Here is a 72,089-nt window from a genome sequence, read left to right as displayed (position 1 = left end):
TCAGAGAGACAGAGATGATAAGAACTGTAAGATTTTTTGGAAAAAAAGATGGATTTAACTTTGTATTTTTATAAAATATATTGCCTTTGGTTGCCTCTTAGTCTTTGCAGGTAAGATATCGTATTTCTGAAATCATCACACATGTTGGGCACAAGACTTAGAGGAAATTAGATAGAACTACTCTGGAAGCCTTCTCCCCGAGCATTAACTATCATAGTGTGGGAAGGTGCAAGACAAGTTGTCAATGAAGAATAAATAGACCTATCCAGTCGTAAAGACTATTGAAAACAACAAGAGTTACACTGGAAGGATTTCTCCAATTGTTCTATAGTAGCACTTTTATATTGGGGGTAACCAACAACTGTGTAATTTAATTAAGTCCCATTTAACGGAAAGAAATTGTGCTTGGTACTATAAACCTAAACAACTACCCAAGGCTGGAATAGTCATAAATTCTAGAAGAGAAACTACTCCTGCTAGTTTTGTCTATTTCACTATATCGTGAATATTTATCATTATATTAGTAATTAATATACTGATGTAGAAATCTATTTCTTACCACTTCCATAAAAATTACTTCTTTTGTAGTAAATAGAGACCATTATATAAAAAACCACAACTGGTACAACTGGCGAAAATTCTGAGAATAAGTGACAATGATGTACTGTATAGCCAATATTGATATATTTATAATGTAACCCTTACATGAAAGTCTCAGGAAAAATCAGGAAAACATGGGCAGAAATATTTTAAGAGCCAGAAAACCAGGATTTCTTCTGCTGGTTAGTATCTTCCAGGCATGACAGAGAAGGTACACCCATGAAATTTCAACAATATGTTTTCCTTAACAAGACATGCATAAATACATAGGAACATAGATGGGGACAATTTTATAAGATCCCATCCTAAGATGAAAGTCTATCAATGGTGGGTAATAGAATAGAAATAATTTTTGACCATAGAAGAACTCCTTAATAGTTTTTATATTCTTGACTTGTCAGCCCTAAATATTTGTACATAGAAGAAATATAAAATACACTCTGTATGTGTGTACTGTGTGTATATGTATGCATGTATGTGTAGCAAAATTTATTAAAGTGATCATGAATTTGAGACAGATTTGGAAGAGCATTTGAGAAATTGAGATAAATACAGAAGTCATATAGCATAGCAAATTAAGTGAAACAACACTAAAGGTGATTGACAAAATCCAACTCCCTCCATGTCTTGGCGTCTCTCACATGCCGAGATTCATACCGTGGTTTTTCCCTCTCCCCAGAAGTCCTACCTATTCTCTTCTGCTTAGCTACTGGCCTTTCAACTTTTTATTAAACCAATCACAATGGCATATCTTCACATAGTGTAAGCAAATATTACACACATTTTGCCTTTTTTTCTGAAAAAAAGATGTTTTAAATTTAACACTGTAAAACAATATATGATAACAAGAATTATCAAGTAAGGATTATATTGTAACATCCAATTCATTTGTATTTAGAAGCTACTTTATTATATTGGTGAGTCCAAAGTTTTATATCTAATATTTTCTATCAAAATTTGTATTACCAATCTAAAAATAGCTCTTCAGATCGTAAAACAGGTAAACAACTTAAGCGATGTGTCTCTCAAACTTATATTTACATTTTACGTCTCTTTTGAATTTCTTTTCTGAATTTGGTGACAAATAATACTCTAACTATCTAGTCTTCAGGCCCATCAGAGACCAAAGAAGGATATTGTGGTACCTGAGTAAACAGAAAGTACAGAGCCAACCACTTCTAAAACTATAAAAAATGACAGAGACATCTGGCTGCCTGAACAGTCACCAATTTGGGCTGCATAACAAAACTACAATATTAATCTTCATCCATACCATATAAAAGGATGGCATGTGATAAATGACTGTAGCCAAGAAGATTTATTATGTCTCATCCAGGATCAGAACTGGTCCAATAGCAGAGGATATGTCACCTCTATATGTCACCTCTATATGTCACCTATATATGTCACCTGTCTTGTTATTGTTGTTTTTTGTTCCTTCCTTCTTATTTTCTGTCAAGATTTTCAGGAGGTCTCTCCTTATCAAATCTTGTTTTTACTAATTTTGAAGAAATCCATTGTTTTTTGTTTCCTGTGGAAACAAAGATATAATCTCTCCTCCAATGCAACACATTTCCTGACTTCTAATATGAAGTGATGAAATCCCTAAAACCTATAAGTTGTTTTACTTTAGCAGGTTTGTCTATAACTCTATAATGCAATATCTCTCAGCTGCTTTTGTCTTTCACTCATAACATTATCATTTAAAAAATTCAAGGCAACCAAGCATCATACAGGATCCAGATGCCCTCTCTATTTCCCATAATCATGACTTATTTTCTTTTTATACTATTACTCCTTTAAAAGTTTTTACTTTATTATTTTTAAACTAGTTTTCTATGACTGTCTACACCCAGTTTTCTTTTTTTTTCTTCAGCATCTAAGCATATTTTCAAGCATTGTACATCTGGACTTGACTTCTTCCTTGCCTGTGGTTGCATGTGGCTTCCCTTAGCAGATGGCACTGGTGGCTGGCTCTTTCCCAAGTCAGTAGCTCTAGCAGATTATCCCACTGTTTCTGAGCGGCTGCTCTGGTTTACCTTTCTGTGAGAACTTAGCCTCATGTTCACCAAGCATACTGGGTCTGCAATGTTGCTACGCCTGTGTGCACAGTGAGTGACAGCTCACTGCTGGGAGTGCCTGCAGATGTCCAGGATGTGACTGCAGTGGCACGGGCTTGCATGAGTTCTCCATCTGTGTGTTTGCCTCAGGTCGGGCAACAAATTTTGTAGGACTTTCTTGTCAAACTTTCTTTTGGGTCTACCAGCTCCCTAATAATTACATGGAGACTTATGAAAAATATATCTTTCTTTAGCTTAGGTGTGTCAGGCTTTCTTGGACTCCCAGCCACCAAATTATGATATAAAGGAGACTTATTTTTAATTATGAATGCTCAGCCTTAGTTTAAGTTTGTTTCTAGGTAGTTTTTTTTATTGACTTAGATTAACCCACTTCTATTAATCCATATGCTGCCCTGAGGCTCATCTACCTTATCTATGTCCTGCCATTGTACATTCTGGCTTCCTCCATGTCTGCCTTGTTGACTGCCATCTGGTTGGTAAACAGCTGAACTGGCCCCTGGCTGGCTGATGGATTGTCTATGTTTTTCTCTCTGCCTGTCAGCCCTGTCTATTTCTCTATTTCCTAGCTATTGGCTGTTCAGCTTTTATTAGACCAATCAGAGGGAGCTGATGAAGGCACAGTAAAATAGCAACACATAAAATATTCTATTCACAACACTTAGACTCGTTCCCAACTAGCTCTTAAATTAATTAACCTACTTCTATTAATCTACATTCTACATATTTTTACCACTTCTCCATTTTGTATGTCTGACTCCCTCCTTATCTTGTTGGCATCTCTCACAAACCTAGATTCATCTCCTTTTCTTGTCTTTCCTGCCTATTCTCTCTCCCCTAGCTCTTGCCCATTCAGGTTTTTTTTTTATTAAACTAATAACAGTGATACATTTTCACACAGTGTAAACAAATATACCACAAAACACTTATATGAGAATGATCCATGAAGCCAGAATAGGGTATCCGATCCCCAGGAACTGGAGTAACAAATAGTTGTAAGATGACTTGTGTAGGTCCTGGGGATCAAACTCAAGTATTCTACAAGGGCAGAAGCATCTTGAGCTGCTGAGTCTTCTGTCCAACCAGTATCTCTATTTCGTTTTAGTTTGGAAGGGCATGAACTTAAATCACCAACTAACATGTACTTTATGTTTTCTTTTTCTTTAGCATAATTTTCTAACAAACTAAGATCTATAAACACATGTTTTTCATGATGCTGGTATATTGGTTTCAAATCAACTGGATTTGATTTTTATGTAAAATGTGTATTAACTTCCTTTACAAAATTTTTGTTTGGTTGGATTGGTTGCTTTTTTCTTTTCTTGACAACTACAAGGATGCCAGCCCAGCTCCCAGTATCAATGTTCTGCTTCTACACTGTAGAGAAACCTACGGAAAATTCAGTATCCAACTCTCATACTATTTATAATTTATCTGCTTCAATGGAGAAGCCTCACCCTATGCTGAAATAACTGGGGTAAATAATAGAGACTTAAGACAGCCAGAAGACATTGCAACTTCTGCTGAAGGGAATTGATTTAGAAGTCAGGTTTTGTGACTGAAATTGGGTTAATAAATTATAAAACAGGCTTTTATATATTTTTGAGATATAATTTCTCCCTTTTTTGGGTGAACTCTACAAAACCATTCCTTCCATCAATGCAAAGTGAGAAACAACTGCATGATTTAGAAGTGGCAAAGAAAGCCAAGCAAAGAGATAGAAGAACGTTATCTGCTTATAGATTCCCATGAGACACTGAATCAAGCATACCCAAGACTCTTCTCTTTCTAGATTCCCACTGTGTAGGGCCATAATTCCCCTTGGTAATCTAAGTCTGTTTGAGAAGATAATTGCTAAAAACCACATTCAACAACACATCCAGTTTCAGACTTGGGTAAGCTATGCTCCACTGACTTCCATTTCTCAGATCACACGAGACCCATATTACTTCTTCATTATTCTCATTCTAATGCTTACTTCCTCAGATCAATATCTCCTCTCAGCTCCTGGCTCGTCTTCCTGGAGATAATTATCATTTGCTTTATTCCTCTGCATCATCCACAGTTTATTACCCCTTTTCACGTCCTAACACTCAGTAGGGACAGCCTTTAGACAAAGTTGGTGTTAGTTTCACATAGCCTTTGATTTGAGGTTCAGAGTTGCCACTGTCCACCTTAGGGTAAAACTCTCTAAACTAGCTATTAATTATTTTATTTTTCTTATTCATATATTGTTTTAAATGCTGTTTGAAGAATTTAGTGGCTGAATGGGCCTTTTGTAAAATCTGTGAGCTAACCTCTTCAACTCATAATTAGGGAAAAACTGAGATCTGGAAATGTTAAGTGGCTTACTCCAGGTCTCACAGCTGGTCATCCCTGGAAAATATTGTGATCAGATATACTGCCCACAGGCTGGTGCCCTCTTTCTGACCTTTTGCCCATTTTTCTTGGTGACACATGCATTTTAATAGGAAATGTAGTTACAGGCATCTTATGTAGTCTCTGAGAAATGGCCACTTCCAGACAGAACATTAGATGGGCAGATGAATGCAGGTACTGTCATTCACACAGTGGATCAATGACTGGTCAAGCATCCTGACAGGTTCAAGATTCTCCTATAATTCCTAAGATCAAGAACTGAGTAGGCTGTCAGTTTGCATGTGACAGCTAGGGAGGCCAGCATAATCCGGAATTTCAACTGAGTCAGATCTATTTTCAGAGTGATAATATGAAGTGAATTTTGCAAGAAACTAGTAAAATAGCCAAGGGGAATTTAAAACTCATCAGACCCGAGTCTCCCCTAAATTCTAAGTCAGTACAAGAGATTCTTTTATACCTTGATTAATGACTTCAATTCTGGAGTCAGATCCCTTGATTTGTAGCCAAATCTTACTATTACTTTTTCCATAATCGATAAAAGTTAGGTTTTTTTTGGTTTGTTTGTTTTGTATTTATTTATTTACTTTTTAAATGGTCTGTTATAGTAGAGCCTACTTTACAGGTTTCAAGGCTGTTAAGTAAGGTAATTGGGGGAAATGTTTAGAACAATGTTTGGGGCACCACATACCTGAGCAAGTGATTTGTTACTAAAAATTTAATCATGTCCTTCATCAAGTATATGCATATTTTTTTTAATTTGCAGGAAAGAAAAAATGAAATATAAAAGATAGAAAAAAATGAGACAAAGAAATAGCAGGCGAATAAACTTGGGGATATAAAGTAAAGGAATGCATTCCACCAGAAATGTAATGATTAAATGGACAGAAGAGAATTACTGAAGAGAGGGTGGGTTCTCATTTGTTTGACTTAAGTATTTTGAGGACCAGCTAATGATCCAGCAACCATGCTTATAACAGAAGGAAGCCATCCTTAATAGGTAATTGCAAGAGAAATGAGCCGTCATCTTATGTAGTTTACAGGAGATATAGTAAATATGTGAATAACCATAAAATCATGGTGATTTATGTAATGATGTGACCTTGCTAGGTCTTTTCTAGAAAGGATTAATTTTGAGTACAAAACCCAAGAACTTTCTGCCATCTAAGTATCAGGTATATGTGTAGCTTGTTTATTTGTCAGTTCATTCATTTGTCAAGTTCTTTTTGCAAAAACAGCTAATCCTGCATCATGCTAAGGATACATAGATAGAAGACAGGTGAGAGAGGTCTATAAGGGAAAAAAATCATGAGATCTGATGAAGCCATGAAGCAGTATACATGAAAGCGAGGAATTATATAATTGTTCGAAGAGAGTGTCTGGCCTAGAACTGGTTTCTGGTTTCTTTCGTAGCCTGTATTTCTTGTGGAGAGCATTACTAGCCTAAGTGAGTGTGTGTGTGTGTGTGTTTGTGTGTATGTGTGTGTATGGGAATATATATATATTTCCATATATATATTTATTTATTTATGTGGCATAATTTTCCCTTTTCTGAGGAAGCTGCACAAAACCAACCCTCAATGTAACATGACAAATAGCTTCATACTTTTGACTAGAGGATGGGGGTGAAATTGGCATCCAAAGGTCATATTAGAGATATTCTATTTCCTTCCAGCCCCCTTTGCACATACACATCTGCAGTCACTTTATACTTTCCTGGTTTCTGTCTTTATTTGGGAGCTGGTTAGCTTCCCAAAGAAAATTTCAATTACAGGACATATAGGTTGTTTCCTTTTTTGAATATTATCAATGTGGTGAGATGTGAGTGTCATATAATATACTATTATGAATAGTAGTGAACTTGGTTGATAAAGTGTCTGTGCAATTTTACAAAGAAAAAAATGAAAGAAGATGAGCATTGACGTTCTGCCTCCAGTTACCTGAACCACTGAAAATTTTCAGAAAGCTTTGCCTCTGAGAGTACAAACAAAGACCCTGAAATACAGCATGGACAGTGTCTCTCTGTCACTACAATACATGTTAGGCAGAAACGGAGGTAACATGAGGCTCAGTGGAGTTTTGAGTAGGAGGATAGGAATCTTCCACTTCATTATGAATGGCAAACTTTTGGGGCACTTTTGAGATCATGGAACTGTGTCATCAAGAGGACTGGTATCAAGAGATTTCCACACTGTTTCCAGATATCATGCTTATATCACTGAGCTCTGCACTCTCGTTTTTCTCTGAGATTCTCAATTAATTAAACACACGTTCTTTCAAACATTCAGAGAGAAAACACCAGCTCTTTATAAAGCTTATATTAACTAACAATTCAATTGTCACGGAGCAATTGCCATTTGCATTTCATATGGATGTCTGTAGTACACACACGGAGAGAGACTGCATCTTATAAATCCTACCTCTATTCTGCTGAGCTACAGTGGTTCATGCTTCTACTGAAAATCAGAACTGATTGATTATGTGAGCTGTACTTGTGTGCATTTTTTTAATATGGGAAAAACTACAGATATTGTCAACTTGTCTAGAAATCAATGTTAATGCCATACATAATAATAAAACTCTGATCAAACAATATTCTTCACCTTTTATTACAAAATACCAAATTTGAGTAATAAACTTGACTATTTTTATTAAAAATAATAATATAAGAGAAAGTCATCAAATACCAATGCATGGACTAAAGTTATATATATATATATTAATATATATTTATATATTTATATATATATATAATCTCAATTAGTAAGGAAATATATAGGGAGTTAATTCCCACCTTTTCCAGTGATTAGGAAACCCCCAAAGAGTGCTTGAACACTTTAGTCATGATCGTAAAGTGTATGAACAGGGCTAGATTTAGAATTCAGGCTTCTAGGATTATACTGTTTAACTCATATGTTTTTTCATTTTCATAGAATTGGATTTGCAAAAACAATCAATATTAAAGCTATACAACTAGTATATTCTATATCTTAATATTATGAATAAAATGTTTTTTCTTAACAAATGTTATTTTCTTAGTCAAATACATTATATTTTCCTTTTATTTGATTATATCCTGTGCTGATAAGAAGTTAACTTTAATGTAATATTGTCATAAATTTAAGCACAGAACAAGAGTACCATTGTACCACCCAGAAAAATGATGTATGTCTCAGTTCATAGGTTCTAAAATGTAAGTACAATATTGGGCTGAATGGGGTTTTATCTATATCCCAATCGAAGTTACTGTGATAAGGGAATGTATTTAATTCTTTATTCATGCCTTTTCCTTCTTACATTTCTTATTTATTGACTTGAAAGAATTTTTACTTTCAGAAGAATCTCTGTGAATTTAAGGCTAGCCTGATATACATAGCTAGCTTCAACACATAGAAAGGCAAAATATAAGAACCTGAAACCCTGTTTTAAAAGATAAAACAAAAAAGATTTTGTCATTGATAACCAGGAAAGAAACTCACATTTCAATGTCAGTTCTAGCAATTAATTGCAAAACTAAAAAGACTATGAATAAGAATGTTTATTTTGTCTCAGCAGTTCTCTCTTGCCTGATACTTGATTAAATATTTATATTCAGTATTACATTTAATCCTACTCAAGCATAAGTGTTGATATTCTAGTCTTTCTGCAAAAAACATTAGTATTGAATTCTTGTTAGGCATTCACATGTATATACATACATCCTCACACACTTGTTAAATATCATATAACAATTTTTTGGTAGAAGTCTAGATTCAAGTCAATTTCTAGACAATGCTAAACCTGGATATATATATATATATATATATATATATATATATATATGTATATATATATATACTGATACATAGTTTTATTAATTTTTCATTATCTTATTGAGCCATTCACTTGCCTTCTTTAAACCTCAGTTCTTTTACTCAAATATAATATATAAAGTGATCAAGTACAGCTCTCTGCTAGCCTTGCTCTGAGCATTAACCATACGTGTGTATTATGGCCCATGGAACTGAGGTGCCTGTCTTCCTGTGTCTGAGTCATCCACCTTCTCTCTCCATGAATTTTCCTCCATTGTCTCTGTGTCTCCATTCTTGTTCATCCTGTCCTCTTGTTTGGGCACAGATGTCAGTGAGACCCAATGACACGGACCATGGTTACCAATAGCTACATGTCTGGGGTCAAGTAATTTCTTCATTATCTTTTTTTTTTTATTGAAAACAGCTTCTGAAAGAGAAAGGGCCCATTAGTAAATACTGAATCTGACAGGCAGGGTGTGCCAGCTGTCAAACAGCTAAAATGAGGGATTGTCAGCTCAGCAGAGAGAACATGGGGAGTTAGAGCAAAAATAAATAAAATACTTTAATGTGACTAGATGAGAAAGTGGACATTCTTCAGTGATGATCAAAGCACAAAAAGTTTCAGGCAGTGCCATGGGGAGATGAATAGACAGCTTCACAACAGCTCACATTAGGAGAGAGTATTTGATATGTATCACTTTAGCAAAACTCAAAAAAAAGAAAGAAAAAGCATACAATTATCATTTTCAAAATATAAGTGACTGAGATACCTGATACTGTTAATGAGGACAAGCACCTAAGACTAGAGAGGTCACGGTTCTAGGGAAAAACTGCTTTTATTCTGCTACAGGAACATAACAAGAAAATGACCACTAATGACATTTTGTTTGCCAATAGATCAGTCCAGCCTTCAGCCATCATCTGAAATGATTCTGTTTGCAGTAGATGGGAATTAAAACAGAGACCCATGACTGGAACATGTTCAGTCAGAGACTGAGAATCTTTGTTAAACTTAGCCCTAAAAGTGCATCTTACCACACCTTTCTCCTCAAACCTCAGGGATCTAAGCAAAAGCAAAGGTGGAAAAATTGCAAGTGCCAGAGCTGATGATCGACTCCAAAAAAACAATGTCCTCCAGACACAACTAACATACATATAGACTAACAAAGATGTGCAGCAAGAAAAAGATCTGCAGTTTCAAACTAGCCAAAACACCCAGCAATGAGAAAAGGAAGTGAAAATGAAGTCCCATCCATTATCAAGAGGCCATTTGCAACTGATAGGTGCTGGAAGAAAGAAAATGAGTTGTTTGTTTTTTTCCCCCAAAGGAGTGACACATCAGCCACACTCCATGACAGGCCCCATGTTCAGTAGGCTCTGGCAACGTTAAACAAACTCCATGGTTTTATTGTGTGTGTGAGGAGGATCAGTGTTGATTTTGCTTTTTTTGATTGATTGTTTGATTTAAGAGGTAAAAAAGAAAAATTTGGATGTACAGGGAGGTGAAGATTTGGGAGGAGTTGGGAGAAGGGAAAGAGTATAACCAAAATATATCAAACATTAAAAAGTAATTAAAATTTAAAAACATTTTTCTTTAATCTTATCAAATATTTGCTCTGTAACCAATATAAATAGGAATACATGGCTATTTTATTATTTTCTTGTCTAAAATTAAGATTACACCTAAGAAAATATAGGCAGGGTGCTACCAAAATATCTAAGAAGTTTATAGATAAGAGAAGTGTGTCGTCATAACGTGACCAGGGACAATTTTCACATTTACAAACACTTAGATTTAAACTCAAGTATCTTAAAACCAGTGGATCTCAACCTTTATAATGCCGTAGCCCTCTTTAATAAGGTTCCTCTTATTCTGGTGACTCCCAGCCATAAAGGTATTTTTGATGCTACTTCATAACTGTAACTTGCTACTGTTATGAATTGTAATATAAATATCTAATATGCAGGATTTCTGATACATGACCCCTGTGAAAGGGTCATTCAACACAAAGGGGTTGAGACCCACAGGTTGAGAACTGCTTTTCTAAATGACTATTCCTTCTCAACAAAATATTAGTCTTATTTCTAATACCATAGAAATAATGTGAGAATGTTTTTCTTTAAGCACATGGAACATATCTCACAAACCACTTTTATTTAACACTGCCAAGACCTTATTACACATTTTAAATTCAAAGTTCAAAGATTTTAATAAAATGTAATAGATCAAAGGTAGCATTTGATAGTCTATGTCAGAGACACTGACATCATTTGTATGAAAACAGCATTTGACCATAATAAAGAGGGTTATCGGGTAGAACAAGAAGTTCAAATACATAGGTGAGGAAGCTTGAAACATGACAGAAAATAAAAGCTATTTGTTTTTTCTTTGGATATGTGGAAATTATGTTAATGGTAAGTAAGACATAAGGCTGTGGGAAATTTGGGAGTCGGGATTTTTGGAAGACTTTAAACGCTGATTACATAAAACTTCAATTTCCAATAAAAAATTCCAGAATAATTATTTATTTAAGCAAGATGAAAGTGCTAGCATTGGTTTTCCCATCATGCTTCAGTTCTTTGTGTTTCCATACCCAACCTTGAGGCTTAGTTGCATGAGTAGAATGGACTATAATACACTGTCAGGATATAATTAGATGAAGCCATTCTGCAATCTAGAAGAGGATTGTCACCAAAACATCACATACTAAAGCTATGATCTCCACATCAAGAATTCAGAATTAAGATAAATAGACTCGGGTTGTTTATATACCACATAGTCTATGATAAATTATCAAATTGCTTGCTAGACAGTAATAATGTTGGCTCAAAATATTAATTTACATATCCATAATTTACTTTTGGGGGTTATTGCCTGTAGAATCTCACATAAATTATTTCACTTCTTCCTACAACAGTTTATCAGCAACATGAACACAACATGACACTTAACTCATAGTATTACATGGTGAGTAAAAGAGAGCATGGTACCATTAGGAATAGAGATTGGCCTCATAGGTTCCTAGGTTGATCAGTTTATTCAACAGTATTCATTAAATGTTGGTTATTGTTCAATAATAACTGACTTGAATAGTTGATATTATATTGTTAAATCAAACTGTCTCCTAAAAATGGTACCTTCTACTTGGTTTCTTCATTGAGAAAGGTTATCGCTTTGCTGGGACTCCACAGCTAAACAAACATGGTATAGTGTTATGACTTTGACTGCACTGTAGTGGAAACATCACAACAGGATTGCAGCAGAAATTTGTGCATCATGAGGAATACCGTGCTGTGAAATTAGACCTAGAATGGACAGAAGCAGAAAGTGAGGAAAAGAATTTGCCTTTAAAGAAAATCATGCATTTGTTTGCTACAGTAAAAAATTTCATTTGAAATTTGGCTTAACTAGTCATGCCATTTCGAGCTGTATTGTCTTTGTTGTGTTTAATACACTGGACATATTTGGGTAATCTTACAATGCATATCACCGAGTTACTGACACTCTGCTATTTCTCTATAGCATCGCATTAAGCCTGCCTTCTGGGGGTCACACACCAAATTCCAGATAAAGACTGAAATTAACCTTTTCCCAATTCCCTTAGGTAGCAATAATTAGAATTTTATAATCAAGAATTTAGGCAGAATGCATATCACTTGTTATGAAGTAATGAACATGAGATTAAAGAGTTTGTTCCAAGTTGCATGAGCCATCAGTAGAAACAAGGCTGTGGAACTCTGGCACTCTGTTAATTCTATCACGTCTTTTTTACTCTCTGCACAGAAAAATTAAAACATAGAGAGCACAGTTTAGGAAAAATAATATTCTAGAAAATTTTCCCAAACATCATCGATCTTAAAATTTTCAAAGGATTGCACCTGAGTCCATGTAGCACACACACAACAGCACACTTTCAGTCCTATTTCAAAAACTAGACAACTGAAAGAAAGAGGGCTTGGGTAGTGAGGCTTACAGGACATCGTAGGAGAAAATGGAACAATTTAGCTAGGAGAAGGGAAGGTGGATGGATGAGTAACTGAATAATAATCTTCAAGGGTTATTAAAAGACCAGCTGTTTCCCATTTCCACCCAGAGTGTGAGGAGGAAATTGCAGTCGTGAGAATTTACTTGTAACTTTGTGAAGAAAGCCTCTTCTACTTTAACTACAAGGTCTATTAGACACCGAACATGTTACTAAGCAAAACTGTGGCTATTTCCCCTGGAAATATTACAGATTATGTTATATTTTATAGCCCCAGAACTAGTTCCCAAGCATCACTTCTTGGAACATTAAGATCCATTCACTTGGTGCATCTGTTAAGAATACAGATTCCTGGGACACATCCAGAGTGAACAAAACAGAATCGCTGCAGAGAAAAAAAAGAGAGAGATTCATGTGTATTCTAACTAGGCCTCATGGGAGTTTTACACATAGGCACATCTGGAAAACCCTCATGAACGTAAGCAGTCAAGTTTAATTCCTCCTGCATGGATTGAGAAGTCGCTAGTGATTGTATCACTGCCGTTGGCATCAGGGAATAAAAATGCTGAGAGAATATGGTATAATTTTATTCCTCCTGGAATTTTCAATAATGTAATTAGAAACTAATGAGAAGAGAGGACACTGTTTTTATCTTCCACTAATTTGAGAAAACGTTGTTCTAAAATTTGAGCATTTTTTATGTAGCTTAATTACAAAATATAAGAAAAACGTTGGAATGTAGTATTTTTTAAGAAACTTGTAGGTACTTTAACCCAAAGTTGGAAGAAAATTTCAAGAGGACAGAATATGAAGATGGCATGATGGTTACTCTTATACTGGCTAATCTTCTTTGTCCACGCAAGATGTTTAACCCACCTAGGTATGTCTTATATTGTTCTAACACTGTCAGGCTCAAGTGTCTGTGTCCTGAAGATTTCAGGATGCATTTCCTTTCTAGATCATCTTTTCATACTCATTCTGTATCATTTATTTATATGTGGTGTGGTGAGCAACTGCATCCCTCCACAAATCCCTCACTGTCAGACAGCTCAAGCAATGCTCTTCAGTGCAGGACCATGGCTGCTTTAAGCAAAATGCTGATTTTTTTTTATTTTAATAATATGGAAAATGGTGGTTATTTCCCAAGCTGTAATTCACTAGGCTGAATACACAGATCATTTTATGCAGATCTTGAACATTTGTATTTCTCATATATGACCAGATGTTAAAAAGTAAATGGAAAATTTAATTAGCTTTTGAAATGACTGTTTAAATCCCACATCTTTGTGTAAAGTCAGCAGTAAAACTCTCCCCTATAAACTCTTAGAGGTCTGTAAAATTCAAATGCACTGAACTTCCTCTAAGATTCTGCTCTGTGCTTCTACTGAAGAGAGTTTATATCTTTTTAAAAAGATTTATTTATTTATTTATTTATTCGTGTGTGTGTGTGTGTGTGTGTGTGTGTGAGTGTGTATGTGTATATGTATATGTGGAGCTGCACAATGGGGCACATGCGTAGAGGCTAGAAGGTGGTGTCTCATCCTTTGATCTAGATTTCTTAGACAAATGTTTGTCTTGATATGTAGGTGTCAGGATCTGAACTCCAGGCCACATGTGTTGCGGCAAGTGTATTTACTTACTGAGCCACAGCTGAATCCTGGCTTTATTATGAATGGAAGTTAATGGTTAAAGAATTGCCTTATATCTTCTTATACAGTGTTTTGAAATATGTTTCTTTATTTAAAATCAGAGTTTTTAATATGCTTCAGTCAAAATTTATATTCCAATTTTCTGGTATATGTACAAAATTGACGAAAATTACCATACAGTAATAAGATTAAGAGCTCATAGTAAAGTTGAAATTGTACTATGTTCTTAATTTAAAGAGATATATACATATGTGGAATTTGCGTTTACTATTTAAAAAGTAATATATATATATAATATGATGTTTTATTTTATTATAAGAATTTAAAAATTTTAATTTTGTGTATATGGGGGTGCTTACAAATGTGAACAGAGGTATCTCTGGAGTCTAGAAGAAGCTATCATATCCCCAGGAGGTATTAGCACTTGTGATGCCAAACCTGGGTTATTAGTGTGCACAAGATGAAAAGAGATCATATTTAACACATCCCCCTCTTTCTAGACCACAAGATCAGAAATCAACATAAGGGCTGTTGACAGATGGATGTAACAATGATATCATATATTTAAACTTCATCTTCAAATGGAGTAAGGTAGCACAAGCCTGTAACTCCAGGTATTGGGAGACACAGGTAAGAGGATTGGGGCCAACACAGACTGCAGAAAAATAATCTGTCCCAATAAAAATCTTAAAGGAAACAATAAACAAAACACATTTTTCTTATGTGAATATTGAGCAATTTAACATAACTTTTATTTTGTTTAAAATGCTTCAAATTTCTTCCTGTTCAAAAAAAATAGATAAAATATATTTGAATGAGAGACTCTCCTTCATTCCCTCCATCTTTCCTTCCTTCCTTCCTTCCTTCCTTTCTTCCTTCCTTCCTTCCTTCCTTCCTTCCTTCCTTCCTTCCTTCCTTCCTTCCTTCCTTCCTTCTTTCTCTTCCTCCTACTCTCTGTCCCTCCTTTCTTCCTTTGTTTCCCCCTGTCTTCTTTTCTTCTTTTGTTTACTTAAACATTAAGTTCTTTCTTTAGCCTATTTTCTCTCTTTTCATATCACCGATCAGCTTCAGAATCTTCTTGCACAAAAGACAGCTCATGAGTGTATCAAATCTTTCATTCCTGTGGAAAGGATACTAACACCTGAGAGTTATGCTGGAACTGGAATTGGTAAGGATTATGTTTGGAAAGAACAGCTGTTATTAGTTCTATGTGTGGGTAGGTATTTCATATATGCATATTCATTACACATTTATGGAAAAGATCTAGGAACAGAGTTACTTACATATTCCCTGGCAAGGAATACATCTGGCTTAGATCTATGTCTTCAGTGACATTTTTCATTGAAAAGGAAGTAGAAATCTTTAAGGAGCTGGCTGATTTCAGTACTCCAGGAAACAAATGTACAAGTTGTTTCTAGCGTATTTCGCTATGCCAGAAAATATGCAGTTGAACATGATGTGAGCATATATAGAAGTCGAGAATACTTCACCGAGGACTTTCTACTGAAATGAACCTATCATTAAGTTACGATTGATGGATTATCATACATTAATAAAACAGGCACTCAAGTGTTAACTTTGATATAGTAAATGGGAGGAAGTAAAAAAGAACAATGGTTGTGATTTGGTAAGAACAACAAAAATAGTAATCGTAACTTATATTGGTGATAATTCAGGTATACAACTAATATCAGTGTGTGTTACTGAATAAGAAAAGATAGTAAAAATTGCTGAAGGTTAAAAATTCTTTTCATATTATAGGTATTTTCTGATGGGAAAAAAATGAGTAACGTATTCCAAACGACTCAAAGTTGGCCTCACTGATAATGGGACAAGTTGAAGTTTTATTTCATTTCAGAGCAAACAGAACACAGAATCATTAAATGTATATATTACATATTTTTGTAATAAAAATAGTGTTAATTGTATTATATAAAGTACATTTAAGAGGTGTTATGATAAATGATGCATTGCATATTGTTACACATACATATATAGACAAGAATTCATGTTAATCTGAAAACAAAAAATATTTATTTTAATCTACATTATCCCCTATGTAGATTATCAAGACAAATTAAATCCAAGAAAATATTTCTCTTTGAAGCATACTACAAAAGATGATAAAATCTAACATGTGATCTAAGACTAGACTGTATTTTATAAAGGAAAATGTTAGGCAATAAATTATTTTAAAGGAATGGCAAAATTACATTTCTAGTTTCCCTGTGTTAGTTTTCTAATTTATAGATGTTTTTGTAATTATATTGGAAAATGCCTGTGATTTTTGAACTGTTGTACAGCATTTTCCTCTGTAGCTCTTTAAGACTAAGGGAATAAAATAGAAGCCTCAGGAAGTTTCTGAAAATTACCATTTGTGCATCGACCTCTCTATTCAAAATTATGGAAGTATTACAGACAACGGGGGAGACTGAGATAAGCCAGCAGTCTCTAAGTGTTACTCTGGCATGCTGATCTGCCTATGATATCTCAAGAACACCAAAATAAATGAGTCTTCACTTATGGTGAGTGACTTTTATTGGCATAGCTGCCTCTGATAAGCAAACCTTCAAATTTACTACTCTAATTAACCCTAATAAAAGCATTGACCCACCAAGGTAGATCTTGGTGTCATCCTTACTTCATTGTTTCACCAGTTCCTTTTCTATTGTGAGTAGACATTCACAAATATTTCCCTACAATAAGAACTAGGCACTGAATTCAAGAGTGATGGAATAACATATCCCATAACTCACTCTCAAGTTCTTCATACCAAAAATGATACTACACAGCTGTTGAATTTTTCTGAGTGTTAAGAACTATTTTTAGAAAACAGATGTGGGAACTTAGAGTCAAATTTTAGTCAGAGCTCAGGGAATCCTGTGGGAGAGGGGTAAGGAGGACTATGGGAGACAGAGGGGTCAAGGACACTACAATAAAACCTACAGAGATGATTAACCTGGACTCAAAGAGGCTCATGGAGACTAAATAGCCAGAGAACTTACAGGGGACTGACCTAGGTAGGGCCTCTGCACACATTTACAGTTTTGTAGGTTGGTCTTCTTGTGTAACTAATGACAGTGGACTCAGGGACTGTCTTTGAATCTGTTATTTAATTCTGGTATGCTTCCCTTTTAATGAGTTACCTCTGCCAGCTTTAATAGAATAAGAGGTGCCTAGTCTTACTGCAACTTGACTCATCATTACTCACTAGTATACATGAGAGGCCTGCCAATTTCTAAAGAGAAATGGGTGGTGTGGGTTAGCGGAGGTTGGGAAGAGGAATTGGGAGAAGAGAATAGGAGGGGAAACTAACTAGGCAGGAGAAAATAGCATTTAATGAAAAAAAATTAAAGGGAGAAACATAAGGTAAATTTTACACATTTTTATGTAATGATATTATATGCAGTATCATTGTAATTTTCATTGTCTCTAGTCATAGACAGGAAGTTTGTAGGTAGTTTGCTAGTCTTCTATGACTTCTTTGTGAAATAACCAGTCCACATACATAAAGATGGATGAATATTAGTCAGTCATGTTTTGGTATTAATGAGTTGTAGATTATGATTGAATGTTGAACTCTTCTAATACATAGGAAAAAAAATAAGAATCAAGATTTCATTAAGGTTGCCCAATGTGGGTTGAAGTATGATATTGGTCACATCTCCAAAATCTTTACCTGTTGATAGGAAAATGGCTATGCTTATTTCTTTAGGTGCATAAGTTAAAAATAACTAACTAACTCAAGATTGAGTATATAATGTTTTATTGATATTTATTGAGCTCTGCATTTTTCTCTGCTCCCCTCCCTGCCTCTCTCCTTCCCTTTAACCCTCACCCAAGGTCCCCATGCTCCCAATTCACTCAGGAGATCTTGTCTTTTTCTACTTTCTATGTAGATTAGATCTATGTAAGTCTCTCTTATTGTCCTCTTTGTTTTCTAAGTTCTCTAGGATTGTGATTTGTAGGCTGGTTTTCGTTGCCTGATGTTTAAAAACCACTTATGGAAAATTCTCAGAAAATTAGGAAATAACCTTTTTTAAGATCCAGTAATACCACTTTGGGGTATATATATCCAAAGGATGCTCGATCGTTCCACAAGAACATGTGCTCAACTATGTTCATAGCAGCATTGTTTGTCAAAGCCAGAATATGGAAACAACCTAAATGCCTCTCGACTGAAGAATGGATAAGGAAAATGTAGTACATTTACACAATTGAGTACTACACAGCAGAAAAAAAATAATGACATCTTGAATTTTGCAGGAAAATGGATGGAACTAGAAGACATTTTTAGTGAGGTAACCCAGACACAGAAGATACAATTTTTAATTATAGAAATGTACTCTTTCAATAAATGTTGTGAAAAGAGATCCTGGATTTTGATGGTGACTCAGACACACTGAGATCTGCTCAAGCTAGGTTAATGTGATAACTTGATAAGGATGTGTCTGAAGAAATAAACAGAGAGATGAACTAGGGGGTACCTAATTTCTAACTTCTCAGACTGACAAACTTTCCATCTCATGAATATTTAAGCATAGAATCTAGAATTGGAATGCTCAGATGTGGTAAATGATATAGAATCTTTGTGTGAGTCTGTTTCTCTGTGTTCATGCTTGTGTGTATGTATATACAGGCAAGTACTTGTGCATCTATACTTGTAGGTCAAAATGCCCAGAGACTTCTTAGAGTTTCGTTCTTCAGTTGCCATAACCTATATTTGTGAAACAAAGTCTAGGCCAAGTGACCAGTGAGCTCAAAAGTCCACTTGTCTCTACATCCATCCTGTTAGGATTACAAGCATGTGTCACAATATTGCATTGTATTTTTAATTTTCTGAGAAATGAACTCAAGTCCTTCTGTTTTTAAAGCAAAACCTTGCCTATAGAGTTTTCTTTCCAGTCCTAGGACATGGTCTCGAATTTCTGCACTTTTAGGAGGCTGAGAATATAGTTCAGTCACAGGCTGCAAGTGCACAGTACTCTGAGTTCAGATTCCTAGATCCCATGTAAAATCTGAGTGTTGTTATAAGCTTCTGAAATCCTGGCCCTGAGTAGAAGACACTGATAGATCTCCAGAGCTTGCTCGAGGGTTTGCCTACCTAACAGTGAGCTCAGAGTACAGTGAGAAAAAAGATGAGATAAAGAATGAATGACAGTGAGAGAGAGGAGTTGCCAGCCTCGGGCCTCCACATGTAAATATTCAATATTTCATAGGCACATGTGCAAGCACATCTGCGTGAACATCTTCTTACATATAAGCTACATACAAAAATATCAGTATTTTTGTTCTTAGGAACATTTATGCTATGTCTTACATGTAAGATATAAAAAAGAAATTCTCAATGTCTATCTCCTCTGTCATAGACTCAAGAACCATCTAAGGTTGATATGCTCCCTTCTGATAGAAGAAAAACATTTTTCAGAACAGTAACTGTAAGAAGAAGAATGAGTACTGGGGAAAAAACATTGACTTCATAATTGAGGGATAGCCTTATTAAAAGGACACAGCAGGCCTGAAGAAATTGTCTGATCATTTACATAAATACTAATTTTGATATGTGGTGTTTCATAGCTGTAAATATGGTATACCTGTGTCATCATGATGAACTATAATCTTCTCCAGGAGGTTATGCCTCAATGAATCATTGCCAGGAAGGTCATTTGCAGGGAAGTTAGTGATGAAGCTTCTACTCTCCCATATTGTTCTGCTCATGACAAAATCAGTCTGAAAAGATAGAGCGATCTATTTACAAGGGCAACCACCATCTTCCAGAATTATATTTCTGTGAATTACTTACAGGTATTTCTATAAAGCCTGGGACAAATCAATTGCCTTCTTTATCCCTATTTTTCTCAACTAAGTGTGAGGAATTTGGAAAAGATAGACTTACATTTTCAGAAGGGGTCACCTTCACTGTCATGATATATGAGAGAAAAAAAACTTAGGTTCTGAATTCAGGAGAATGGTATACGAATCTTTCTTTAGGTCTTGTAAGATCTTGAGAAAGTTTCATAAATCCCCATGGTATTAGTTCTCAGATTTAAAATAATAATCTCCATGGTTTTGTATTTGTTTGTTTTTTACCACTGGAAGAAGTACCATGAACAAAAACAACTTGAGAAGAAAGTTATGTTTTCATCTTAGCTGGCACAGTCCATTACCAAGGAAAGCCAAGGACAGACTCTAGGCATAGCCGTTTAATAGAAACCACATAGAAATAGTTCCTATTGTCAGGATACATAGTGCTCGTACTGCTCACGGTCGGTTAGGCCCCCCACTAGCAACTATCTGTTAAGAAACTATGCCTACAAACAGTTCCACAAACCAGAGGCAATTTCTGAATTGACAGTCCTTCTTCCAAGATGTGTTAAATTGGCAACAAAGGTCCACCATCATCCAAGACAAGGATTAAGGTGTCTCTTGATAGGGCATTGGGTTGGCTAGCTAGCACACAGGACCCTAGTAAACAGTTGATGCCGGGCTGAATTTTATATATGCAATTTAATATGAGCCAACTTGTATGTAATCAAGCAATCAAATATTTACATTTATTCACATCTACTCTTCCCACAAAAAAAAATAAATCTTAAGTTAATGACAAAAGAAAATTAAATTTGTAACCTGGGGCTAGAAAAAATAAAAAATTATCTGTCTCAGGTGCAGAGGAGTCACATCATCATGGGTTTCACTTAATGAACTAAATGCTACACTCCAACCCAAATAATTATGCTGGATCCTGACCACTTAGTGTCTTAGAAATTTTAAAGTGAGAGCTTTGGAACACGATTATGCTTATCTAAGGTCTAGAAAGTAGGATTCACAGAAAGAAGTGAGTGTTCATTAGAGAACAGATCATCTACATTCTTCCAGGTAGAAGCACAACAGGCTTTCAATGCCTGTAAGCCAGAACAAGACTCATATCTGGATAACTTGCAAACACTTTGAACTTGGATGTCTAGCCCATATAACAGTAATTAAGGCATGCCTGTTATCTAAGGTATGCATGCTATAGAATTGTTATGACAGCTACACCAGACTAGAAGAGCAAACACTAGGAAAAAGCTCTGCTGATGAATCCAGAGATCAACTGACCACATGATCACATCTATTGCCATAAGTAGAGGTACAGGGCTTTACAGAAAATTGGGGGAAATAAAATTTTCTTGCAAACTCAAGACTGACTTCTTTTCCTTGATTACTCCTTTTCCCTTTCTTTTCCATTTTCCTCCTTCTACTAATGCTTTATCTTCCCTTTACCCTCTACCTGTTCTTTTTTTCCCCTTCCAGCCATTTGATTCTTTATTATGGCGGAGTGTAAGGAATATTTCATATGGAATAAGCTAAACTCATTTCCAACTACCAGGTATCTTTATTGAAATAAATTAATCAGGACTGTCCTTGGTCACACATATGAAAGCTTCCATTAAATTCAATGGGAAATATAAATGCAGTGGTGATACATAACCCCACATTTATGCAGTTTAACACCTTTCTTATTCTTTCAGAAAGATAATAAAGTAAATTTTGGAAAATATTCCAATTTTTTCAAGCAAAGAAAAAAGAAAGAAAGAATTGGATAAGTAAGAAAGAATTGACTTTTAAATTGGTACAGTATTTGATGTTTTTTAAAAAATCAAATAAAGGGCCTTAAATTGGATGGAATAGCTTTTGTTAATGCTGAAACTTGCAGAGCCAGTTAGAGCTCATTAAAAGGTGATGGAAAATATGCAGATAAGATCAAGTTTAGTAATTGGCTGGTTCTGAATCCATTAGAAAGGTTATAGGGTTGTTTGGGTGGGTTATGTTTTATAAAGAAATGATTAGAAGTATATTAATGGGCCAATAGGTTATAATGCTCAGATTGGCCTGCAATGCTGTGTCTAGGGTGCCATTAAGCTGTTGATAAGGTTGTGTGGATAGTATTAGATTTGGGAAATAGGTCAGTTAGGATTATAACAGACAGGTTATGGGGTTACTAAAAAATAGTGTCTTGTGTTTGGTGGCAATGAGAAAATAGGAATGCAATTAGACTTCTTTTGCAAGCGTTGTACTTCCAGTTCACTGATGCCTCCATATGTAGAAACTGCAGCCAAGAGCGTGAATGTAATCTAGATGTCTCAAGTCATTCATGAATTAATGAAAGCCACCATACCCTAGCAGAGTTAAGATCTCAGTGACTGTTTCCTAGAGATTTAAACAAAATATGTAGCTCTATTGGCAGAATGCTTACCAACAAGCATGAAACCATGCATATGATCCTTAGTCATTGTAGAACCTGAATGTGGTGGCACATGCCTGTAATTACAACACTTAGGAGGTAGACATAAGATAGTCAAAAGTTTATAATGCATAACAAGTTTATGGCATTCCTTGACATGATGGGATCATATGACAAAATAAATGTATACTTAGGAAATAGATAACATAAGATATTTTTCATATAATTTCTCAGGGGTGCTTTACTAAGAAAATGTAACTTATAGAGAATCAGAGAAGTGTTATGGCTTGTTGAACACACAGAGATCACTATAGAAGGATGATGGGCCAGTATCAGAAGACAATGATCAGTACAAATGTGGAAATGAACACACTGGTGCCTCCGTGAAACTTAGAAGCTTTATATGTGCCTGTTTGGGAAAAATTTGGAAATCAAAAAAGGGATGCATTGCAGTGAAATATTCAGAGAACACAGAGTGGCTTCATTACAGGACAGGGTAGTTATGGTATGTGGTAGTTAATTAAAGCATCTTGATCCATTTCACTGGTAGGCCTCATAGCGTATCCAAAGCAAGAAAATGCCATAATCCTGGAATAAAACTTAACCATAAACATTCTCATCACAGTTGAATTTTAAATAATTTGTTTGTGCCTCGCCTTACTGATGATAATTGACGTAGGCATTTTAAGGGCTTTGAGAAATCATGTGGCTATAAAAATGGGAACCTATGTCTTATATTAAATATTTCAATCTGCTTTTGATCACATCACAGATACCTCTTTACATATCACAAAATCAAGTAGATTGATTATTAATATATATCTTTTGAGTATGTGTTCTAAAGGAGAGCATACATAAAAAGCATCATTTAAAAAAAGTCTAAGAAAAAGAACACACAAATTTTTAACCATCCCAATTTTTGTTGCTATTAATCTGGGTGAGGCTAACTCCCAGTCAAAGCCCTCTGTTTCAGTAGCACTATCAAATTAACCTCTGCACCCATGCTCCGTGTTTAGACATAGGGATTCTTCCTACATGGTGTCAACTGCTTTTCTATAGATTGTTTTTTTACTTCTGTGGATATTCTAAAGAAATATTTCTTTAGGGTAAACAAAGGTGGAGTCAGGTTCATGTGGTGATCATGAAGTTATGTATTATGGTTGAATAGTAACAATGTTTGATATAAAATTCCTAATATAATCATATAGCTGTAAACAACAAACAAGCTTTTCCTCTTCTGGATATCCAGACCCAATGAAATAAAATCATCAGGGGCAATTATAGAAGAGCCATGCTCATTCTACAGGCTTCCTGAAGGGACCTTTTTTGGACTTCATGGTCAACCAGTCTATCTGAGATCAACTTTTTCACCTCTGAGCACTTGTCTGATATTCAGGTTTTGGAATTATCACTTCCATGTTTCATAGCCAAGTCAATTTTACTATATAGATATATGTTTTTCTTTTTCTCAATTGTAGTTAGAATGTATTGGCCTTCTTTTTCCTGAAGCTGATAAAGTCAAATACATCAGGAAACAAAGTAAAAAGGAAATGTAAGGCACTATAGACACTAGTAAATGGAACAGTAGTTTTGTAGAATGTTCAGGATCCTGGCTTTAATCTCTAAGACAGCAATAAACAATAAAACAAAAGCCAAATATAGACTCCTTGTACAGTACACATTGCTCCTCCTTTGTGGTTTCTTTTCAATGGCAGTACAGAAACAGTTAATTTTACTTATGAGAATATTCTCAAAATTTCAAAAAAATTTTTACTATTAATACATCTATAGCTTGTTCACATTCCCTTTCCTTTTTCAAAAAGTGTGTTTGTTTGGTTTTTGTGTAGAAAGTCTACTATTGCCTGTTATGACTTTTCTTTTACACTCACAATGGTTCATATAGTTCCTTTCATTTCACAAAGATAAAATGATTATATTTGTGTTCCTCAAAATTTAAAGCTATGGAACAAAGCCTTCACTTTGATTTTCTTTTAATCTGTCCTTTTCCTGACCCAGTTCCAAGTGATAAATATCTTTTTAAAAAATGACTGTTGGACAAATGTAAAAATAAATGCATTTCCAAAATATCAGCCATGATTCTCACTCTAACAGTCATTAATTGTAGTCCTAAAATAAAGCATCTTTATTATCAATTCTGGTTAACCCACCAACTGGTATATGGTTATAAACAATCAAATAGGTACAAGCATGATAAGTAATCTTTACTGGAGCTCATTCATTTAAATATGCTTGTGAATTTAAGTACCACATTCTTTTTAAATGTCCTTGTTAATCTAACAGGTTTATTTTAATGTTTGAAAACAAAACATGGCTTTTATGCCAAGTTTGATTATATGTTAGAAACCTGTGCAAACCATAGGTGAGGATGAGAGGTGCCAGACCCTTAAGTGGGAAACAATAAATGGGTACTTCTGTAATAAGTAGGTATATTTATAAACCAAAAATAACTTAACAGCAAGAGTTCTTTTGCTCCCTCCCACAGTTTCATTGCTCCTTTCCAAGGCTGCTAGCTTAGGTTCATATTGTTAATTAACTTCATTCAAAGCAGGAAAAGACTAAAGGACACAACCAATAATGTTCATGCCTGCTTCATGTCACAGACTCCAGTCCAGTTGTCTTTTGCTTAACTTGCTCTCTGCTCTTAACCTTGAGTACAATCATAAAACCCCGTACATATTCAGGTTTAGAACGTGAGGAGAATGGCCTCTCGAAGAGTAGATTGTGGGAGTGTTTGTGGTGTTTGCAATAGCCAGTCCTTTAGCTAGACCCAAGAAGAGGCAAATGATGAAATAGAAAGCAAGCATGCTAACAAATTGTCTCCAATGCCTCATAACACAGTAGCACTTTCACATTCCCAAAACAGAATTCTTTCCTACTAGATGATACTTTCCTGGGAACTAATGAATGGATTCAACCAAATATCCATTCCCTACATGTGACAGCTAGTCTTGGTAGTTTCCTTTACTACAGCTGAATTTAATTAAAACCCAAGATGCTATGTACACCTGTGAGGGATTGTTTCTTATAATTAACTCATTTGAAGTGGGAATATTTTCCTTAAATTCAGATCTTCTGAGGTGGGAGGAATCAGCTTTAATCCAGATATTTTCATCTGGTTATACCTCTGATGGACGGTTATATAAAGGACACAGAAAAAGGAAGATTTGACGCTTGCCTGATTGTTCCTGCTCTCTCTGGCAGGTTCCTTCACTGGGATTAGAGCAGACTTCTCCAGCATCTGGTCTATGCTAAAGACCAGTTGAATCATCTATCCTCATTGACTGAACAGTAACTTGATACCTGGACTTTCTGTTGGTGGAAAGATATTGTAGCACTAGCAGGACCACAGTCTTTATTTTTTTTAATATTTATTTATTTACTTATTATGTATACAACATTCTGTTTGTGTGTATGCCTGCAGGCCAGAAGAGGGCACCAGACCTCATTACAGATGGTTGTGAGCCACCATGTGGTTGCTGGGAATTGAACTCAGGACCATTGGAAGAGCAGGCAATGTTCTTAACTACTGAGCCATCTCTCCAGCCCCAAGGACCACAGTCTTTAAACTATTCTAATAATTCTCCTTTCAATGTTTAGATTAAATATATACATCTATACATCTATACACACACACACACACACACACACACACACACACATATATATATATATATATTCTGTTTATCTAGACAGTATTTACTATTACACAACAATGAGATAACTGCATCAGTTATCTAACTTCTTCCATATTCAAGGATACCTTTCTAGGTCAAATCACCCAGGGTTAGGGTTAGGGTTGGGGTTCTTTCCTACATTAAATATTGAAACAGTCCCCTTCTTCACAATAATAGATTTTAACCAATCAGTTTGCAGATTCTGATGATTTTTGATAATCTCCATGCCTGCACTTGCTGCTTAAACTGTTGCTGTAGAAATTCCTACAGCCAGTAGCCTTTAAGTTACCTGCCCTCTTGGGCCTGGCCTCTTATATTTTAAATGCCAATGTAAGGCGTCTGGTTACCCTATCTTCTGGATGCAGGATTCAGTTGCTAATTTCCTTTCAAACAAAGGACTGCAATCTGTAAGTCTATCCCTAAATAAATTGACTTTTAATATACTCAATTCTGAGCTTGTGTGGGATTTCTTTTTAGCATCCATCTTCATCTGGCATCCAACAATGGGCTAAACTCCACATAAAACCTGAGAAAGTTTGGAAAGGAATCCTAGACACAAAAGAACAGAGTTAAGCATGGTTTGGTAGTAGCATTTTCTTGGCTGGGCTCTGTTTTTTAGAAGCAAGCAGAAGCATGGCTCTTTTAAAAGAGGATTTCCTGATTCGGTGGTAGCAGAAAAAAAAATGTTGTTTTAAAACTGTTGCTTCCTGGGCCATGCTGCCAGAATGAATTCTGATGAGATTTGGCAATGAAGCATTTCAATGGGGTTAGTGAGCCAAGTGATACAACCTGCTTAATGGTGCGACATAGACCCACTGTATACCTGGAACCTGGGCAACATGCATGGCTTGCCGAGGTAGTGACCAGGCTTGTACCATGTTGAACTGGTCAGAGCAAGCAGGCAAGTCTGTATTTGCTCTAGCAATGCTGCAGCTTAAAGTTTTATTTTAAGAAGCGCTCTTGGACAGTACAGAATTACAGATACACAATAGGACAGATTCAGACATGAAAGACCTCTAAATGGGTCACAATGTTGAATAAATGTATGTATGTTTGGGAGAGAGGATAAAAGATGAATGTCTTTAAAGAGACAGAGTCATAGATTAAAAGGAGTAAAGAAAAATAAGCCACATAAAGATGTAAAATTCACAGAGAATCTGGGATATATATATATATATATATATATATATATATATATATATATATATATATATATATATAATTGTTCCTTCTTTGAATGTTTTTGGCAATGAAGGAACTAAGTACAGAGAGACATTTTTATTGTATGGGCTGCTAATCTAAACCAGTATGCAAATTATAAAGGTATCTTGACTTCAGAGTTTGAGTCTAAGGGTATGTTGCTTTGGAAAAGAGGTTTTTCTTTTGTTTCCACAGAGGATGAGAACCTATGGATTAATTCCAGACTAATGTGGTTTGATAGACCACAAGCCCCTGAGAGGTCACTATGAATACACCCCAATATTTATTCCATCCAATAAACAGCTGGAAGTAGTTTGGAGAGAATTACACCCAAATTCTTTAATGATTGTTTATAAATGTTTGTTTACATTTAAAAAGGGAAATGATATAGATATGAATAATTTGCATTGGTATGGATCTTGATATTGATACAAATTTAAGGTCAGTTTTATTGTATGTATTTCTGCTCTTGATTAAGGTATTGTGCTTGTGCAGCTCATTTAAAAATATAATGTATAAGAAATGCAGGTTAATAGATAATCATCTATAATAGTCAAGCTTGTAGTCATGTTACTTAGATTTTTCTATTGATTGCAGGATAACTTATAGTCACTAAGTGCCATGTCTGATCTGTCTTGTACTAACTTTCCTGGTATTTCTGTGTTTCCTTGTATCAACTCTCTGCACAAACTGAACTTGGCCACTTTTGGGCCCATCCACTCATGCTACTAGCTCTGCCTCACAATTTATCATACACTTTCTCCAATACAGAACATAGCTTACAGTTCACAACTTACTTGCTTAATCAAGGCTAACATCAAATTCAATGGAAAATACTTTCCCAATAATATGAGTCAGTCCCCCCAGTTATATTCTGACATCTCATTTATTTTCGTTTTCCCATAACATTAATCAAAATTTATAGTTTTGTAAAGTCTTTCTCTTTTACTATATTGGTGACCAGCAACAACAAGTGACCTTTCTGCTGCACAAACCTGACAATAACAAAGAATTTGTCTTGTTTGAAAAATTCTGTGACTGGAATGGGCAGTATATAACACTGAAATCTAATATTTGGAAGTGAGAATTCTGATAAACATCCTCTAATACATGTGATATGTTCTCACTTAAGGACATATTCCAGTACAAGTAACACCAGTTCCAGTACATGCAACTGCTGAGCCTAGTTATATGTTCGTGATATAAATAACAGCCAACCCTATCTTCTACATTCTTATTTCCTTATGACCTAGATTTTGATTAATATTCTTTATGATTAATTGATAGTGACTGGATAAACATATGAGCTCAATAAAAATCATCATTGACTAAAAAATCAATAATCTATAAGGCTGGAGATATACCATTGATGATATTAAAGTAAAATGAAACTTTTATTAATTTAGAGAACAAGATATTAAATAACATCAATACATAATGCATCATGTCCTTTACCACTTCAATGGCACAACAGAAGCTCAAAAGGAAAGAAATAGATGGCTCATTTAATCAAAAGATACATATTTAGGGCAAGATTTAACAATAAAGAGAACAAGCATGATTCTTTTCATAATGGATGTTATAGAATAGATAGATGATAAATATTAAAACAATGTTACAAATCAAGAAGATCATTGGTATTGAATTATATTCCATGAAAGCAAAATAATACATGGGATGCTGAGACAAAGAGAGAAAGAATAACATCAAAAATGATTAAAGAAATACTCTATGAAAAGGTACAAGTATTATAAATTAGGCATAGACACAAAAAATAAATATAACATTATTTTCAAACACATGGGATACCAATTATAAAGTCTCAAATTTAGCAAAAGTCATGATGAATGGATACAAAGCATATTTTTAGCCAAAGATTAAGAGGTAAAAAAATTATTTCAAGTGAAATTAGACAAAGAAGGAAATTATGAAGTGTCTCTTACTCATGGTAAGAAAGGTGTGATTTTATTCTAAAATAAAAAAATCATACGCAGATTTTTTCATTTTAAATTTGCCTTTTAACTTATTCCTCTGACATTTTCATGAAAACAACAATGGGAAGAGTAGAAAATTGTAAAGACTATTAGTTCACTATTGTCATGGGACAAACACAAGATGATGATGACTCTCCCATGAAGGCAAAAACAGAATGAAAAATGGACAGACACATGAGATGTTTTATGGATTGTGAAAAATAGGAATTTTGATCAATGTAATGCAATAGTTAAAAATGAAACATTAAGTGTTGAAACAGTTAAGGTTTGTGTAATTTGTATACATAGTAATATTTAATTTACTAAGAAAGATCTGGTAAGAAAGGATATTTTTCTGCCTCATTGGTGATTGTTAATTACAGAAGCTTCCTAAAACATGTTTGCCACCTAAAGTCAAAGTGAAATAGTTTTAATAGTTACTAAATATGCTTTTTGTTTTGTTTTTAATTGAGTTATGTATTTTTATCTGCTCTCCTCCCTTTCTCTCCCCACCCTTTCTACCCTCTTCCATGATCCCCATGCTCTCAATTTATTCAGAAGATCTTGCCTTTTGCTACTTCCTCTTTGTTGTCTAGGTTCTCTGGGATTGTAAATTGTAGGCTGGCTTTTCTTGGCTTTATGTCTAAAAGTCATGAGCTAGTACATATTATATTTGTCTTTTTAGTTCTGAGTTACTTCACTCAGTATAGTGTTTTCTCGATCCACCCATTTACCTAAAAATTCAGGATGTCATATTTTCCACTGTGTAGTACTACATTATGTAAGTGTACCACATTTTCCTTACCCATTTCTCATTTGAGGGGCATTTAGGTTATTTTTAGGTTCTGGCTATGACAAATAATGCTGCTATAAACATAGTTGAACATATGTTCTTATGGTATGATTGAACATCCTTTGGGAATATACCCAAATGGCATCCTACAGATTGGTAAAAGATCTTCACCAACCCCACATTGGATTAGAGGGGTGACCTCCAAAATATACAAAGAACTCAAGAAATTGGTCATCAAATGAACAAATAATCCAATAAAAATGGGGTACATCCCTAAAAAGACAACTTTAAACTGATGATTCTAAAATGGATGAAAGACACTTAAGGAAATGCTCAACATCCTTAGCCATCAGAGAAATGCAAATTGAAACAACTCTAAGTTTCCATCTTACACCTGTAAGAATGGCCAAGGTAAAAAAACACTGATAATAATTTATGCTGGAGTGGATGTGGGGTAAAGGGAATAAACACTTATCCATTGCTGGTGGGAGTGCAATCTGGTACAACTGCTTTGGATAACGTTATGGTAATTTCTCAGAAAATTAGAAAACAACCTACCTTAAGACCCAGATGAGTACTATAATGTGATGGACACTCCCCATTTTGGATATTTTAGCTGTCTATACAACTCATAGTGTGTGATCCGATCATCTCTGTACTTGAAACAAGAGAAAATTGATATATGTACAAGTGGTGGTAGATACGTTCAATCCCAGAACATGGGAGGTAGACAAAAGAGAATCCATGTACTATGAACTATTTGAGTACTACCAATGTACCAAATGCCAACTTTGGGTATATATATGAAAGGAATATAATCTAGAATATAATGAATAAATCGTAAAGTGTTAAAGTACATCAATCAGGGCTATATTATGCAAATTTTTGACTCTAAAAATAAATAAAGAGCAAAAATAAATGAAAAGAAACAAAACCTCAAAAATAGAAAGTTTAAATAACCTATTTTAGTTTCAAGTAACATATGTAGTTTAGGTAACTTATTTACAAGACCCATGGAATCAGAAATCAAGAAATAGAATAGACATTGTAAAATCATAATATATTGCAATCTGTAAAAGTGAATTTGTGACAGTTCAGAGCTGGTCAATAAATTTGGTATCTGTAGAAATAGAATATGAATGAAAATGCTCTTGCCTAGACTAATGATAGTATGCTATCTTAATTAGAAAAGCAAGACATAAAAGAAAGTATTGTGAAACATTGTCAAGACAAGGAAGGACAGTGCTTCAGAATATCCTGCTTCAGAGAAGTCTGTCAGATATACTCTGCCTGCAGGTTTAATATAGATGTGTCAATGTTGCAGAGGAGCTTTGGGTGACTGTCTAGACAGCCAGCTGTTTCTGTTATTTTTTCACATTTTTTGGGAGTCACTTGCTCACACTTCCTGATTATTCAGTTAAAATTATTCTCTTCTCAGGTCTCTGAGGGATGTGAAGTCTATAGAGTTGTAGCTTTTCTTATTTACCAGAATAATAAAAGATGCTCACTAAAGAGGTGTAAAGTGTAAAAGGTAATTTGATAATATAAATTAGATTAGTAAGTGAATTTGTACAAACTTTCAACCTTTGGGACTCATCAAGATAGGATATATATGGAACATTTTCTCGCAATTTGTCAAATGCGAACAGGCTATACATTGGTGATATATTTATTACCTATCTTTATTTTAGATACTTAGTGTACTTACTGTCTATATTTTTCTTATATTAGTTATAGCCTTCTTTTTTATTTTAGACACAAGAGAAAAATACAGCAATATTTCATTTGTATTTTAATAAATAAAGCTTTACTGAAGACCAGAATGCAAAATGCCATACTAGTCTGGCCAGACAGTAGTGGGACATTTCCTTAATCCCAGAAACCACTCTAGTTAGCCACTGGGACTGGGTAGTGGTGGTACCCATCTTTAATCCCAGCACTAGAGAGGAATATATGGTGGGATGAGACAGAAAGTGATTTTATTTCAGTCTGAGCATTTCATAGACATAAGCTCTCTTTAATGGCTTGGCTGCTTTACTATTCTGATCTTCAGGTTGAAACCCATTATTTTTCTCTGAGTAATGTGAGATTCCCCTCTATATGCTGTGAATATCATTGGTTAATGAAGAACTTCTTTGAACCTATAGCAGGGCAGAACAGAGTTAGGTGGTGAAAACAAAACTGAATCCTGGGGGAACAAGGCAAGAGTCAAGAGAAGCCATGTAGCCCATGCTAGAGACAGATAACAGAACTTTACCAAACAAGTCACAACCTTGTGGCAATATATAAATTAATAGAAAGTAGTTAAATTAACATGTAAAAGTTAGCTAATAAGAAGCTATAGCTAATGGGCCAAGCAATAATTTAATTAATACAGTTTCTGTGTGGTTATTTTGGGAGTTTTGGTAGCTGGGTGGTTGTGAAATAAACAAAGAAATGCCTACAACAAATTGGTGCTCTAACATGGCCAACTAAAATCCACTTAAAATCTTAGAGAGTTTGTGAAGGAATTCTAGGTAAAATAAAACAAAATTAAGCATGGCTTAATGATGTGTCTCCTTTAAGAGAGGTTTTCCTGATTCAGCAGTAGCAGAAAAAAAAAGCCATTTTCAAATGGTGGATTTCTGAGCCATGTTGCCAATGTGAACTCTGGCTCTGTCAGAAGGTGGAACATTTAAACTGGATTGGTGAGCAACATGTTGCAAGTTACTTGGTGGCAGAATGGGCCAACTTGTTATCAGAATTGAAGATGTGAGGACAAATTTCACTCAGCAGTCACAGAGACGGTAAACATTCTTTCCACATATTAGATGGGTCATGGCCAACAGCCAGGGCCACCTTGTCCCTAGTCATGCCCACTTAGCATTAGAAAGTAGTGGTTCTGGTCAGAAAAGGATTATAAATATGCAATAAAGACAAATCCAGATAGAAAAACCTCTAAACGAGTCACAGTGTTGTATAAATAAAAATACGCTAGGGAGTTTAAAGAAAACAACTATAGAGAGTTATAAAAGTAAATGTGTTTTAAAAAAACAAAACAAAAAAATAAAAAAAAAACAAAAAGGTCTTTAAAGAGAGAGTACAGACAGTCATAGATTAAAGGTGTAGAGATAATAAAATAAATATTAAAAAGTAATAGAATAAAACAAATAAGCCTTGTAAAGATGAAATATACACAGATCATATGGATTATGTATATTATTGTGTTTTCTTTAAATTTTTGAGTGTGAAGGAGCTAAGTAACCAAAATATATATTTTAAGGTATTTTGTTTTCAAAATTTGATTTTAAGAATATGTTGCTTTGGAAAAGAAGTTTTACTTTTCTTTCCACAAAGGATGAGAACCTATGGAATCCTTCCAGGCTAATGTGATTTTATGGATCAAGACCACCTTAAAGAGTGCTGTGAACACCCCATAAAACACTCTGCCCAACAAAAAGCAGGAAGCAAGCAGTTTAGAGAGAACTATGTCCATATCCCAAATATTGTCTATAAATATTTGTTTACATTTAAGGTGGGTATGATATAGAGATTTGCATTGGTATGAATCTTGGTTTATTGTTATAAATTTCAAGCCAATTTTGTTATATGTACATTTTTGTTCTTGATTAAAGTATTGTGTTTTGTGCAGCTCATTTAAAAAGTTAATGTATAATTAAGAAATATAGGTTAATAGATAATCATCTATAATAGCCAAACTTGTAGCCATGTTACTTAGGTTTTCTAGATGTATAGAGATATATTCAAGTTAGATAGGCATTATTCAGATCTTTCAAAGACCTTCAGAATATGACATTTAATATGTTTTAAGAACTTAAGACTTTTCATGACAGTAAGACACATCTACTCCTGGAAGCTACAATCTACTTCAATAGGAAGATGGGCATCTAAGAAGTATTTATGGAGTTTTCTAGCCATTTGGGCAGGAAACTGCTATTGTCTGGACTGCTTGATGAACTGGACCTATAGGATTCACAGATAAATGACTGCTGAGCTTACCTAAAAATGAGACTGTTCTTTGGGGTTTCTGCTTCATGAATAAGTCTGCTAAACATTCTGTAGGACAGAGAAGAAAGTGACTGACAAACTTCCAACAGAGGCAAAAGAGTCTTTCAAATTTCTGGCTTCGTTGAAAACTCTGCCAGACACTATGGGTCCGTGTCTGAAGATTTGATGACACAACATTACAGAAGAACTTTCAGTGACTGTACAGGCAGTAAGATGTTTCTGTCAATTCTGGAGTTTTGGAAGTTGCTTACAATGCACTTCCTATTTACTTAGATAATATTGTACCCTTCTGGAGTCTTTGAGGGAATTGAAGAATGTATAGTTATAGTCATAGTTTCCTTAGTTATGATAAAAGATAAAGTAGATGTCAATATTGTAACTCTAATTCTAGCTTGATACCTGTCTTGTTATATGTAATTTTACTATGTTAAAGCTAAAATCTTTCTTTTTATTTAAACAGAAAAGAGGAGGGGATGTGGGATTCCCATCTGTATGGTATAAATACCACTGGTTTATTATTATTATTATTATTATTATTACTATCATTACCATTATTACTTTGAATCTCTATTTCCAAGAGATGAAACTTCCCTGAAGAAGATGGAATGAAATGTAAATAATACTTAAATTTTCTTTGCTGTTTTAAGCTTTGTTTTTGATATATGTATCTTAAAACTCCCCCAAATAGTGATTAGATTGTTTATTTATATAGCAAAATTGACTTCTTCACTGATCTGAATTTCTCATTAAGCAATAAGTTTCCTCAGGCTAGAAATCAAAACTTGCATATTTCTGACATAGTTTAGAAAATAGGGCTAATAGTCTCTTTTTCAGGCATTCAGTCTTAGCTCCATGCTATGAATATATATGTAAACATTGAAAAAAATTTTTGAAAATATGCTTATTTTTATTAAAAATAAAACAAATTAAAAGCTATCATGATGGCAATCATGAGTTAACAGATTAAAGCTGCTTACATTTGTGCCTTACAAATCAGTAACTTCTACCCTTGTATCTCTGATGTACAATTCAAGATCAATATATATTTGCTGTTGATATTGTTGGACATATGTTCTCTAATCTGCAATGTTTTATTAATTGTTTTGAAAGTTTTATCACTCAAGATAAAGATTGAGTGTGGTTAAGTAATATTAATACTATATTTTGGTTTAAAAGAGGAAAGTGAAATTCAGAAAAAGACAGTAATCCATTTCATTAAAATATAGGCAGTTAAACAAAAGGACCATTGCCAAGTGTGGGATATACCCCTGATGGCCTGATCATTGTGTGTCCCAGATGTCATGGTATGTCCCAGATATTTGCTAAACAGTGCAAGGTTCTTGCTAATTCTTTTGGGTACTCACAACAAGTTGATGCTAGGACCCGATTACTAAATATAGCTCAACTTGATGTCAAGTTATGGTTCAACAAAACTGGTAGTGACCTTGAAACATTTTGCAATGTTTTACAGTGCCATGGGGTACTTTGTGCATGCTAAAAAATGATGTTATTCAAACCAGAACACTGTTGTAGTAATGACTTTTTGAATCATCAAATAAAAATTGAATCTTCTGTTTAGAAATTGAAATATAAAATGCTGAGGTTTTCATTGAAATTGTAAAAAACTTCTAAAATCACAGTTTGAAAATGTGGACAGTAGTAAACGGAGAATGTGCTTGTGTTTCCCGGCTATCCAGCCCCATATGATCACACAGAAACAATATTAATTACAACAGCATTTGACCAATGGTTGAGGCATATTCCTAGCTAGCTCTTACATCTTAAAATAACTCATTTTTATTTATTTATGTATCTCCATGAGGTTGTGGTTTACTGGTGGTGTTCTGACATCTTTCTCCTTCAGTGGCTATCTGGTATTTCTTTGACTCTGCTCCCCCCCCACCTTTCTCTCTCTCTCTCTCTCTCTCTCTCTCTCTCTCTCTCTCTCTCTCTCTCTCTCTCTCTCTCTCTCTCCATAGCAGGACATCTCTAAAGAGTCAGAACTGTTCACGCCACTAGCATTAACTTAAATGCAGTATCTTAAAGACTCTGTTCACCACCATCAAACAGAGCTTACCTGAAAAAAAAAATGTGGCTACCAAAATGCATCAATTAACGTCTTAGGCTTTATGTGGATGTATGTTGCGGAATATCAGGTGCCATTTAGTAAGAGGAGACTGCACTTACATTTCCTGACTGTCCAGACCCAAATAATCACACTGAAACTGTATTGATTATAACACTGTTTGACCAATGGCTCAGTTATATTCCTAGGTAGCTCTTATATCTTAAATTAACCCATTTCTATTAATCTGTGTATTGCCACATGACTACCATTTACTGGTAATATTCTGGCATCATTCTCCTTTAGTGGCTACATGGTGTCTCTTTAACTCCATGTACTCTCTCTATATCTCTGTTTGAGTTTTCTGCCTGGATTCACTCTGCTAAACCATCGGGCAAAATAGTATTATTCATGAACCAATAAAAGCAACACATATATAGAAGCACATCCCACATCAGACACCATTCTAACATTTAATCCATGTATATAGTTGTCTATGCACATACATAAGTTATCTGCTTTGCTCCCTCATAATTCTGCAGTTTTCAAGATACAGATCCTATAAATATTTTAGGATTTGTGACCACATATTTTACTTTTGGGGATATATCTAAACAAAGGAATGTTATTGTATTTTCTAGTAAAAATATCACTAAAACCTAAGTACTCTGTGAGAGGAAAGAGGATTTAGGGACAATGATACTGAATATTTTTTATAATATGGTAGATATTTGTCTATATGCTATACAAAGTTACAAATACACAACAGAAACTTAAAGTATTAATGATATCTATTAAGAAAGAATGATCATGGTATCAACTTTGATTCAGTTGGGGGAAATGCAGGAAAGGAGGACTATGATTACATACAGGTTAAGCGGTCATTAAAAAATCTCTCTATATAAGTGATTCTAAAAATTCCACCAGGCAACTCCTACAGCTGATAAACATGTTCAGAAGAGTGGGTGCATATAAGAATAGTTCAAAAACAAAGCAGTAGCCCTCCTATACATAAATGACAAATGAACTGACAAAGAAATCAGAAAAATAGCACCCTTCATAATACCCTCAATAATATAAAATATGTTGTGGTTACTCTAACCGAGCAACATGGAGACTTGTCTAATAACAATTTCAAGTCTTTGAAGGAAGAAATTAAAGTATCAGAAGATGGAAAAACTCTACTATGCTCATAGGTTGATAGGATTAGCATAGAAAAATGGACATTCTAAGAAAAGCAACCTACAGATTAAATAAAATCACTATCAAAATTTCAGCACAATTCTTTACAGTCCTTTAAAGTACTTTTCTTAACGTTACATGGAAAAGCAAAACCCCAGTGTAAACATTCTTAACAATAAAAAAGTGATGGGCATACTGCACTATAACTGATTACAAATTCTGCTACATAGTTATAGGAATAAAACAATGTAAACCTGACATAAAAACACAACCTTGATCAATGACATCTAATTTAAGAACCAGAAAAAAATCACACACATTTGTACACCTGATTTTTGATAAATAAATAAACACCCCCAAAAGAAAGCATATTCCACAAATTGTACTGGTCAAATTGGATGTCTGCATGTAAACAAACGCAAATACATCCATATTTACCACCCTTTACAAATCTCAAGTCTAAGTAGATCAAAGAGCTCACTTAAAACCAGATACACCAAAATTGATAGAAGAGAAAGTGGGTGATAGTGTTAAACAACTTGTCAAGGGAGAGTGGTTTCAGAACAAATCTCTGGTAGTGCAGCCACTAAGTTCAATAATTAATATATAGGACCTCCTGAAACTGAAAATCTTCTGTAAAGCAAAGGACATCCTGAATCAGATAAATAGGTAACCCACAAAGTGGGAAATATTCTTACTTGATAACATCTAATAAAGGTCTTTGTATTCAATGTATACAAAGAAGTAAAAAAAAAACCTAGACACCAAAATACCAAGTAATCCAATTAAAAATGGGGTATAGATTTTTCAACAGAGGGATCTCAAATGTCTAAGAAACACTTCAAGAAATGTTAAACATCTTCAGTCATTAGGAAAATTCAAATCAAAATTATTTGTAGATTCTATCTTACACAGTCAGAATGACAAAGACCAGTAGCACCAGTACTATCTCATGCTGGAGAAGACTGGGAGTAAGGAGAAAATATTTCTATTTTTGGTAGGAAAGCAAACTTGTTCTACTACTATGGAAATAAATATGGTGGTTCTTCAGCAAATCATGAATCAAATTTACTTAAATCCCAGCTATACCTCTCTTGGCCTTATACCCAAAGGATACTCCATCCTACCACAAGGACACTTGCTCAACTATCTATATTGTTTTTCTCATAGCCAGGAAATTTAATCTACCTAGATGTCCCACAACTGAAGAAGGTATAAAGAATATGGTATATTTGCACAACTCAGTATTATTCAGCTGTCCAAAAATGACATAAAACTTGCAAGCAAATGGATACAATTAGAAAAAAAAATATCATCCTGAGTAAGATAACCCAGATTCAGAGAGACAAATATGGCATGCTGTTGACTTGATGATAGTGAAGTTACAATCTACAGACTCAGAGATGTTAGTAAATGAAGATGCCTCTGGGGAACCCATGGATCTTCCTGGGAAGGAACAGTAGAATAAATTTTGTAGGTGGACTGGGGGCAGGTTGGGACAGTAGCAGGAGAAGCAGAAAGGGGTTGTTTTTGGCAGAAATGGAGTTCAGGAAAAGCCAACAGGATTGAAGGAGATTTGGGAGGTGGTGTGGAAACCTAATGAAGTGAAAATTTTCTGAAATCTTTGAGGGTGAACAGAGGGAGGACTCCTAGGATTGAAATATATGGAGTCTTATTTGAGAATCTTTTGCAGCCAGGCAAGGCTAGTAAAATGGTGGGACCTGGTTACATTCAGTTGAGTTGTTGACCAAATGGAGTTCCCTAAACAACTCAGGCTGATGCCAGGACAGAGGCTTGCTTTCTGAAAACTAAAAAGGGACCCTATTTCTGAGACAACATCCACACAGCTTATTGAATGTAGAGAGGTCAAACTGCTGCGTATATGGAGTCTTTGTCTTTACACTGTAGTCTTTTTGGCATAAGAAGGTACTTTGCGGTTCTGAAAGAGATCAGGGGACACCAACCCAGCCAAAAAAAATAACTGTCAATATATACTTTATCTTTCCTGCTAGATGTACATAGATAACACTGGCACAGAACTTATGAAGTGGCTAAACAATGTCTGCCTTAACTTGAGGCCCATGCCACCAGAGAGAGCCCATGTCCCACACTCCCTGGGTGACCAGGATCCAGAGATTACATAGCCCAAGACCTAGGGTATACCCAACATGATGGCCAAGTGTGTGTGTGTGTGTGTGTGCGTACATGTGTGTACTTAATGGAATGATTCCTAATGCTATCCTCATATACTCAGATTGTTATCAGATAGACTTTCTCTAACACCAGAAGGCAGCAAGTACAGAGTCCCATAGCCAGACCAAATATTATGTGGAGAGAGAATCTGTAAATTGTAAGTTGGGTCCCTCCTATCAGCTCTCGACTAATCCCATGGAAGAGAGGGAAGAAATATTTTAGGAGTTAGAGAGAAAGGAGGACACCAGAAAACTATGTCCCATTAAGACAACTGCAGAGCTCACATGGACTCACAGAGAATGCAGAACAAGCATGATACTACAGGGTATGCACCAGGTCTTCTGTGTATATGTTATCACTGTTGGCTTGTTGCCTTTGTGGGACTTGTAACAGTGGGAGCCAGTATGTTTCTGAAACTTTTTCCTTCTATTGGGACTCTTTTTGTACTATTAGGTTGCCTTTTGCAGTCTTTATCTGTGAGCTTTTGTCTTTTTTTATTTAATCTTATTTTGTCATGTTTGGTTATTGTCTTTTGGAGGACATGGAGGGGGGTGGACCTGGGGAAAAATAGGAGGGAGGGCATTGGAAGAAAAGAAGCAAGGGGAAATTGTGAACAAGATGAATGAGAGAAGATTCTATTTTTGGAGGTGGGGGTTCCTTGGACTTCCCACAGGCCAGGGAACCCTGATTGCTTTTCGGGCTGGGGGGATACTTAAATGGGGGAGGGGGAGGGAAATGGGAGGCGGTGGTGGGGAAGAGACAGAAATCTTTAATAAATAAATAAATTAAAAAAAAGAAGAAAAAATAAATAAAAACTGCTTGTACTTTGAAAAGATAGAATAAAATTTAAACGTTAATTCAAAAAAAAGATTCTATTTTTAATAATAAAAAAGAATCCATATTTTCACTTTAATTTTACTATGAACTTAAAGTGACTCAGATATCCTTAATACCAAAGATTTAAAAAGATACAAAGAAATACTGCTATGGATTGAATGTATGTGTCTTTTTAAGATTTGTGATAGAACTTCAACACATAGGCTATGGTAATAGGATGCTTGGCCTTTGGGAGGTGATTATGCTGAACGCTTTGCCCTCATGAATGGGACAAGTGCCCTTATAAAAAGGGCATGTGGGAGGGAGTTTATCCTTTTTCATCTGTTTTTATCCAGAGTATATAGCAACAAGAGGTCATCTTGGGAATAAAGAAGAAGATGTTGTCAGGTACTTTGTCTTCCAATACCCTGATGCTGGATTTGCCAGCCTCTACAACCATGAGAGACAGATATGTATTGTTTCAAGCAGACAAAATCTAAGACATTTGGATATAGAAGTCTAAATTTTCTAATATCTAGCAACTGTTTTTTTTCTTTACAAATTTTATAAACCATTTAAGGCTCAGTTTATAGCTCTCCAATGTATAGAGTAAAAGAGCATATTCCTCACAAATTATACTGGCTTCATAAAAGTTAAACAAAAATAAGTGGACAACATTGAACAATGCTAATAGCGATAAAAGTAATAGTTATTATTTATTAATATTAGTTATTAATATCTTTTGATATATTTATAAAAATAATAATGTTGCCTTAAACTAGAAGATTTTATACATCAGGTGCTAAGATCAGAGTTCATTTCAGATAGTGTATGCAGAATGTACTTGGTTCAAATCCTTACATTAACTAGAATTGCTACTCTATAACTATGATATTAGACCTCAGGAGTTGGGGGCCAAAGGGTCATAAGATTAAACATATTCAGCCAGGTGGTGGTGGTGCATTTCTTTATCCCAGCACTCGAGAAGCAGAGGCAGGCAGATCTCTGTGAGTTCGAGGCCGGCCTGGTCTATAAGAACTAGTTCCAGGATAGGCTCCAAAGCTACAGTGAAACCTTTTGGTCTCATAAAACCAAAAATGATTAAGCATATTCTCAGCCTCATTGCAAGTTTGATGATAGTCTAGGACACATAAAACATTATTCCAGAGTAAAATTTAACTATAATTAAAATAAATTGAATAATAGTTCCTACACTTCATGAAAAAGACAAGTAATCTGAATGAATTATTGAGCTGACAATTATAAAGTCTTTACAATAGTTCATAATTAAATGAGTGGTTTTTGATTTATTTTCTGATAAATGATTATATTATATTATAATGAAAACACATATATAAATATGTACTTCAATAAATCAATAATATTCTTAGAGCAAGTGAACATCAAGAGAGCAAGCCCTAGTCAGAGACCTCTGCAGGGCTGGACCTTAGCCAGGGACCTCCACTAGAGCAGGTCCGAGCTAGGAACATCTGTGGGAACAGGCCCAAGCCAGTGACCTAGACAGGAGCAGGCCTAAGCCAGGGACCTCCACTGGAGGAAGCCCAAGTCAGGGACCTCTGCCAGAGTAGTACTGAACCAGTGAGCTCCACAGGAGTAGGTTCAAGCCAGCTACCTCTGCATGTAAAATAGAAAAAAAATCAAGATCTCCTGAGTAAATTGGGAGCATGGGGATCATGGGAGAGGGTACAAGGGGAGGGGTGAGGAAGAGATGGGAGTGAAGAAGAATATACAGATCAATAAAAACATTTTTAAAATGCAGATGTAAGGTGTGTGTGGGCTCCTTGGCTACTAGATTTGGTTACAGATCCCTCAGTTCACGCAGAGGATTGCTGATCTCTGTTTTCTGGGAGTCTATCTCTAAATTAATAAACCTTTATTAACATAAAAAATATGTTCTTAACAAAAGTAGAACTCTGCAAAAAAAGAAATTCTATTTTTAAAGATTTTTTTAAAAATTAGTTTTAATTGTGTGTGTTTATATTTGTACTTGTATGTATGTATGTGTACGTGTGTATGCTTTTGAATGCAGATTCCTTGAGAGGCCAGATGAGATGAATATGCCTGGAATTAAACTAGGGAGGATTGTGAGCAACTTGATGAAGGTGATGGGAATCAAACTTGGGTCCTCTGCATAAGCAGTATGTGCTCTTCACTGTTGATCCACGTCTCCAGATCCCAACCCACTTTAGATTTATTTTATTTTAAGTGTATGAGTGGTTTTTCTACAAGTATTTAGGTTTATCACATGAGTTCATAGTGCTCTCAGACATCAGAAGATGGTGACAAATGCCCTGTAACTGTAGTTAATGGTGATTGTGAGTTACTATGTAGTTTCTGGGAACTGAACTGGGGTCCTCTGGCAGAAATACTATTTCTCTTAACCACTGAAGAATCTCTTCAGCACCCAAAATTTTATTTTAAAGGAATTTATATACATATTATATACTATTAAAGTATGAATATAATACATATTGTATAAAACTAATGAGACTGTAGGAAGCTACTTGCTTGTATAGAATTCTGGGGATTGCATAACTCAGGAAAATAGGTACTGTGTTTACTATGCAAAAAAGAAAAAAGAAAGAACTACTGTTTGTTTTTTGCCATAACACATTTGTTGCTCTTAACCAACATAATCACCTGCATTTCCCAGCAGCTGTGGGTTTCTCTATATTCTATATTGGCAACTCCTGAAGACTTACTACCTATCAATGATCTTACAATGAAGAAAGTATTTAATAAATATTTGAGATTTTCAAAAAGAAATGTAGTTAGTTACTTATCTTTCTTGACTCTTTCCAAACTAAGAGCTTCTCAGAACTTTGGTCTTGTTCTCACTGTTTTTGAGTTATCACTGTTATTGCTTTTTTATTCATTACAACAAATTCTTCACATACTTAGAAGTGAAACTTCCTCTGGTGTGTCTAGATGCATTTACAATGGCAATACCCAGCCTTAGCTTGCCACAACTGATAACTGTCTTTATTTCTCCTCCAGTATCTCCTATTTGTAAATCATTGATCAGTTATACATCCTATATTATTTTCCCTCTCTGTATAATGTGAATATCTGGCCCCATGTCTTTATATATCAGGGATAGTAATTTTTGAAAATGCAGAGGTATTTAATATTTCCTGTTTAGCTTTTTAGTGCTTTTTTCTCATTTTAAAATAGGATGTTAAAATTCAAGATGTCTTGTAACAGTTCCTTCTGTAATTAAGAGACAGACGTGTGTCTGTATGCTTGAGTGGAGGAAAAAAAAATAATTCAGTAAACAGCTGTAGCTCAGAAAGAAATGGGTCTGTTCTGCCCATGGTGCTGAATATGATTTTCTGGGAGTATGGTAAGGCATTAATGCCTTGTACAGGAACCAAACAAAAAGTGATTTCTCTGAACCACAAGAGCTCATTTGAAATATATATATATATATATATATATATATATATATATATATATATATATATATATATATAATAAGTCCAAGTGCACATGGATTAAAAACAGAGTATATGTCATAACATTAAAATGTATGCAGCAATTTTATTTATTGTTTTTCTATATAATTGGAAGCATTGTGAGTTTTGCAGATAGAATATTTGATTTTCATGATTGGAGCCTAATGTTTCCACAACAGAACTGAAAATTCAAACTTTCCTCAATGAAGTTTCAACATCATTTTTTTCCACTTGATAGACTTAGCAAGCATATCAAATATAAATTCACATAATTTATTTACTGCTAAGAAAGTGAAAGGTTATTAAGCTGGGATGCATATATTAATTTTATGATACAGATCAATAACATTTCTGAGAAGAAAGCATTTTGCTAAACCTTCTTTAACACTCTGTCCCAGAAAAGCTCATGGAAGTTGAACTCTGATTGTGGGTCTAATCAGACTCTGACTTCAGCACTGATGCACCCTGAAAAAGTGTACTTTAAACCTTATGCTAGTGCTTTCTTCAATGTTAGACAATCCTTTTCAGGATCTAGGAACTAGAGAATACAGATTGGAAAGAAAGATTTAAATCCTATTGAATGAATGCAATTTGTCTGCAAAAGGGCAGATAAGGGATATGGATGCTCTAGTGAGATCAAATGGCTTAAACACTGTTTGATGACTGTTTCTACATCACCCATGGTTTTTTTCACTTTGAACTAATCCACTATGAAATACTCATCTGCAGACTGCAGTGAAAGAATGACATAGAGAAAAGAAACATATTTGGCTTGTCTAAACTTTGTGGAAAGGCTGTACCACATCGAGCATTTATGTCTCTCTTACTTATGTGAACACTGTCTAAGTCATTTTTTCAGTTTACTGTTTCCCAAAATATGGACCATAGCACTGTAGGAGGAGGCTGCTTGTTTTGTTCCCAAATGCCTGGCTAGCTTAGACCTGAAATAATCACACAGAAATTGTATTAATTAAAACACTGCTTGGTCCATTAGCTCTAGCTTCTTATTGACTAACTCTTATGTTAATTTAACCCATTTCTATTAATCTGTATATCACCATATGGCTGTGGCTTACTGGGTAAAGTTCCAAGCATCTGTATTCAGTGGCTCCACGGCTCCTCTCTAACTCTGCCCTTCTTTCTTCCAGCATACAGCCTAGCTTTCACCACATAGTTCTGTTCGTCCCTGCCATAGGCTCTAAGCAGTTCTTTATCTGTTAACCAATGAAAGCAACACACAGACAGAAGGACACCCCACACCACAGCACTTGATTTATTCATAAATTCATCATAATATAAAGGTTTTATGAAATGTTTCAAAAATATTTCTTAAATATTTATATGTACCATCCTCTTTCATCTTTTGTACTGAGTATTCATTTTTTTTTTTTGGCAGACACACATATAGACTCCACCAACAGAAACAACAACTAACCAAACCAAATGGTGGCATTGTCAGTAAGTTATATTAAACTACAATGTGGTAATTAACACCTACTAATGTTAATGTGGGGACTGACTCCTGAGAACTTTGCAATCGACACTTTTAGCAATGTGGGTGGGTTGTAATTATGTTCCTTTTTGGATTTCAGATCCTTACCATTTCATGAATCTTATGAACTCAGATTTTAATCTAGTGATGTTTCTGTTATTGAGGATGAATGTTCAAGTCATATAAATATACATTTATATTCCTTTTTTACTCTAATTTGTGTTAATTCTGGTCAATTTAAAAAATACTAGTATGGAGTATAGGGTAGCATTTGAAACCAGGAAATCTAGGAGTCATTAATCATGATGAAGACTTTGTTCAAGTTGCTAGAACACACACTCTGGTTAAATGGATTTCAGGTCCATTGTTTCCCAAATTTCAAGAATGGAAGGGTTGGTTTGAAAAATGAGTGATATTACATGGGGAAGGTACTTAACAGAAAGTGTGCAAGCAGAACTCCTGTACAAGAGAATCTGATTTCTGCTTTTTGTTTGTTTGATTTTTGGGTTTTATTTGATGAATGCATACTTTAGAATGTGGACAACCAAGACTTAGAGTTATTTTTTTCCCTAAAAGTTAGTTTATATCTTATAAGGAATACACCAAAGTTCAAATCATTGTTACAAACAAGATACTAATTGGTTTGATAAATTGTTTGAGTGTATGCCAAAAAACATTCCATTTAAACTCAGAATAGTTGGATTTTTGCTTTGTTTATGTTTTTGCCTCCATTTATTTCCTTTATTGTCCCGAATTTAAATCTCACAATTTGGCTAATGCTTCACTTAAGCTGTTTGTTCAAGCCAGTAGCCACCAGAAGTCATCATAAGGAAAAATACGGTGCAGATAATGGGCATGAAAGGAGCTTATGTTATCAAATTCTTAATAGACAGTTGCGCAGCCCCAGGCATGATCAGCAACACTGGTGGGTGCTCTCTGAAGATCCCAAGGCGGATTTAGCCAAATGGATAAATGGAGAATGAAGTCAGTTGGAAGAGTGTCTGACTGACTCAATAAATACTCATAGCAAAGATGGGCATGATTTATTGTCCTAGAACAAAGCTGTTATATTTGGGATATGCATGCATGAACGTAGTTAGATTTTTAATACGCTTAAACATAATACAGTTGTGTAGAGTGGAATATACCTTTTACTTCACATTTTTTAAGTTTCCATGAGGTCTATTTTGACAGTAAGTTAACCTACCTTGACTTCAAGTTTACTTAAAGAAAGCCTTACAATACCCAGAGTATAATTTGTCTCTATGTCTGAGGCAATACAAGGCTACATCTATGGTTTTTTACAGTCACCAAAGAGAGAACACAGCCTAAGGGTTCTCAGGCTAAAATTGCTTTTGTTTAAAACTATTTATCAATGCGCTTACTCTACTTTTCCTATTTCTTTTTTTTTCTGTGTCTTACTTTTGTAATATAAATAATTTCAAACTTCCCTTGGAAAAGTAAGCAGTCAAAATTTGACACCCCATTATGCCAATCAGGAATTCTGTGCCTTTTCTATTATATTTTTGGAATAATCAGTATTTACTGAACAAATATGATGCTAACTATTTGAGACCCTGTGATTTAATTTAATTTCTATAAATAAATAAATGAAGGTAGTATTAGCATAGCTTTTGTTTTATGCTTGAAGAAAAGAAAATCCACAAGAGTCCATGTGTGGTGGCATATACCTTTAATTTAAGCACTCAGGAGGCATAGACAAGTGAGTTTGAAGTCAATCTGGCCTACATAGTGAGTTCCAGGATGCCTATGACTGTTATTCAGAGAAAAATCTGTCTCAAAAAAGCTAAAACTAAGGAAAGAAAATCCATAAATAATAATAATAATGAATATTGTATTAAGATATTTTTTCTGGGGACAAAATAATCTTTTCTACTCAAGAATTAAATTTCAAGTAGTATCTATCTTTTCTTATTACCATAATGTCCTGGAACTTTTAGATAAACTCAGGTCATTATCTGATGTCATAGGAAACTGGAACATCATCATGTGTTTCTTGTTGGTTCTAGGCATTTTTATGAAGTACGGAACCTTTTTCTTGTTGTTTATCTAGATTTTGAGATAGGGTTTTGTTATGTAGCTACAACTTGCTTATTGCTCATTATGTAGTCGAAGATGGTTCTAAATTTACAGCAAATTTCTTGTCTCAGCCTCCTTTGTACTAGATTATAGCCATGCACCACCATCTCTGGGCAAAAGTTCTTGTGCAGTTTAGTTACACCAATCAGTTTCGTGTTTATATGATTGTTAATAAATGTACTTATTTGCATTTGTAGCTGAGGAGCCTATAATGAGCAATTGCCCATGTTCAGGACTCTAATCTCAGGAAATTGAACTTACTGAGAATTGCATTTCCAGCTGTTTTTCTTTCTTCTATTCAATAGTATTCTATATCTTAATGCTATAGCTAGTTCTTTTGCTAGCACAACAAAGTGGAAAGACACTCTTGAAAAATTTGATTGAATCTATCACCATGAATTCTCTAGAGTAGGATTAACACATTACAAACAAAAAATCCCCAAGTACATGATTAAAATAGAAGTCCAGACATTATTCCTCTTAAGAAAATATTTTTGTAATTATATATGTATAGAAACCTTCTAAGTCATTACTGTAATTGAATTAAAAATTCCCTGTCTGGGTCACTACTACCTTCTCCCTTGGACACTAGAAAGTAGAGAATATTTTCTGACGGTTAAATGGGCAACGAAACAACTAAAGGGAGGACAACAAGTTTCAGCACTGGAAAGCTGAAGGTGAAGACCATGAACACACAATAAATAGACATTGTGCTACAGCTCAGAAAGGAGTGCAATCCTGTTGACATCTCAGTTTTAACCCAAGGAGAATCATGTCAGCGTATGAAACATATGATCACATTTAGTGGAGAATAATAGTTTATAGGCATGCTTCTATTAAGAAGAAAATATACTAAAATGGCCAATTAAACATAAAGATTATGACCCGCACTAAACTTTTCCATCTGTCCCACCTAGAAGACTTGTCTTTAACTTTTGATGGATGTATAACACTTAGCAGGCTGGCACCACTCCAGTTCCTGAGAAACATCTGTGAGACGTTATCCTTCATCCTTCACTCTCCAGTTGGCTCATACTGTGGTCTGATTTTTAAATCTAAGTATCAGTCACTCCAAATTGTAGCCATCCCTCATCTGCAGAGTCAAAAGGGCCTGGCCTATAAAATTCCTTACTAAATAACATAATAATTGGAATTCATAGTACTTTTACATACTCATACTCATAGTATCTATTACATGCATGGCCTAGAAAATTCTGAAGTTTAAATAATGAACACATGCAATTGAATCTCTACAAATAGGGTCAGCAAACCATGGGTTTGGACACCAACATACTTGTTTATTTGCCCATTCTAAATGTTTCCTTGCTGTAATAGTAGGCTGAAGTAGTAATACCAGAGATTGTGTGTTCTACCAAATCTGTAACATATGTATGTTTCTGGCTCCACTCAGAAATACATTGACATTTATTGCTTTAGATGGAGACTAAATGTAAAACAAATAAGCACAAATATGAAGAGTGATATATAAGGAAGTGCCCTGGATATATCTTCGGGTATAAAAATTATAAGTATTCTAACATAATTACAGTCAAATGTACTTGTTTCATGAGTTTGTGACTTCATTCTGCTAGATATTATCAATTACAGAATAGAAGCAACCAAATAATCATATTAGCATAGTCCTCTAACTCCTTAATGATATGATTTTAAGTAAAATGTGATATAAATTGATCACACATATCCCTACAAATTATCAAAGAATTATTCTTGTAGTTAATAGGGATAACTTTTTTGGTAGCTTCCTAAATATGTCTCTGATTCCTGTGTTGGTTTCCCAGAGAATCATTTTGTTCTCTCCCATTCTGATAACATAACAATTGTGATATATGCAGAGACTCTAAAAGAAACACCATGTGATTCTCTCCTTTCTCTTACTTCTCAGGGTTAAGATACTCTGATGGAATAGGAAACATTTAGAACAGAGTTGACTAATAGCTACTGAGGTCCAGCAGGCCCGAAACTTATAAGAAAGTCCTAATAAGTGCAGTTTTGCAACTGAAGCATCTTTGACCACAGAAAGTGGAATGAGCCCTACTTAAAACAGTTCAGGACAATAGAATTGACTAATGAACAAAAGATTCTAGATTCTGAGGCATCAATTGAGGTTTATTTTGTCTCTGCTTTATGTATATATATAAATTATTAGAAATTATATATATATATATACATATATAATTTCTAATAATTTCATCAAATCAAATAATTGCTGGTTATCAGTTTGTACATGTGATTCCAAGGTAATAAATTTTTCCATTAATTATATCTTTTCATCCTTGGATATTATTTGTATAGCATGTAGATTGCCTTTCTGGAGAGATGATCTATCTGATAATTTATCATTACATTTTAACAGATTTTGATTGTCAACTTCAACAGTATGAAATAATCTCTCAGTCCCCCTTTTTAAGGTTTCATAATACATTGATATAGACTGAATTTTGTCTGTCATTTGAGGTCATCTTTTCCAATAGTATGAATCCTTTCAGTTAAAGACTGTATCCTTTTTAAAAGTTTCTTTTTTTGATTCTGTTATCAAACCATTTCTTTAAGGATATGATATCAATAACAAAGCTAAGTGCCATGATCTCAAAAATGTATATACAAGGTACCTCATATAACTCTTGTACAATTCCATCCATAGTAGAAACAAAAAGGTTGTTAAATTCCTGGATGATAACACTGTCTGTAATTATCTTGGGGTTTATTTACAATTTTCAAATTTATTTGTTCATTTATTAATCAAATTAACTTACCTCTTTTATAGTTTTCAGAAAATTGTTGTAGGTGCAATAATCTTTATTGGCCATCAGGTGTTGCAGTTGTGGCAGTAAGGCAGGTCCTAAATCAGTACTGGAATCACCTGAGACAGAATTTCTAAGAAATTTAGCTAATTACTTAAAAGCAGCAATCCACATATGAAGAAGGTTTTATGTCCTTCTAATGTCTTTGATGGAGTTAATGAATAAATAGTTATAGTTTTCCTTAGATATGATAAAAGATAAAGTAGATATAATCTAATTCTTACTTGATACCTGTTTTATTATATGTAATTTTATTATGTTAAAGTTAAAACCTTCCTTTTATTTAAACAGAATATGGGAAATGATGTGGGAGGTCCTTCTCTCTATGTGTTGCTTTTATTGGTTAATAAATAAAAAAAAAACTGGCTTGGCCTGATAGGATAGAGTAGAGCTAGGTGAGAAAAACTAAATTGAATGCTGGGAGAAAGAAAACAGAGTAAAGGAAAAGCCATGTAGCCCTGCCAAAGACAGACATTGGAACTTTACCTGTCAAGCCACAGCCTTATGTCAATACACAGATTATTAGAAATGGATTAAGTTAATATGTAACTATTAGCCAGTAAAAAGCTAGAGCTAATGAGACAAGCATTATTGCAAATAATATGATGTCTGTGTAAATATTTTGGGCCTGAGCAGATGGGAACAAAACAAGTGGTCATCTACATCACTATTGAATGAAGGACTTCCCACAGAAGACCATAGTTCATTTATATATTTTTTCTCATTAGAAAAAAAGCAAGAAAGATGCATCATATCAGAATCAACACAGCCTGGCTTTTGAAGTTAGTCTGGAGATGGTTTCAAAAGACATGTTCTGTTAAGAAAACAGAGAAACCCCGTCTCAAAAAAACAAAAAACAAAACAAAACAAAAACCCCAAAGTCATTGTCTCAGTAGCAGGACTAAGAAATATTTGTTTCCAGATGTGTTCTAAAAACACAGGCAAGTGCATGCAGCTGTTTGTTATTCATGAAGTGATTGAAACAGGGTAGGAAAAGCAATAAGAGGAAATAGTCAAGATCCTGCAGAGTAACGGACATGATGCAATATTATTCCTCTGATAGAAATGATACATTCCCTTCTACCTTCCATTCCCTCAACACACCCTCCCACACCACCCCCTCCAATCCTCAGAGAGTGTAAGGCTCATTGCTTTGTGGAAGGTCAAAGACCCTCCCTACTATGTCTAGGCTGAGCAAAGTATACATCCAAAGATAATATGTTCCCAAAAGCCAGTACATGCAGCAGGAATAAATCCTGGTGTCACTGTCCAGTGACCACTCAGTCTGTCCCAGCCACGCAGATGTCAACCACATTTAGAGACTAGCTTGTTCATTACCAATCCAGCTGGTGTTGGTGAGTTTCCATTAGCTCTGGTAGACTGTTTCAATGGGTGTTCCCATCATTATCTTGATCTCTTTGCTCATATTCTCATTCCTCCCTCTCTTCAACTGCACTTTGGCAGTTCAGTCCAGTGCTGTGATGTGGGTCTATGCCTTTGTTTCCATCAGTTGCTGGATGAAGGCTCTATGGTGATATTTAAGATATTCATCAGTCTGACTACATGGCAAATCTCTTTTATTGCTTAGGGTCTAGCTGGAGTCAGCCTTGTGGATCCCTGAAAATTCTCTAGACCCAGATTTCTGATAGCCCTATAATGTCTTCCTCGACCAAAATATCTCTTTCCTTCGCTTATCTCTGTCCTTCCACCACCATGAATATCCCATTCCCTCAAGTTCTTACACCTTCCCTTTTCTCCTGCATTTTCCCATCCACCCTCCCTTCTCTCCACCCCCATGATCCCAATTTTGGGTTCAACTTATTGCTTAGCTTCTCTAGGATCATGAACTATAGGCTCAATATTCATTGTTTATATCTGGTCTCATCTTATGAGTGAGTACATACCATATTCATTTTTGGGGGGTCTGGGTTACCTCACACTAGATATTGTTTTCTAAATACATCTATTTGTATGAAAAATTCAAGATGTCCTTTTTTTTTTTCATTGAATAGTACTCTAAAGTTTAAATGTACCACAGTTTCTTTAATCCATTATTTGGTTGAGGAGCATCTAGGTCATTTCCATGTTCTGGCTATTACAAATAATGCTCCTATGAACATAGTTGAACAAATGCCATTGTGGTATGATTGAACATCTTTTGGGTATATGTCCAAGAGTAGTATTCCTGTATCCTGTGGTAAGTTGACTCCTCATTTTCTGAGAAATCACTAAAATAATTTTCAAACTAGTTGTACAAGTTTGCTTTTGCACCAGAAATAGATGAGTGTTTCCCTTACTCCACATCCTCTCCAGCATAAGCTATCACTGGTTTGTTTGATTTTAGCCATTCTGACAGGTGTAAAATGGTATCACAGGGTTTTTTTGATTTGCATTTCATTGATGACTAAAGATGATGAATGTTTACTTAAATATCTTTTGGCCATTAGAGATTCTTCTATTGAGAATTTTCAGTTTAGTTCTGTATTCCATTTTTAATTGGGTTATTTATAATTTTGATGTCTAATTTCCCAAGTTTTTTTTATATTTTGGAGATTAGTCATTTATCTGATGTGGGGTTGGTGAAGAGTGTTCCCCATTCAGTAAGCTGCTTTTTTGTCTTATTGACTGTGTCTAATGTTTTACAGAAGGTTCTGAGTTTCAGGAGGTCCCATTTATTTATCGTTCTTCTCAGAGTTGGTGCTACTGGGAATATTTTTAGGAAATGGTCTTCTGTGCCTGTACATTGAAGACTACTTTCTACTTTCTTTTCTATGAGGTTCAGTGTAGCAGATTTATATTGAGGTCTTTAACAAATTTGGACTTGAGTTTTGTGCATTGAGATGGCTTTGGATCTATTTTCATTCATCTACATGTTGACATTCAGTTATGCCAGCAGAATTTATTGAAGATACTTTCTTTTTTCCATTGTATAATTTTACCTAATTTGAAAAAAATCAGGTGTTCATAGGTGTGTGGATTAATATCTGGGTCTTTGATTCGATTCCATTGTTCACCCTCTCTGTTTTTATGTCAGTACCAAGCTGTTATCATTACTGTAGCTCTGTAAAGGGCTTGAAGTTAGCAATGGTGATACCTCCAAAGTTCCTTTGTTGTACAGGATTGTTTTGTTTGTCCTGGGTTTTTGTTTTGTTTTGTTTTACCATTTGAATTTGATAATCATTCCTTCAAGTTCTGTGAAGAATTGTATTTGGATTTTGATGGGGATTACTTTGACACTATGGATTGCTTTTGGAAGAATTGCCATTTTTATTATGTTGATTCTGCATATCCCAGGGCGTGGGTGATCTTTCCATTTTCTGGTATCTTATTCATTTTCTTTCTTCAAAGGCTTAAAGTTCTTGTCAAATAGGTCTTTCACTTCTTTGGTTAGTGTTATCTCAAGTTATTTTATGTTATTTGTAGCCATGGTGAAAGGTTCTGTTTTTCTGATTTCCCTCTCAGCTTCATAGGAGGGCTATTGCTTTTTGAGTGGATCTTATATCCTACCACATCACTGAAGGCATTTATCAGCTGTAGGAGTTCTCTGGTAGAAATTTTATGGTCACTTATGTATACTATCTTATCATCTGCAAATAATGAAAGTTTGACTTCTTCCTTTTCAATTTGAATCCCATTGATCTTCTTTTTTTTGTGTGTATTATTGCTATAGCCAAAACTTTAAAAAAGTATGTTGAAGACATATGGAGAGAATGGACAGCTTTGTCTTGTTCCTGATTTTAGTGGAATTGCTTTGAATTTCTCTCCATTTAATTTAATGTTCTCTGTCAACTTGCTGTATATTATATTTAGATATGTTCCTTGTATCCCTGATCTCTTAAGAACCTTAACCATGAAGGAGTGTTAGATTTGTCAAATGCTTTTTCACAATCTAATGAAATGATCATATGATGTTTTTCTTTCAGTTTATTTACATGTTTGATTACATTAATAGATTTTCATATGTCAAAACAATCCTACATCTCTTGATGAGGCCGACTTGATCATGAAGGATGATTTTTTTATGTGTTCTTGGATTTAATTTGCCATTATTTTAGAGAGTATTTTTCCATTTGTATTCATGAATGTGATTGGTCTGTAATTCTTTTACTTGGCTGAGTCTTTGTGTGGATTAGGTATTAGAATAATTGTAGCCTCATACAAAAATAAAGTACGGCAATGTATTTTCTTTTTCTATTATGTGGAATACATTGAGGAGTATAGGTATTAGTTCTTCTTGGAAGTTCTGGATGAATTCTGCTCTAAAACCACCTGGCCCCGGCTTTATTTATTTATTTATTTATTTATTTATTTATTTTGGTAAGGAGGTTTGGGTGACAGCTTCTATTTTCTTGAAGTTTATAGCTCTATTTAAATTGATCACCTTGTCTTTATTTAATTTTAGTATATGGTATCTATCTAAAGATTTTGTAGTATGACCTAATAATTCTCTAAATTTTCTCAATGTCTGATGTTATGATTCTCTTTTTATTTCTACTTTTGTTAATTTGGGTGTTTTTTGTCTTTTGATTAGTTTGAATAAGGGTTCGTCTATCTTGTTGATTTTCTCAAAGAACCAGCTTTTTGTGTCATTGAGTCTTTGTATTGTTTTCTTTGTTTCTATTTTGTGATTTCAGCCCTCTATTTGGTTATTTCCCATCTTCTACTCCTACTGGGTGAGTTTGCTTGTTTTTGTTTTAGAGTGTTCAAGTGTGCTGTGTTGTCTGAGGTTTTCTGTCCTTCCGTCCTTTCCATTTCCTGCAATCGTTAAGTCCCAAAAAAACCACACAGAGGTCTACATTAGTTATAAACTGATATTATTATCTGTGTTAGCCACAAGGCTCAGTAACATTTTCAGCGAGGCAGTCACATCTTGCTTCTTCTGTGACTGTGCCAAGACTGCATCCTCTTCCCAGTATTCTCCTGTTCTCCTTGACCCACCTCTACTTCCTGTCTGGTTGTCCCTCCTATACTTCCTGCCTGGCTACAGGCCAATCAGCCTTTATTTAAAATATAATTGACAGAATACAGACCATGGTCCCACACCAGTGCTGTTAAATCTCTAATGTGAGCTTTCTCCATTTTCTTTTATTTGGGGGGGGTGTACTTAGTGCTATAAACTTTCTTTTTTGTACTGTTTTCAAGGTGTCTCATGGTTTTGGATATGTTGTTCCTTCATTTTTATTGAATTCAAAGAAGTCTTTCAATTCTTTCTTTATGTTTTCCTTGTCCCAGGGGTGGTTAGGTAGTTCACTGTTCAATTTCCATGAGTTTTTAGGCTTTCTGAGAGGAGTATTATTGTTAAACTCTAACTTTAATCCATGGTGATCCAGTAAGAGACAGGGGGTTACTCCAATTTTTTGAATCTGTGGAGTTTGCTTTGTTACTGAGTATGTGTTCAATTTTAGAGAAGGGTCCAGGCAGTGCTGAGAAGAAGGTATATTCTTTTGTGTTTGGGTGGAATATTCTATAGATGTCTGTTTAGTCCATTTGATTAATGACATCTGTTATCTCTCTTCTTTCTCTGTTAACTTTCTGTCTGGTTGATTTGTCAATTGGTTAGAGTGGGGTGCTAAGGTATCCTACTATTATTAGTGTATGGAGTTTGATGTTCGATTTAAATTTTAATGATGTTTCTTTTCCATATGTTGGTGCTCTTCTTGCAGAGTCATAAATGTTCAAGATTGAAATCACATCTTGATGGATTGTTGCAGTTATGAGTGTAAAGTGTCTTCTCCATCTTTTCTGATTGATTTAAGTTTGAAATCTCTTTTGTTACATACAAGGATAGCTACACCCGCCTGTTTCTTAGGTCCATTTGTTTTTTTTTTTTTCTTTTTTTATCTTTTTTTAAGTGTTAGCATTTAATTGGCCTCCCTGAGTGGCTTCAAGCCACCAGAACACAGGCACCTCCGACACTCTTTATCTTCTCTTCAGCTCTTCTGCTGAAAAATTTGGGTTTCACGATTACAGGCTGCTTAGGGAGCTTTCCCTTCCCCAGAACTTTGTAGTAGCCCAATCGCACGACATCAATGATGGGGGCAACTCCAGTCTTGTTCTTGGCAGTGTTGTCCCGGGTCTGCTCACTGACCAGCATCCACAGTTTATCCAGGTTGACAGTCTGGCAGAAGCTCTGGTTCCTCTTTGAGTGGTAATGCCTCATCCCAACTTTCCCAAAGTAACCTGGATGATATTTGGCGAAGTTGATCCGGTGATGATGCATGCCTCCAGCGTTCCCGCGTCCTCCCGGATACTTGCAGTGTTTACCGATGCGGCCATGCCCGTGGCTCACGTGGCCAGGGAGTTTCTGGGTCTTCCTCAGTCTGGATGGCATGGCGGTGGCAGAAAGGAAAGAGGGAGGAACCCTTTTTAATTATTCTTATTATTACAAATTTTCATCTCCTCCCCTCCTTCCATTTCCCTGCCCCTCCTCTCATTCCCCCTCCCTCTCCAGTCCAAAGAGCAGTCAGGGTTTGCTGCAGCCAGCATAGCCTGGATAGCCAAGAATGGCAGGGGGTACCAGGATTGAGACAAGGAGGCTTCTTTTCAGGTGGAAGAACAGCAACTTTTATTTTGCCCAGCAACCTTTTATACCTCTATTTCTCCCATGGATATCCACTGGCCAGAAAAAACACAAACATCCTTGTCAATTACAGACCACAAGGAAGTTCTGCTGTGGGGGGGGGGGTAGTGAGGGCAGCTGGATCACAAAAACTCCCCCCATTTTATTTTATAATATTTTGCCTGTCATGGGGAATAGCCCTCTAATATTTCCTGTCTTAGGTAGCATCCTGCCCCCAAAGTATTTCCCATCCATGGCTACCCAGACACATAGCCCTAAACCAAGTATCCCCAAGGAGCCAGACCAGCACTGCAACCATCTAGCATGCAATAACTGGGTGGTAAAATTAACAAAAGCAGTATTCAAAACCCCTCTCATATGACGGTTGTGTTCCATAACAGTAGCAGAAGGATGCAATATAATGCCATGAGTAACACACATAACATGATTAACTGTTGAAAAGCCCAAAGATAGTCCACTTGCTCCTAAACCAGAGCTACTTGTTAGTTCAAGGTCAATATGTCCAATTGAATATGTCCATTAAGATCATTTCGAATGTCCAAAACATTGCTGACTCTTCAGCAAGCTGGTTGATAGTCTCAGCCTTCTGCACAGTCTGTGAGGGAGCAAGTCCGGCAGCAGTAGCTGTGGTGGCAAAGCTCTGCTCAAGCTGCCTTCTGGCCCCAACCGCACTCACTCTGGATCCAAACTGCTGCATGGAGTTTGAAAGCAGGCTCGCTGCTCCTGCTCCAGAACCATTGAAGGCGCTCCACTTTTACAATATTTTAGGGAATTTGGGCACCGTCAACCTGTCTGGCTACTTCCAACCTCTATTCTAGGATGGCTATCATATCCCTGAGAGGACTCGCTTGGGCCACTTAAAGGAGCTGGCATCATCAGAAATCCCATGCTTTTAGCAGATGAGAACAAAATGTCAGTGTGCTAAAGATGTTGGCATAACCAGCTCCCCAAAACACAACCACCTGTCTGGCTTCTTCCTACTGAGTGGGGATGCTGCATTCTTAGGGGTATTTTACATCAACATTTCAGGGGTTCTCAGTGATTCAAACCACATAAATTTGCAATGAATCCACAGGTTCTCATCCTCTGTGGAGACAAAAGCAGAACCTCTTTTCCAAAGCATCAAATCCTTAGGCCTATATTTTAAAGTCAAAATACCTTTCTTAGCAGTTCCCAGAATCAAATGTCTTTCTCTAGTCCAGAACACAAAAGACAGCATAATCAACACAATAACATGTATCTCTACACATTCTATTTTTTGAGGCCCTTAATTCACCTACCTGCCTCCTTTTTATTTCTTCCTTACTGGCCAATATTCCAGAGGGCATCCCTCAGAGCATCTCTGGGGATGAAGACATACATACTCCTTTTAATCTGACTTGACTTGTTCCTAGTCTGGAACATTTAAACCTATAGCCGCTGAGATACCAGCCCATTGGGGCATGGTCTCTCTCCCTTTAAAAAAAATGGCCACTTCCCTCTCCTCTCTCTTCACTTCCTGCTCTGCCAGCGACTAGACTCCCTTCCTGGTTGCGCAGAGGGCTGTTGTCTGGGATGGTGATCTGTAAGTTTTTTCCCCTTTAAATAAATACCACCCTATTAAACATAATTCCAAACTGGTGTGGCATTGTTTGTGACTTATGCCTTCACCCTCCTGTACAAAATCTTTGGCTATCTTCCTTGTTACTTCCGTGCCTTGTTGCTTTAAGAGTTTCTGTTACTTTTGAGGCCTTTCAGTTCACCCTCCTGCCTCTTTACACTTGCTTATCTTTTGGGGGATGTCCCTCAGAGTTATCTCTGGGGATAAAAAATAAGAACACTTTACCTTACCCAATTTGCGCCTCGATTTAGCAGGCGGCTGGAGCGACCCCGTTCATGTGTCCTCACATTCCAAATCTCAGTGGGACCTCCAATTGCTGCAGCCAGCGCAGGCTGGATAGCCAAGACTGGTGGGGGCTGGGTGCCGGGATTGAAACACGGAGGCTTCATTTCAGGGTAGAAGAACAGCAACCTTTAATTTGCCCAGCAACCTTTTATACCTCTATTCCTTCTGTGGAGATCCACCAGCCAGAAAGAACACAAGCATCCTTGTCAATTACAGACCATAAGGAAGTTCTGCTGTCAGTCAGGGGGAGTGAGGGCAGCTGGATCACAACAAGGGTTCCCTGCCTTCCCCTGACATCCAGGTCTAGGAAGGCGAGAATCCAAACAGACTAGGTTCCCACATAGCCAGTACATGTAGTGGAATCAATACCCAGTGCGATTGTCCTTGGTTTCTCAGTCAGCCCTCCTTGTCAGCCACATTCAGAGAGTCCGGATTGATCACATGCTCCATCAGTCCCAGTCCAGCTTGCCTTGGTGAGTTCCCATTAGATCAGCCCCACCATCACAGTGGGTGGACACACCCCTTGCGGTCCTGACTTCCTTGCTCATATTCTCTCTCCTTCTGCTCCTCATTTGGACCTTGGGAGTTCAGCCCAGTGTTCCAATGTGGGTCTCTCTCTATCTCCATCCATCGCCAGATGAAGGTTCTATGGTGATATGCAAGATATTCATCAGTGTGGCTATAGTATAGTTCTAGGACAGCCAGGGCTACACAGAGAAACCCTGTCTCAGGAAACACACAGAGGAAGGGAGGAAGGAAAGAAGGGAGAAAGAGAGAAAGGGGCTGGAGAGATGGCTCAGAGGTTAAGGGCACTGGCTGCTTTTACAGAGGATCTGAGTTCAATTCCCAATACTTACATGGCAGCTCACAACTGTCTGTGATCCTGCTCTTAGGTCCATTTGATTGGAAATCTTTTCCTAACCCTTCGCTCTGAGGTATTTTCTGTCTTTAAGGTTGCAGTGTGTTTCTTATATACAGCAGAAGGTTGGATCCTATTTTCATATCCACTCTTTTAGGCTGTGTCTTTATATAGTTGAATTGTGTCCATTAATATTAAGCTATATTAATGACCAGTGGTTGTTAATTCCAGTTATTTTTTCAGTAGTGTTGGATGTGTGTTTTCCTTCTTTGAGTTATGCTAGTGAGGGGTTATCAGTTGCCTGTGTTTTTGTTGTTGAGTTGTGGTATTCCTTCTAGTACTTTCTTTAAGGCTCAGTTTGTGGATACATATTGTTTAAATCTGGTTTTGTCATGGAATATCTTGTTTTCTCCATCAATGGTGACTGAAAACTTTTCTGGGTATTATAGTCTGGTCTTGCATCCATGGTCTCTTAATGTTTGCAGCACATCTATCCAGGACCTTCTGACATTCATGGTTTCCATTGAGAAGCTGGGTGAAATTCTGATAGGATTGTTTATATGTTACTTGAAATTTTTCCTTTGCAGCTCTTAATAGTCTTTCTTTATTATGTATTCTTTCTGTTTTTTGTTTTTTGGTGATTATATGGTGAGGGAACTTTTTTGATCCAGGCTTTTTTGGTGTTCTGTAAGCTATTTGTACCTTCATAGGGATATCCATATTTAGGTTGGGAAAGTTTTCTTCTGTTATTTTGTTGAATATATTTTTTGTGCATTTGAGCTGGAGTTCCTCTCCTTATTCTACCCCTATTATTTTTAGGTTCAGTTTTTTCATGGTGTCCTAGATTTCCTGGATGCTTTTTGTTAAGATTTTTTTATTTAATGTTTTCTTTGATCAATGAGTCTATTCCCTTTATAGTATTTTTAGCACCTGAGAATGTTTCTTCTATCTCTCGTATTCTGTTGGTTGTACTTGTCTCTGTAGTTCCTTACTCAAATTTTCCATATCCAGAATCTCCTCTGTGTTTTCTTTATAACCTCTATTTCAGTCTTCAAGTTTTGTACTGTTTGCTTCACCTGTTTCATTGTTTTTTCTTGGTTTTCATGGGTTTCTTTGAGGAATTTATTAATTTCATCTATTTTTGATTTTTCCTCTATTTTTTAACAGAGATTTTCATTTCCTCTATAAAGGTCCTTATCATTTTAGTAAAGTTATGCTTAAAGATATTTTCTTCTACTTCCTATGAAATAGGATGATCAAGTATTCCTGTTGAGTGACCACTACGTTCTGGTGTTTCTTTTTAGGTTGTTGGAAGAATTCTTGCATTGGTACCTATCCATCTCTTCCTTCAAATGAGGCCAACAATGCCTTTGCATCTTGGTCCAATCCTTGCAATGGCTGTCTGAGTCTTTGGGAGTTTTTCTTGGTCTATTCTCTGTTGTCAATGTCTGTGTCTCAAGAAGACTCTGACATCTCTATAAGCCTTCTCTCTTGGTCTTCTCTCTTGGTCCACTCTCTTTGTGCTCTCTCTTGGTCTCCTGAGTATTGTAGCAAGTTCTGAGCTCCTAGGCAAGGTTTTGCTAGTAACTAGGGGACCCAGTGGATGGGGTTGGGATTTTCAGGAAACTCCCTGCTGGCTGGCTAGAAAAGCCAAGGCAGCTAGAAGAGGGTACTGGTGTGTTGATCACCTAGAGAGTGGAGTGTCCCACCATGTGACTGTTTACTCACCTCTTATGTTCCCTCAGTATTGAAGCAAGCTATGTTTCAGATTCCAACTAGGTTGCAGGAGATAGGTAAGTTTGGGGCAATGTGTTGCTAGTAACTTGGAGGGTTTGAGGAGCCTGCCCATGGGAAAATCTCCTGCTGGCTGTTTAGAAAATTGAGGGAGTTTGGGGAGGGGCCTGAAGATTTGTCCCACTGTGGAGGTCTTAGAGAATGGGGTGTCCCTCCATGTAGCTGTTCACTCACCTCTTAATTCTCCTCAGTTTGGGGGCAAACTGTATTTCAGAGTTCTACCAAGGTTGCAGGAGGATAGGCAGGTTTGGGGGTGGGGTGAGGCAAGTAGTTTGTAGGGGTGGCTGGATGGGTTTGGATTTGGGTGGAACCTACCCACAGGAAACTCCCTGCCTGCTGGCTAGAAAAGCCAAGCGAGTTGGGGGAGGGTCCTGAGGTTCTGTCCTACTGTGGGTGTTTTAGAAAGTTGGGTCTTCTGCCATATGGCTGTTCACTCACCTCTTAAGTCCACTCAGTATTGGAGCAAGCTGTGTTTCTTTGTGGTAGCTTCTATGTTCTTAGTTACTGCTAATCTCTGTTTTTTTTTGGGGGGGGGGTCTTTCCTTGTTTCTTTGCATGTTTCTGAAATATAGATTACTATATGAACTTTTGTGATATTTTTCTCAGGTACAGTCACTCTCTGGGGAAGAGAGGGATGATTCTGTGAAACATTTTGGATTTGAACTTGGATAGAAACTGAAACATAAGACAAAATATAAGAGAAAGAAATTGCTGAGAAAAAGAAAAGGAAAGAGCCATAAGATCATAAACATATCACATTGACTCTTAACTATTATATACATATTTAACATGAATAATTATGACAGCAAAAGTCCTTTAGAGACATCTCTATGCAACATCTCAATAAAGCAGAATATAGTAATTCATGTGTGCCATAACAGGTGTATAAAACAATAAGTGTTAAGACTTACAAGGAAAAGAAATTATTCCTTGGTGTTATTTTGAATGTAATTATAGGTGAAATTACATTCCTGTAAATATTAAAATTGTGCTAACAGTTTAAAAGAGTAAAACAGCATATCTCTTTTTGTCTAATTTTCAACAATGTGTTTATGCTACATGTGTATAATGAGGTTAGAATAGGAAACCGGATCCATACACAGTATCCAAGCTGTGATATGAATTCTTGGCTAGGGTGTATCTTCTGCAGTCTGTAGATAGATAATGAATACAAGTTTTCTAGACCAAATGCAAAAGCCTATTTTTTATAATTTAAATAATGTATACTTAATATTTGCGTATTAACCTTAAGATTCTTTACTACCTCAAATAAAATCTTTGCTTCCATTTCCTTCTTACACTTGAAATACTCGTTCTTCCTTCTCTTCTTTTGTTTGTATGTGGGTATATCTGTTCAGGTGTATTGTACATAATGTAATGGGGATGTTGTATGCATGTGGGATTCAGAGGCCAGCATTAGTATTACCTAATGTAACGGGGATGTTGTATGCATGTGGGATTCAGAGGCCAGCATTAGTATTACATAATGTAACGGGGATGTTGTATGCATGTGGGATTCAGAGGCCAGCATTAGTATTACCTAATGTAACGGGGATGTTGTATGCATATGGGATTCAGAGGCCAGCATTAGTATTACATAATGTAACGGGGATGTTGTATGCGTGTGGGATTCAGAGGTCAGCATTACTTGTATTCTCAGTTGATTTTCATCATTTTTTTTTTTTTGAGACCGGGTCTCTCCGTGAACCTGTGATACACTGGTTCTGCAGGATTGTTTGTTGGAAAAATCCAGGGATTCTCCAGGCTCTTTGTTCCCAGCAGTGGATTACCTGTACAATGCCATCCATACCTAACTTTTGTGTGAATAGATGCTGGGGTTTGAAACTTGGGTCCCAATTCCTCAGGAAGAAGAACCTTACAGATGGTGCTATTTCTCCAGTTTTCTTTCTCCATTTTAACAAAGAGTAATTTTGCTTTTGAAGAATAACATTTTTGTGAAGATTTTGAATAATGTGGAATTATAGTGGACTGGTTTTCTGTGCTGCGAAGGCAATGGTTGTTAACTGATAATAAAGTAAACTTGAGCATGTATTTGGCTAAAGATTAAAACAAGTGATCCCAAACAGGAAATAATCGCTAAATAGGAATATTCCAGTAGAGATTAAGAGTCTTCCAGTTTCTTAGTTGAATTTTTTTAAAGCATGATTAATTCAAATTTAATTTTTAAAGAAAGGTGTGAGTTCAGCAAAAAAATCTATCACATAAATCTAGTTTTTGAATCATGGGTGGCTACTTTTGTGCTGGATAAATGAGATATAAAGACTTAGTTTTGAGATTGATTGGAACTTAATTAGTCATTATGTCCTTCATGTCTTATAGAAGGCCAAGTACATTGAATATAGTTGTTTTTGTTACCTGATATCAATTTTATTTTTTTGCAACAATTACAAAATTTTTATCTGAGATGATAGATTTTTTATCCACTCTCGATCTATATATGCTTTTGGAGTTAAGTATAGGTTTGTTTCTAAGGGTAGCTTAAGAAAATCAAATTCTGTGTTCTCCTGGCAAGATATGTTCAAAGTTAGACATAATACTCAGTCCAAGTCAATTAGAGAAAGAGACTAAATTCTGAGATATTTTGAGAAGCCAGTAAGGGAAACAGACTTAATCTTTTTCTCTGCCAAACATGAACTGAAAAAGATTAACCTCCAGAACATATTGGAATCAATGACAAAAAAAAAAAAACGTGTAGATAATAGAGTCAAAAAATAATCAGACAGTGTGCTGGAACATTTTATGTCTCTTGACACAAGCTAATGCCATCAGAGAAAAGAGGACCTAAATTTTTTTTTAAAAAAATGTCACCATAAAATCTGACTGCAGGCAAGTCTGTAGAGCATTTTCTTAATTAAAGATTGATTGGGGAGGGACTAACCTATTGTGGGTGCTGCTATTCCTCAGGTGGTCCTCCTGAGTTCTATAAGAAAACAGCCTGAGCAAGCCATAAGGAGCGAGTCAATAAACAGTGCTCTACCGTGGCTTCTCCTTTAGCTCCTGGCTCCAGAGTATTGCCTTATTTTAGTCCCTGCACTGACTTCTTTCTATGATGAACAGTGCTGTGAAAGTGGTACTAAATAAACCCTGTTCTCAACTTGCTTTTGGTCATGGTGCTTTGTCACAGCAATAGAAACCCTCAGTGAGCCAGAGCAGAAAGTTAGAGAGGAAAATACTTGGTTTTTCATTACATTTTATCTCTTCCTACAGCCATCCTTGTCTGAAGGAAGTGACAAAGGTCCTGTTATATAAATTTAACCTCAGTTGATTTACCTCTCAGTTTTAGTTAATAGTGACCAGATTGGTGCACAGCAGTAATTGGGGTTTACTGGCAGAACTACTTTCTGAACACATACAGAGAGAGAGAGAGAGAGAGAGAGAGAGAGAGAGAGAGAGAGAGAGAGAGAGAGAGAGAGAGGAGGGAGGGAGGGAGAGACAGGAATGAAGGAAGAGAGAGAGGGAGAAAGAGTGAGAAAGAGAGAAGGGGAGGAGTGTGGGAAGAAAAACACAGCAATGTGTATAATCATCCATCTGTGATGTTGCATGACTGGGCATAATCTCACTGTGTTCCAGCAGCATTTCCAGTTGTTTTCTTTTAGAATTAACATCATGAGCAACCTTGTTTTTCTACAATGGAAAAGAGAATGTTATTATTCCTTTATCCCTGATGCCATATTCCCCTGCGAAACAGTTTTGATTTAGTGAAGGAGAGACGGGCCCAGTCACTTGCATCTACTATTATGAATGTGGTGCTTGACATGCAGGAGTCAATGGCATGAAACGCAGGGCTTCATTACACCCTGGCTCACCCAGACTCAGGCTTCCCAGGGCCCAGAGATAGTTTGCTGCCAGAAAGATATATTTGAATTTTAATGCACCAAGTCTCTCTTGCAGCACTTTCTGCAAAGAGCTTTTAGAAAATTGTTGAACATCCAGTGTCTCAGTCCTATACTTTGTACCACTATCCAGAAATGAAGTGAATATATTTACTCGGAAGTTGCTATAGTAAATGAAGGAATGTGTGGTCTCAAGAAAAACATAAGTTTATGCTTACCAAACATTACCACATGAGAAATTTTAACAAGACCATTCAGGTTTCAGAGGGCACAACACAAAGAAAGTGAGCAGTAGGCATGCATTCAAGTTCTGACCTATCATTTGCTAAACAAAAAACTTGGTGACACTGCAAAAACTTTACCTAGCAGTGACAACCTCATAAAATGTGCATGTGATGTTACTGAGTTTCACAGAATTGTGGTTTATGGATTTCATTAAGTTTGCAAATACTATTGACAATTGTCATTTTCCAAGTAAGAAGAAAGAGGTGGGGGCTGGGAGAGGTGGAGGGAGTGGAAACTAGAGTGGAGATGTAACATGTGAGAATAGAATAATTTTTTAAAATGAAGAATTTTATGGTAGCTGGATTATATCTCAATAAATCTGCTATTTACAAAATATAAAATAGAAGTAATTGCTCATTCAATAAGCATTTGAAATGTGTGTTAGAGACTATCAAATTAAAATCAAAACAAAAAATAACATCAGATTTGTGCCTCAGACTTTTAAGAATGAGCATTCATTTCTGTGAATTAAAATAATCAATCATGTATGATTATGGTGAATGATTTATGACAGTAGTTTTCTAGAAAATGTCAGTTACTTAGTAAGCACCCAACAAATGTTGCTGTGGATCTTGATGCTATTGGTGACCAGTTCAACATGTCTCTAGGCACAGAAGATACAGTGATGAACAAAACTCTATATGGTGTAGCTTCTTTGAGTCACGATTACAATATGTGTTGGAGAAACTGCAATTTTCACTTGCTTGAGCTTTTGTTTTATTATATAATATTACATTGCTCTGACTTTTCTCATGTTTAAAATTGGAATATAAATTAGTATCAGGAATGTTTAGAGAAATATAAAAAGATTATATAAGTCCTGTTCCATATACATAAATAATTAGAATACATAATATATAGTAAAGAAAGACTTTTCTTATACATCTTCAAGATTTTTATTTTATTTTAAAATATGTGTCTATGTGTGAGTCTCTCTCTCTCTCTCTCTCTCTCTCTCTCTTTCTCTGTGTGTGTATGTGTATATGTGTGTGCATATGAGTGCATATGCCCTTAGAAGGCCAAAATCTGAGGGTCCTTCCAGATATAGAGTTGAGTTCCACAAATTATAGGCTGACAAAACATCTCACAAACCCTGGAAAAGCATTATTTGCCCACAATCACTTAGCCACTTCTCAAGCCCCTATTCTTAATATTAATGAATATGTCCTTTCCAAAGTTATATAAGATATTAACGGGATAAATGTTCACACCACTACATGAATACTTGTTAATCATCCAGGCTTTAAATTCATGTTTATTTCTAAAATTCAAAATCTTCCTACTTTACAATCTTGTCTTTCTTTAAACAAAAAAGGTAAACCTCAGAGCAAAGCCAAAGGCAAAAGTTTTATACTTGTTTTAATGCCATTAGAAACAAATCATTCCAAGGTGCCAGATCACTTTTGAAATGTATGTATGTATATATATATATATATATATATATATATATATATATATATATTAAAGAAATAAAAATAGCTTTGATAACTGCCAACTGTCTGCAGTATAAATTGTGCTAACCTCTCTGCTCCCCATTTGCAAACATATTTAGATCACATCTGGAACAAGATCATTAATGGCAGGAAGACAGATGTTCTTCAAAGTTCAGGGTGTGCATGTAGACACCGAATATTGATGGACATGTTATTTACTCATTTGATTTCTTTACTTCATTCCAAAAAAGACGGATGTCAGGCATTTTCAAGATTTATTTCTTCTTTCATTAGTTCCCAAGGTGACAAATCAAAGTTCACTCCAGGAACTTTCAAAGTATATTATGGGTGGGAGAAATCCATCAGATGTGGAACGATATTAACAACAGGCATTGTTCAGCTGTCAGTCGAAATAGTCTTTTCTCAGAAATAATTGTGGATCTTCTTTAAGACAGCACAGTGTGTGAGAGACAATGAAAGAATGTGTTGTTATTAATAGACTAATTAATATAGTAAAATTTACTCCAGATTATAATTTTAAATACAACATTAAAGTAAAACTCCCCCCAAACCATCATGTTTATTTTTAAGAAAATGTTTAAGGGAGGAAATGCATGTGAAAACGAAGCAGGGTAAAAAAAAAAAAAAGGAAATCTGGGAACGTGAGGAGGGAAAGATTCTTGCTCATCTTGGAGCCTTTTACTATATGAGAAGAGAGACTACAGTATCATTAGCAACATTGCTGTGAAGGTGACGACCATAGCACTCATACATAGATATTCTAAATTTGGAAAATTCCTTTCATTTATGTGTTTGCAACGCATCTTTGGCACCCATGGGGATCATGAGACAGTGTTTTTTATTCTAGAAGTGGAGTTACAGACCGTGTCAGTTATAGGAATGGAACCCAGATCTCCTGAAAAAACAAGTTTTCTTAACCACTGAGACAATTTTCCAACTTCATAGATATACCGTTTTCCCCAAACATTATATGAGAATGTCAAAAAAGACCAGTAAATTTTCTGCTTTCTGTTTCATGAGGTGTACTCTTTTTAATAAATTATTCCATTTAATCTTCTTAGCATTCCTTTAAAAACTTTAATTTGAAATCCTAACAAAATCCTGAATATAGTTACCATACAACACTGTGAGCGGAGAAGCTGCTACCCTGAGGAGCCAGCATTCACCCTTGGTTTTGACTCACTCATTATGACAGTTCTGAGAGCAACTCTCACCCTCACTCTTGGATGGCTTACTGTATTCTGAGCCTCTCTTTCTCTTAAGTTTTGTGCTTCAGCTTGTATTAAAATATCTTTATTAAATCCCGAATCTGCTTCATAAACTGGTAATTTCTAAAATTTTTTCTTCTTCAGACTTGAATCCAGGTTTGGCCTATTTAGGCTGCTATAAAGTATCTCTGTTATATGCAGCAGTGTTTTGTATCCATTTAGCCTGGGCTCTACAACAGAGCGAGCATTGTGTTTGGTCGTGGTTTTCTGTACTGATCTCTGCCAGTTGCAAACGTAAGTTTCCTTTATGAAAGATTACGCTTATCTGTGAGTATAAATACAAATATTTAGAATGTTGTCATTGATTGTGTTAGTTTCATAAACCGTTGTTTGTAGATTCTCTAGTATCCATGATTTTCTCACACTGATTAGTTAACTCGGTTTCTGGTATCAGATATGGTCTTCCTATTGTTGAGTGGGTATTACTTCCAATTACAGAACTATTGGCTTCTGTGAAGGGATGTATGGCACTACTGTATCTTTAGTTTTATTGTATCATGCTGGTCATTACTGTGCTTCATGGACATCACAGCTAGATAGGACTATTACTTTCCTCCCTCATTCAGAAGCTTGCATATGGCCTTTTGATACCATGAAAGCTAATCTTCAGGGAAGAGGCACTCAGGTCAATTCCAGATCAGAGAGCTATGTGCCCTGTTTCTGAAGTGTATGATAGCTACAACACTGGCGACTTACCTTCCAGCACAGTCCATAGCAATAGGCTGTTTGGTGAGTCTCTTCTACAACACTAAGAGCTTAAAAGAATTCTCATAATGGGTGTTGTTTGTGGTTGTTGCTGTTGTTGTTTTTAAGGTTGTCTTTGACAGTCAGAGGGAGCTTATCAGACCAGATGAGAAAAATTCAGTATGTTTATTCACACACTAAATTACATGGATATTTTTCTTTTATTGAGTATAGATGTTCTTTTTACACTATATTCTCATCATGGTTTGCCCTCCATCTACTCCTTCCAGTTCCTCTGTACCTCCTCTTCCATCCAGAACTACCTTTTTTTTTTGTCTCGCGCCTTAGAAAACAAAGAAACGTCTAATGGATAATAACAAAATAAACCAAAGAACAAATTGGAATAGGACAAAAGAAACAAACGGAGAAGAACCAAAAAAAAAAAAAAGACAAAAAAACTGAAATAAACTTAAAGGCACACTAATTCTAAAATGCCATAAAAACACAAAACAAGAGGTAATAAGATATACATAAAACTTATAAGGTGTATTTGCAAACAGTAAAATAAATGAACAAATGTAAAAGTAAAAATAAAGATTAAAATAAATAACCAAAACAATAGCAAAAAGAGAGAAAGCTTGGCACATTATGAGAAAACAAATCTATAAAGATGCCACTGAATTCTTTTTTTCTTAAAAAACTATTGCCAGGTATATGGCCTACAATTACGAGTATTTTGTTTCCCTAATGAGACTCCTCTGGAGAAAACTAATTTTTCAGTTACAAGTGGTTATCAATTTACATATTTATTTATACATATATGTATATATACATACAGTTGATAGTATGATTCATTATGTCCTTTACAGATATCATATTTATTATTTGATCCTTCTTATATTTGCCATTCTCCCCACTTCATAAAAAGTTCCCCTTTTTCCCATTTCCTCTAATCAGATCACTTGTACTCTGCTGAAAACATTAAAGAAGATGAGACAGAAAGATTGTAATGGACAGAAGATCATTGAGTTTTCTGAGACATAATGTCTCCGAGTAATGTCTGAAGCTATACCTATAAAGAATCACAAATATGACTGCCCAACCATGAACTAAACATGGATGGCAAGAGATATGCCTGAAAGTCTCAGTCCTATACCAAGAATTAATAAGGAATGCTGAATGGGAGAAATAGTCTTTCCTAGGGAAGAATACACCAATGGTTTTCCAATACCAAATGATCAGCCATGAAAACATATATATATATATATATATATATATATATATATATATATATATATAATATTGTACAGAATGAGAAGGTTATATTGGGAATATGTATGTATAAAAATACAAAAATACATATACATACATATATTCATAAAACAACAATTAATGATAAAAGAGGCAATGAATTTGAAAGAGAATGGAGAGAGCTATATGGGAGTGTTAAGAAGAATAGGGAAGGGAGACATAAAAATACACATTGGTGAAATATTTTATAATTTGTCTTACTATGAGATGATTAACTATAGAAAGTTAATACCAAGATTTTCTTTTCAATTGGAACATAATAGCTGTAGTGCTAAATAGAAACTGCATTTAGTAGTGTGGATGTCTCTCCTCCACTGGTATCAATGGCCACCAGTCCATGAGGGAGGAGAGTGTAGAAGCAAGGAACAAGGTTTGCTATGGAACTACCTTTCCAGGAGCCTGCTTCATTGTCACAGCTCAGTTTTATTCCAGAGTAGTAAGGAGAATATATAGGATGGCAACCCCAGCTGAGACATCAGCTAATTTGCAATGGGCAACACAGTCAGTCCTGCTGTAGAGTTTGGAGAACAAAACCTAATTATCAAATGGGCATCAGGAGAGGAATATTTGCAGAGATCTATGTCAAAGTTAATGCATGAGATAGGTATCCAGGCTGAGGGTCAGCTTCTGATAAAGTCAGGCCTCTAAGCCTAAAAACACTACCCAGGTGGGGAGAGAGTACTGCTGGAAAGGGAACCCTACATTTTGTGCCAAGTCCAGAGAGAAAACACTGTCAGACATGATGGACTGCAACCTTACGTGCTGTGTATTCCAACACAATATATCTTGTGATTTTCCTTTTGACCATAATCAATGGAGGAAATTTACTTTTCTCCTATGTTCCTATAACAAAAAGAAGTCGAACCCATCTATTAATAAGCTTTGAAGTTCCAGATTGAGAAAAGATGAGTATGCAGGAAGACAGCTGTTAGGGATAAACATTCAAGTGAAAATGTTAATCCCAACATCGTGGTAAGAAGTCAGTGGCAAGATAGTTGCTTTAGGACAGTGAAAACATCATCAATGTTACTAGAGTTCCAATAAAAGACACTCTGCAAGAATGACCAATCTACGTCTCCTATGTGAGGGTCCAAAGGGAAGAAGGTGGCTGCCTAGAAATTGGAAGTGAGGCCAACCCCAAACACCCAATCTGTAAGCAACTTTACTTTGAAATCCTGTTTTCAGAAATGTAAGAAATCCATTTGTGTTTTAAGTTACCCATCTATTGTACTACTCTATTGCAGCAACCCAAAAAAAATAGTATCTTTTTGTTTTTTGTCCCTTTAGTTTTACATATAACTACTGCATATTTTCTTAAGTTGTTATTCAGTTTGGGTTACATATATACTCTTTAATTCATTCCTTGCAGACATACTTTAGACTTAAAGACTAAGTATAGAAATACAACCCAAAATTAAATCGAGATTCCATTTTATTCTATTCAGAAGGTCAGTCACCACGAACACAAACTTCAGCTGCTAATAATGTGTATGAATACCCTAATATACTGTTGGTAGGGGAGGTATAAGTTAGTCTGACTACTATGGAGATTAGTATGGAGGTTTCTCAAAAAACTAAGAGTTAACCTGCCACATCATT

General features: G+C 35.6%; 1 pseudogene; it reads right to left on the bottom strand.

The window, feature by feature from the left end:
- Positions 1 to 56,330: 56,330 nt before the first annotated feature.
- On the bottom strand, positions 56,331 to 56,847 carry LOC142834219 (large ribosomal subunit protein uL15 pseudogene; annotated as a pseudogene).
- Positions 56,848 to 72,089: the final 15,242 nt, after the last annotated feature.

This window comes from Microtus pennsylvanicus, chromosome 13 (assembly GCF_037038515.1).
Source record: "Microtus pennsylvanicus isolate mMicPen1 chromosome 13, mMicPen1.hap1, whole genome shotgun sequence".
Lineage (NCBI taxonomy): Eukaryota > Metazoa > Chordata > Mammalia > Rodentia > Cricetidae > Microtus > Microtus pennsylvanicus.
This window is presented reverse-complemented; position numbering and strand designations above follow the sequence as displayed.